Here is a 72,089-nt window from a genome sequence, read left to right as displayed (position 1 = left end):
AAATATATATTATCTTTTATATATATTTGTGTGTAAATTACAGCCTGTCATAAAGTCACCGTGACAGTTACCACCAGAAGTCCTCCGGTAGGCGGTAGTGTGTGAATTCCATATCGCTGGACATACTCAATAATTGCTGCAAACAAGGGCAAAAGAGCAAAGGGTAGCTCACTCCTTTCACTCGCCAGGCTCCGACGAATTGAAGGTGCGGTCCGCTGCATCCGGTACCCCCATTATTCTCTGAAGTCTTTAAGCATTGGCTGTCAACGTGTCCCCTCTAGTGGAGATTAGAGGAGGGGTACTCGGTGACGTAGATGGGGAGTGACTCTGGCTATTGGCTGAGGCAGTCACATCGCTTTCGTGCCAAACCCATGCAGAACTTTGCAGCAAGGCGTACAGTTCTTTTGCAAACAGCACGTGCGCTCTCCACCTTTGGCGGGTGACACCATTTTAGTTTATGTAACTCACGTAGCGGATTGCCGGGCAAGGGAACCTCCATTTTGGGCACAAGTACTTCACAGACTACGCAGTGACCGTGATTCCAGCTGGAATCCGTTCCTTGTGGTTCCACAGCACATAGATTAGCGGTCTACCAAGAGTAGGTGGTACCCCAGGATAGCAAAGCTCCATCTCAATACACTGTACACGATCTTAGTCCATTACAAGCACTCTGTGGTTCCATGATCTGGCTACTGGCTAGGAGTACTGTGGGCTTCTTCTAGTGGTTCAGGCACCTAGTACATCAAGCACCCCTCCTAAGATACTCCCTATGCAGTACCCTTATGCCGCCCCTTCTAGGCTGCTGGTATCACAGACCCTTTGGTGACTCCTGGGGCTTCCAGGTACACCCCCTTCTAGGTATCTCGACTACCCGTCTTAGGGCAACTTAGAACAGCAATAGCCTATGTGTCTCCAGACCATTCACCCGATAGGCAGTCTAAGTCATAGTTTCATGGCGGGGAAATTGGTCCCTGGTTATGGTATGCCAGGGTCCCTTGAACACTATACCTAGCCTCCCTCCTTCTTTAGCACTTGTTCTGTCCTGTTACATATCTCAGCAGCGCCTCCAAATGTAACGATGTTTCCCCCACCCAATCGCAGATAGGGGCCATTACAGGGAGGTTGGTGCTTATACCTGCTGGCAACAGGAGGGCTGAGTCGTCCGTGATGACTTGGGGACACAGGAACAGGCTTCTGGGGTTCATACCCCACATAGTACTTAGCAGTGCAGCGCCTCTATCTGCCGTAGGCTCCAGGGAAATAGAAATGATCTCCCACGTTAGAACTGATTACCTCTCCCCCCCAGTTAGATCACACACCAGGCCAGAGGTATATGGCAAAACAGGAACGGTTTATTACTACGGTCTGCAGTAACAAAACAGATATTCAGCAGTCTTCTGCCAGATACAGCCTTTTGGCTCAGTTATCACTGAAGATGGTCCCTGGACCGCCACTATAGGCCAAGGGCACCCGCAGCCATCCTAGCTCTTCCCCACCTCCCTAGTGGAGGCAAAGATATTGGTTCACACTCACTCCTCCCCGGAGGGAAGAGCACATGGGTAGGCCCCAATCTCAGGCTCCCAGTCGTGTGACCTACCATCCTCAGAGGGAAGGAACAACCCCTAAATTTAAGGAGGTCCTGCCCTTAAGTACAGCCAGAAGGCGGGCACCCCGTTGTCTCAGCTACAACCTGATGTACCACCCTCTGCTGTCACTCAAGTACAGTACCAAAGGTGAAGGGGAAAACCCCATACCAACTATTGGCAAGCCAGTTAATACCAGGGTTTACTGCCAGACCATTGGGTAGAATAGTAGCCAGGGGGTACTCCGCTACACTTGCAAACAATGTTGCAATCACAGTTTTGCACATCTCTAATCATTTGAATCAAGTGTAGCTCAGTTGTTAGGAAACAGCAGTTGGAAGAATCATAATGGTCAAGTTAGCAGTATTTTAATGAGTGAATTATTGCAGCTATTACAAACAGAATAAGTGACTATCAAATTGCCACTAAGATAACCTACTCTATGGTACCTTGTTCCCATGAGATAACATTCTTAGTACTTTTAGTAACTTAAGGTTGTCACCACAGATAATGTACAATTTCTGACAGCATAGTTAGCTATTAGTTTAAATTAGGAGAGAGATTAATAGCTGATGTAAGAGTTAACAGTGAGCTGTGTTTACCTACCAGCTCAAGGAACTGGCTTTCTTGCAAAAGTGTGTAATAGCGCAACAATTGTGAATCTCATGGCTACCCCTACCCAGTAAGTAAAGAACTGTGTAAGTCATCAGAGGGCAATGGAAAATAACCTGTCATCTTCTCTACTTAATTGTCTAGGAGCTTTTTCTTTGGCTCAAGTTTAATTAACTGCACTGCTGGCAGAGGGGCCTGTAACGCATTGCAGACCCCTATGGCAGGAAAGGGGTTACGTTGTTTAGTAATAGGACAGGTATGTGTTGTTTGCAGAGGTCTGCCATGTGATCGATTAATTCAAAGAAAGTATCTACATTCCAAACCTCCGTAAGGAAAGAATAAAAGCTAATGTCACGGGGATTAAATCCCCCAGAACAGTAACGTCAGAATACTCAATACACACCCTCAGCTGCATTCCAAATGTGGAGGAGGAATTGATAAGTACTTATGTAATAGGACCGAGAACCAGGTAATTTAAATTCTGAAACCGGTCATCAAAGCCTTTGGCAGCACAAACTAGTCTTTCAGATTGTTGAAGCTGGTGGACTCTTTGTTATCAGTTTTATAATGAATGGATTGACGAAATCTTTCTGGATTAGTGTGAAAAACGAGACATAAATTTGTCTTCAGGGTAGATGAAGGGGCCTGCAACATGTTGCACAGAACAGAAGTGTTTTAATCAACAAAGGATATCAGTAATGAGAGAAAAACACATTTACTGGTTGTATGACTGTGTAAGGTTAATATATAAGCTCACCCTTTCTTTGTGTGCAAAATCATATACCGCTTCTCACAAAAAAAAATAAAAAAAGTTTGGGCATATACCACCCACTACAAATTATACCGCCAATTACACAAATGGTACAAAAACAGGATTTTATTATTACTCAACATTGTATACAAATAGGCAATAAGGTAGCAATATCCCAGTTTGTTACTGCTGGCATTGACGTTATTGTGTGCGCCAATGGCAATAACATTTAAAAGGTCTTTTATAGTGCTCTAATACTGCCTGTAGTGTTTCAAAGCCAATAGCAATGCATAAGCAGGCAGCACTACTGTATATTTGAAAGGATAAAACCAGGCTCTCTACTAAACCTAAGTAGACTTAAAGCTGCAGACCAAGCAATATTCTACGTTTCTTTTATTTTTTATATATATATATATATATATATATATATATATATATATAAAAACCAGTTCTGTACTATGAGAAAATACTTGTATTAAAAAAAAAACTCCTAATAATATTTTTAATGTATTATAATGTAACAAACATTTTTTGTTTCTATAGCAACCATTTCAAAGTCACATTCCCCTTCCTCTTCTGAAACAGACTCTGACACACCCCTTTTTGAGCCCTGCCATCTCTCTAGCAGTGCACCAATTGTATCTACTGACTGCCTGGTCACATGATCTTTCCCACAGAACATTGCACCTTTGGTCCTCTTCTGTGGCACTGACCTCCATTTAGTGAGGCCTCAGTGTCAAATCTTCGCCGATCGATAATTTAGCTAATTACTTGTGTGAATTGTATTGAAGCACATATTAAAAGGGGAGAATATATATATATATATATATATATATTATATATATATATATATATATATATATATATACACATATATACACACACATACATACATATCTATATACATACACACATACATTACCATGAAGCGGCAAAGAGGCGACAGCACTCAGGTGGTGGGTAACAAAAATTATGTTTTTATGCCACCCCCCCTGAGGAAGATCCCCCAGAGGGATCGAAACGTTGGAGTTATGTGCTATGTTTAATACATAATTTTTGTTACCCACCACCTGAGTGCTGTCGCCTCTTTGCCGCTTCATGGTAATGTATGCCTTTATTACCTTTATGGGACATGCACCAGCTTATTACTAAACCTGAACAGGATTAAATATATAAATATATATATATGCAGTGTTTGACAATCCTATACATTTACACGCCCGGGGCGGGTGGATTTAACCCCCGGGCGAGTAAATATTGGCCCAAGCAGAACACGTGTTTGTTTTTTTAAATTTCCCCCCGCTCGTGCTAAATTTTCCCTGTTCGCGCTGCAAAAAAAAAAAAAACTCCCTACCTGACAGCTGATTGGCGCGTGCTCCAAGGCTTTGCGGGCGCGCGGCCAGGCTCTATATGAGCCCGCCCCCAACGAGCGGCCATTCTTTCTGGCCGGAGATCTGTTGGAGAGTACGAGAGTAAGTACTCTCCAATCCTCCATCCTGCGGCCCCTCTGCTCCTTCCCTGCAAGTCCCCTTACTCCCTGCTTCCCGCGCGGGGCTGGAGATGGTAGTGGGGGTGTTCCCCCCTTCTCTCCCTGTCCCGGCTTCCCGCGCGGGGCAGGAGATGGTAGTGGGGGTGTCTCCCCCTTCTGTCCCTGTCCCGGCTTCCCGTCGATCCCCGCGGGCAGGAGATGGTAGTGGGGGTGTCCCCCCCTTCTCTCCCTGTCCCGGCTTCCCGTCGATCCCCGCGGGGCAGGAGATGGTAGTGGGGGTGTCCCCCCCTTCTGTCCCTGTCCCGGCTTCCCATCGATCCCCGCGGGCAGGAGATGGTAGTGGGGGTGTCCCCCCCTTCTGTCCCTGTCCCGGCTTCCCTTCGATCCCCGCGGGGCAGGAGATGGTAGTGGGGGTGTCCCCCCCTTCTCTCCCTGTCCCGGCTTCCCTTCGATCCCTGCGGGGCAGGAGATGGTAGTGGGGGTGCCCCCCCTTCTCTCCCTGTCCCGGCTTCCCGCGCAGGACTAGAGATGGTCACGGGTGGGGGGGGGGGGGCGAGCGGGGCAGTGGTGGTGCTCGGTTGCGCGGCCATTCCTCTTCTTCCCCCTGTCATGTATGCATGTGTGTGTATGCATGTGTGTGTATGCGTGCGTGTGTGTGTGCGTGTATGCGTGCGTGTGTGCGTGCGTGTATGCATGTGTGTGTGTGTGTGTGTATGCGTGGGTGTGTGTGTATGCATGGGTGTGTGTGTGTATGCGTGGGTGTGTGTGTATGCATGGGTGTGTGTGTATGCATGGGTGTGTGTGTGTGTGTGCATGCGTGTGTATGCATGGGTGTGTGTGTGTGTGTGTGTATGCATGGGTGTGTGTGTGTGTGTGTGTATGCATGGGTGTGTGTGTGTGTGTGTGTGTATGCATGGGTGTGTGTGCATGTATGCATGGGTCATTCACCCACCCCAGTCAGTCAGTCACACACTCCAGTCAGTCACCCACCCCACCCCAGTCAGTCACCCACCCCACCCAGTCACGTCAGTCAGTCACCCACCCCACCCACGTCAGTCAGTCACCCACCCACCCCACCCAGTCACGTCAGTCAGTCAGTCCCCCAACCCAGTCAGTCACGTCAGTCACCCACCCCACCCCAGTCAGTCACTCAGTAACCCAGTCAGTCACTCAGTAACCCAGTCAGTCACTCAGTAACCCAGTCAGTCACTCAGTAACCCAGTCAGTCACTCAGTAACCCAGTCAGTCACCCAGTAACCCAGTCAGTCACCCAGTAACCCTGTCAGTCACCCAGTAACCGAGTCACCCACCCAGTCAGTCAGTCAGTTAGTCACCCACCCACCCAGTCACCCACCCAGTCAGTCAGTCATCCACCCAGTCAGTCACACACCCAGTCAGTCACCCACCCACCCTCTCTGTGTATCACCCACCCTGTGTGTGTGTGTGTGTCACCCACCCTCTCTCCCCTGTCTCTCCCCTCTGTGTCTCCCACACTCTCTCTCCCACACTCTCTCTTTCTCCCACTCTCTCTCTCTCCCACACTCTCTCTCTCCCACACTCTCTCTCCCACTCTCTCTCTCTCCCACTCTCTCTCTCTCTCCCACTCAATATGGATATCTTATTTACCCTATATATCTTAACTGCCCTATACTACACCAAAAATAACCTATACTGCTTTCTTCCAGATCTGACTCAAGCTTCACACGGAAGACATCAGCATCTCCCCTAACCCAGAAGACAGGTAGGGAACACCTCCCCTCCAATGTATAACATTGCGGGAATGAGGGTACCTGGACTTTGAGGGACTGCGGATCAGGTAAGATCCCAGGCGGGATTGCAGCTTTAGATATTATGAAGCGGGGACGTCCAGACACTGGTTAAGGGGTTCAGGAAACTAGTCATTCACACCTGGCTTTTATTTCTAGATCCGACATTTACACACACACACACGTAACTAGGAGTAATTGTAGTATAATGTAATACAATAAATACATTTATGTCAAAAACGAATGTTCTGACTAGGAATTTATTAAATGTATTTTATTAATATATTTTATTTTAAAGCGGGGTTGGGGGCGGGACTAGGGGCAGGGTTGGGGACGGGACTAGGGGCGAGATTTTTGGGTGATTTGTCGAACACTGCATATATATATATATATATATATATATATATATATATATATATATATATATATATATATACACACACAATCAGTGATATTTCCATTTGCTATATATATATATATATATATATATAGATATTATTTTTTTCCCCTTTAATAACTGCAGCTTGGACTGCTGCTTTAGCACATGTTCTGATCTGGTGTGCCCTGAAGAATTGATACTAAATCAACTTGTGAATCATCAAACAAATCCTGATATCTGGTACTCAAACAGCATCTTCATACACCATTACAAAACAAAGCCTTGGCTAATATTAGTTGTCCTTTATTTTTCATGTATTTATATTAGATAAGTGCTCCACGTCATCAGCGTGATGACTGCTGTGTACAGTATGAGGTTTAAATTCAGTTAATGTTGCATCAGCCTTTAATTAATTCACGGTATGTAAAATCATAGCCTATCATAATATATGAAAAGTAATTAAAATAAGGTAATATATATGTATATATGTTTTTAGGATGATATGTATACAGACGTCAACATGCCAAATGGGTGGGGTGGGGGTTGCCGAGATGGGGTGGACTTACATGGTTGACCATCTGTGCCCTCTTCATCCACCAAGCTCTCCATCCCTCAAGAACTAGGCCTCCACCCCCTGACAAACTTCTGGCTTCCGCAGCTCCCCCCTCGTCAATCCTTTAATCCAGGGCATGGGAATCCTGTCGGTGGGCCTGGCCACAAGACAGCCAATAAAGTTGAATGGGCCAGGTGTTTTTCAGAACCAAGTGTTGCATGGAATAGCACCACTTAGTGAATATGAGCCTTTAGCCTTACCCCATCATCAATTTATGTGCATTGTTGCTTATTCAGCAATTTTGGATGGTGTTTTAAGTGCTGATGCTAGTATATCACAAATCCAAGTGCTAGTGCTACAAGGTTTCAGGAGAGGCTAAATAAATAAACAGTTGTACAGTATATAATGCTGAGGCTCCAACTTCTAAGAGAATGTACAATTAGGGATATACGTACCCATTATATTTATATATGTACCCATTATATTTATATATATCTCCATTCAATATCAAATAAAAGTGAGCTCTACAAAAAATACATTATATGCCCATAAAGGCGACAAAGGAGGTCGATGCAATGTTATTATATTTCTCAGATAGGGTTAACAGCTGTCAAGGTGCCAATCATCTGTTACATGGCAATATTTATAATGCAGCCACAAACTCCCAGTCTACAGTGACACAGGAGTATGCCAAGATCTCCTCCAGATACAATCCAACACACGTTTCACCAATGTTGGAGTGGTTTCTTTCAGGGTAATCACCATAAGCTAAGGTTTTTACATAGGGCTTTGCAATGCCTGGATGTATTTATGAGACCCCATATCATACAAGAAATACACATACCTCCTTTATGGGTTATATCAATTGGATTTTTGTGTTTCTCCCCGATTCTTTCATATTGAACTGAGAAATGATGGGAACGTATATCCCCATGATACATAATCTTGGAATTGGGAACCTCAGCATTGTATACTACCATTTTTTGATTAAGCCTCCTCTAAAGTATTATATCACTTTAACCATTAGGGTGTCGTCGGACTTCTGGGGCATGTGATCTGTCCAGGAGAGATTAAATTATGCGACAAGTGCCTGGTTTCCAGAAGTGGAGGGGTTCCTCTTCAGTTTCAAAATCAGGCAGGCTGCTCCAACCCCGCAAAAACAAGAAAGGGCCTATGACATATATAGTATGTCCGAATTGTTTCCGGCGTGGCAAGGCCCACCATGCCATACCAGGTATATCATAAAGGCACTGTAAAGATTCACTTGGATTTGTGACACACATTTTAAATACCACCCTCAGCAGTGGATTTCAAAATCTGACGCCCATCGGCACTTGCCTGTGTCAGCTGCGGCCACACTCGTGCTCATTTGAAATCCCAACGCCAAATGACGCTGCTGATGTCACATCTCACGGTGGCGCATTGCCATGAAAATGCATGCTAAATGCATGCAGCCCTTTCGTGGTAAGCAAAAAAAAAAAAAAAGACTGTGGTCAGAGGTAATCAACTGTTGGCAGTGTGCCAAATATCGGGTAGAGAGGTGACCGTAAAAATGTATTAATTAAAAAAAATAAAAACGAGAACTACACTGCTGCTATTGTATAGGCACATTATATGCAAAGGCCATGGATTTGTAGAGTGACAATATATCCTGGAGGAATTTCAGTTCTTTAAAGGTGAAAAACCACTGGGCTATACCGAGATACTTGGTTAGCTCTTCTGTATTACAAAGAAGAATGCATGAATATAGAAACACATTCTGTATTACAAATAAGAATGCATGTATATAGAAACACAGACGCGCACTCAATCCTGCAATGCATTAAACATTCCTAGAGCACCAACATACCATTCATCATATGGCTGGCAGAGAGAATGTAATTTCCCTTTCCATTTTTGCATACATCGTGTTATGTTATTCTCCTGGATCGATTTCTTCTATATTGGCTGGAGGGCCAGGGACAAGACAAAGACAGCGCTTTGAAATGGTACACTCAACAAAATGTACGAAGGCCCCCACCACCAATGAAATATTAATATCTGGAGAGCAACAAAAGGTGTTCCAAAACCAGTACATGATGCAACGGCATGACTTGAAAGAATGGTTACACAGACACAAATATGGTGATCTCTCTTTATCGCTCTCTGTATACTAGTAGCCAAAACGTGATAGTTGCACATACAGTATCGTAAATTGAGCATTTCCCTGAGAACAAGATAGGTGAAATGATGGCCTCTTCACTATGTTGGAGCAGCATGAGATGAATACAGCTCATTATTCACAGAAATGTCCTACTTGGGGTAAAAGACAAATGAAGACACAAAAAAGGGTACAGTACAGACTGCTGGCTAAACACAAATCTACTTAACAGGCTTGCAAAGGCTCTCCAATACCTTAAACCACACTTTAATGATGAGAACAGGGATTACATGTCTATATATGGTAGTTCCTCAACGGTTTGTGGCAACATAAGGCGTTGAGTTAATATTTATTCTGCACAAACATTGCGCTTAAAAGGACTAGAGCAGGAAAAATAATTGACATGATTAGGCTTTTCAGTAATAATTCACAGTATAGGCAGCAATTGTCAAGCATACACCAGCTTGATACCACAAATGTAACCAGATGCCCTTAGAAGCACATGAATTTAGGAAACAGAAAATGTCAGCACATTCTGAATACTTTGTTGCTGAAGATTTGTGGTCTCGTAATCATGGCACGGATATGAAAATGACCTTCAAAGAAAAAACTATTGAAATATATGTAAAGCTGCACATTTTAGGTGTCTGGCACACAATGGCCATTAACGTATTACTGTAAATGAAAACCAATATACAAAACAGAAACGCAAGAATTCACATCAATGCAACATGCTAAAACATCTGCTAAAATATTTTCTGGCATTGCTTCTGGGAAAACCACTGAGACGCCCGGCCATTATTATTTAGGGCAGCTGGCAGCAAGTAGAAAGAATACCTAAGGCGCTAAAGAGAGAAAAAATATATATAACTCTTATTTCAATTTGTAAAACACATTCCAATAGGGGATTACTTAAGTAATAATCCTCGAAGAACAGGCCATCACTGCCCAATTATGCCCTGGCTGGAAGAGTTGAAGGCCTGAGGCGAAGCCGAGGGACTCTAACCTAGCCAGGGCATTATTGGCCAGTAATGCCCTGTTCTGAGGGGATTACTACTATTATAGGCTAAATGTAGGCTTTTTTCATAAATAATAGACACTTTTGTATAGTTATATGGATTTTTTAAAATTAAAATGGTAAATACATTAACGCACCTCTATATACGCTTACACTGCAGCTATCTATATCCACACACGGTCGCCCCCTCTGTGTGTACACACACACAGGAAAAACTGCAGCTATAAACAAACTGCAGACTGCCATTTAGTTTGCAGCTACACAAACACTCTCGCTCCTCAACTCAAAATGAAGCTGTGTTCCCGGAGGGAGGGGGAGGAGTCACTGCCTGCTGCTGCTATCTGGCCAATCCCATGCCCTGTCTCAGACCTGTTCTTGACTCCTGACCAATCCCCTGCACTGTCTCAGAGCTGTTCTGACAAAAGGAAAAGCTGATTGGCTGAAAATAAATACATTGCAAGCTGTAAAAATTCCAGGCATTACTGAATGAATAATGCCCGCAATTATAACCAATCAGAGAGCAGGGGTTTCAATAATGGCCGGAATTTTACTGCTTTAGCCTATAATAAAATTTAAAGTGACTTAAAAGTGCTTAGTCTAGAAATTCTCTTTATATACTAAGTGCGGCCTCCAAAGAATTCCTCGCATGTTAAATTGTCCTCAATAAAATCTCCAAACAATGAGAGCAGCTGAAATGGTTGTGTGGAGAAAAGTTAAGTGTGTATATATATGTGTATATATATATATATATATATATATATATATATATATATATATATATATATATATATATATATATATATATATATATATATATATACATACATATACACACACACATTATATATATATATATATATATATATATATATATATATATATATATATATATATATATATATTACACATATATATACACACACACACACTTTTTTTTTTGCTTTTTTCCCACATAACCAATTCTATCTGCATCCATTGTTTGAAGAGTTGACAGTTAATTGCCGATTGAGCTCGAATAGACCTTGTGGGAGCTTTGTGAATTCCACTCATAACGTTACCTTCCACAGGAGTCAGTTTTCAGTAATATGTGGTTATTCATTTACAGCACAAACCTGTATAATGGACATTATTAAAAATGTAAAATAAAAAGAAGCACTCATGATACAAACTGTAAACTTCCATGGGTGCTTGCAAAAAAACCTGGAGCCTAGCCATGTCGTATGGTAAATACAGAAAAAAAAATAGGATGCACCCACATGATTTTTTTTTTTTTTTTTTTAAACATAGGATTGAAGCAGGTTCCATATAGTGCTGAACCCGGAACCCCCTGCTTCCGGAGATAGACATCTGAAGGGGGTGCCGGTATCTCTGCTTTTTAAAGCTCCCGCATACCGTGGGCCATTAGGAAGCCGCTCCGGATGACGTCACAGCTTCCTATTGGCCCACAGACGCTGCAACTTTGAAAAGTGGCCATTACGTGATCTCTGCTAGTGAGCAGGAGCGGTTACCGGAACCTGCTACGGAGGTATCAACAGAAGCAAGGGGTCTCCGGAGCTAAAATTAATGGGGTTCAGCTCTGGAGACTCCCCGTTTCAAATCTACAGTATACAAAAAATTTTTTTACATTGCCCGGTTGTATTGCCTCTTTAACAGACTGATGTTTCGTTTCCTGTTCGTTGGACCAAAACATCAATCTTTTATTAAACTACCTCTTTTGTAAAGACCATGTGAGTGCAGCGTAGATTTTTCTGTATTTACCAAATGGACATTATTAAAACAGTATATACAAAATTAAGAAAAACCACTGGTGTATATACTGTAATAAACACAGCTTCATCTGTTACGGTGTACATTATATTAACTTATTGATGTTCAGGTGTAAGTCAGAACAGGGGTGCACAAACTTTTTCCCCTGCCTGCTCTCGCCCCCCCTCCTTACCTTGTCTCCGGCGTCAAATGACGCCGCGGGGTCACATTACCTTGCTGCGGCATTTGATGCCGCGTTGCCGAGGACAAGGTAAGGGAAGTTGCAGAGGCCTCGCGCGATCCTCCGGCATTTAAATGCCTTGGGGAAGAGTGCAGGGCCTCTAATCACCGTGCCCACCCTAACCCCCCCACCCCCCCAGTTTGCACACCCTTGAGTTAGAAGACTGATGCATTCAATCCCCTCTAAAAACAGCTGATCTCGGCACAACAAATTGTGGGATTTAGCAGAGTAATAACTTTCAAGATCAAAAATCATCATTAGACCTTTGGGCACTAAAAGGGCTTTGCGGCAGACACCCACTGGTATATTGGCTTTAACGTCATACAATCTGTATTCAAAGTCCTAGAGCCGAGTTCCCTTAAAATGCAAAATATATCAAGCAAAGGTGAATGATGACAATGAATGATAATAATAAATCATCCCCTTCCCCAAACACAAAAAGGTAAGGAAACTACAAAAAGTGAAAATAAAACTCACTCCAATTTGGAAGTATTACAGGGTAGCTTTATTTTTGGTGTGCAACAGATGCATAGAAAAAACCCCAGACCTTTCAGCTCCTGATTGGGGGGCCGCAAAAACATGTTTTCTGCGTACCCGTTTTCTACCAAAAAAAGTATTACTGTACTAATTTTTTGATGTGTGTTCGTTTTATTTTGACTTCCATGCAGACTATTGCCAGCATCACTTGACTAGATCTTTCCTGCCTTAAGTGAAAGATGTCCTCACCCTCCAATCCAAGCATGAGAGGAGCAGTAGTAGTGATATGCCCACAAAACTGGCAGAAACCATGTGCTGCTGTTCAGGAAAAGGTCTCAAGTGTGCTGTGCATGCCAGTTTGTGAAGCTACCTGAACACTACACAAGGACTACAAGCTACGAGACATATGTTTCTAGTAAACCAGTTTGGGCCATATTAAGTGATGCCATAAAACACCTTTCAACCAATTCACTTTAATAGAAAGGTCTTATGTAGTAGTTCTGCGTAGTAAATGTGATCCTTAATCCTTTCTCCTCTCCCAAAGAAAACATCCCAACTTGCCTGTTTTACTGTAAAATTCGTTTACCCTTTTCAAATGTTGCTGTTCCAATTACCAGCCTAAATTTTCCAACAAACATTATTTGAATCTTTCTTTATGCTGAACTAACTTCATTGTGAAATTGTAGTAGTTTTAGGTTTTGGTGAAATATTAAAGTGAAATATTTTCATGACATTATAAAATTACATTATAGCAATGCTCGAATGCTGTAAAATTTCTGTCACATTACCCAACATAGGCCACAGCCACACACACAGCCACACACACCTCCTTTAGCCTTGATCTGTTTATGTAAACGTTCAGTCCCGCTTAGCAATGTTTCTGGGTGTTGAAATAAAATTGGAGTAGAATGATTCCGAACTGAAAACGCCTAAGGCTGAGTCCATACAGCCTTCACCCGCGTGGAGGTGTGCGTCTGTGACAACACCCGCGTGAAGTGGGTGCAGTTTTCGGTCATGCTAGACGCGCCGTCGGGGGCTGTGTCAGTGACGTCACGGAGCTGGTTCGTCTCTCACTGGGCGAACCGCTCACGTGACCTGCCCGTTGCACCGAGAAATCAGTTTCTACTGATTCCTAGTGCAACCTCCATCAGACTATGAAAATCACTTGTGCATGAATGCAACACACAGGCAGGGGGCAGTCCCAATGCACGTTTCATCACCATTACCGTGACTTCATCAGGGTTTACCAGGTGAGTGGTTGGGAGACCATAAATAGTCCATAGTCCATTCCCAATCAACAACAGCCACACATGATAATCACACTGATAGTCTGTGTATCAGAGGCTTCAATTTAAATCTATAATATATAGAACAAATAAAAACACAGAAAGGAGATGCGAGAGAGGGGACACAATATCATATTATTATAATAGAACCAATTGCAAATATAAAATTCAAAATGGAGATTCAAAATAGCATAAGGATTCATTGGAAGTCGTTTAGTGCCAGACTAATTGTGCGTTCATGCACAAGTAATTTTCATAGTCTGATGGAGGTTCCTGCAACCCTGTATCTAATACGTCTGACTTCTGCCGTTTCCCGAATATTGTGGCGTTTACTCCACACTGGGACTGCTGCAACCATACATCAACTGCTGCTCAGGGACACGAGTAGTGGATACTACCTACTGTGGATGCTACTGGATCCTCCTTCGCTCTGATTTTCCTGCTACTCGTGAGGGTGCCCATCTTGAAGCTTTTTTTTTTTTTTTCCCCAATACATTTTAAAATCGGATTCACACTTTGTGGTGCGCCATCTCTATCACTATCCCACTCGGATGCGTATCATGTATTTGGAGTTATTTTTCATAGCTTTTCAAATGTAGGACCCGAGGGCCTAACTGCAGTTCGGAATCAATAGTTGAAAATAGGTAGAGAAGCTAATGGTCTGAATACTCCTATTTTATTTCAACACCCATAAACATTGCTAAGCAAGGCTGATCCTTTATATAAAACAGATCAATATATGACAATTGAAGAGCTCTGTACATTCTGTACATTCACATGCACACGCAAACTGTGCAAATGTTCTACTTTCCTTTCAGCAGGAAAAGGTGAATCATTAGGTTGGGCTCGTTTTGTTCCCATGTATCAGTAGCTTAATATGAATTCTTTGTTTCCAGAAATACCTGAAAAGCAAGCAAGATAAAATAGGGTTGCAGGAAATAGTTCTACAAAAAGGAGAATACAGTTTTATTCCTTTGTTCCTTCCTGTAGTGAAAGTATTTAAAGTAACAATCCAAGCACTTTTTTTAATTTATTTTTTAATTAACCCAGGATTGTAGCAGGGGGTCTCCGGAGCTGAACCCGATTAATTCCAGCTTCGGGACCACCAGCTTCTAGAGGTACCAACCTCCGTAGTAGGTGCCGGTAGCCGCTCCGGCTGAACAAGCTGGGCTTTAAAAGTTGAAAAAAACTCCAGCGTCATGCGGGCCAATAGGAAAACAAACCTGATGACATCACGGCTTCCTATTGGCCCGCAGGGTGTGTGAGGTTTGCAAAGCCGCCATAACATGAACCCTGGTAGCCGAGCAGAGCGGCTATTGGAACCCACTATGGAAGCAAGCATCTCAGGAAGCAGGGGGACCCCAGAGCTGTAAGTAATGGGGTTCAGCTCCGGAGATGCCCTGTTTCTATCCTGGGGGAAAATAAATATATATTTTAAAGGAGCATGGATTGCCGCTTTAAAGGTGGCTTAAAACAGCAATAAATGTTCTAGGGGAGAAAAGGGATTTAATGGTGCAATCTCTATACTTACATTTATTCTTGACACTACCAAAATTAAGGACATCAAGAAATTTCATAAATTTGAAAAATACTTTTAGGAGAATTTTGATTTCCTAGAACTGTCTCAAAACGTTTTTGGGGCTTGTGTTTACTATGCTGCAGTGCTTGATGGTTATGCTCCTCAGGATGATTTTGTAAAAAGCCATTGCAAATTCCCATTTAATCAGAGTTAACTGATGTTCAGAGAAGGCTACAAATTACTGGGATAGGGTAGGGAAGGTCAACAACTATAAATGAGAACTGCAAATCATTTTATTTTTTCAGAATGCAAACAGAAGCGGTTTTAGGAGGTTGAAAGCATGGTCATTTTCAGGAAATGAGGGGGCTTTACATAAATTGCTGTTTTAAGCAGGTAATTCTGAAGGGGATAACCCATTTATTTCCCATCACTGAAATCTAAACATAAATAATTAAAGATAATTTTTCCTCATAATTGTGCTTTGCAATGCTCCGCAGATCCCCTAGCAGCAGAGGGCTCAAACTATTGCAGACTAAGCTTTGGTCGTCTTGCTGATGTTTCCAAAAAGGGACAGTGGGCGGAGAACAATGCAGTGCATTATCCTTAAACGTCTTGTTACGAAGCTCAAGTCCGCTTGACAAAGTCAGGGATGTCTGGTTTCTTCTGGTGACGTCCTTATTAGTTTCAAGTTAGAAATCCACATCTTCAGAGTCTGTAGCAGCACCTGTGCTCTTGGACTCATCCTGATTTGGGTTCCAGACAAAACGGTAGTTGTCCTCCAGCTGCTGATGCCGCTTTTGTTCTTTGTGAGCCTCTTCTGTCCCTTGAATCTAGAGCGAGAGTAACGAGAGAGAGAAAAAAAAAAAAAGCTAGCTCAGGAAAAGTGCACCAATTCAATAGTTTGCATTGGAAGGGGGAAGACACAAACCTAATGTGCCATCTGTCATCCGCTCCACTTTTTTGCTTCCTTGTCCCTTGCCTTGTACCATTGTCACAGATCTCAGGCAAGATTACCATGTGAGTATATAGGATATATATCCACACAGCATTCTCTCAGACAGATCAAACAACCATACAACCCAGTGAATCACAGATCATGACCACATGAGCATGTGGTGAGTGTGGCTTTGGGACAATCAGATCAGGTAACTCAAGAGTTTCCCATGGGCCTCAACCAGACTGAAAGTTGCACAGCTGCAATCATTCAATACTGTGCATGGCTTTACACTTTATAAAATCATGCACACCAACCCAAAAACAAATCTGGACATTGCTAAAACTTATAAGATTACAGATAAAATAAGATACAGCCAAATTGAATAGAAGATCTCTCACCTATAAACTATGCACTATCCTGTAATGGTCCATCATTCATAAAACCTGACACTAAATGGTTAATTTTTTGCCAAGCCCTTAAATTTAGTAACAGAATTTTTCTAAACTGCTTCATAACTTTGGTTACTACAGTTCTGGAACTGCTACGCATTCTCTCTTTTGTCAGATATGAGCCCAGAAAAAAATGACTTACAAACATTTATACAGTATAGTAATTTGCCTTTGTCTCCCTGTTAGGCTTTCAGATCTAAATATGCTCGTGTTCTTCATTGCCACTGCTCATATTGTGAGATCGAGACACAAGGGGCACGCCTATTATCATTAGGGGCATACCAATTGACGTCAGGCATGCCATGCACCATTATGGCATTCTCCTTTGCCGGCAATAGAGGGAAGAGCAGCGGTAGGCTAAATTGTACAGCAGACAATCAAAGTAGCATGGCAGCTCACCATTCAAAATGAACCCCGATGCAAAGCTCTTAAATATATTCCTCCAGTCATTAAATAATAGTTAAAGAAGATGTTCCATGGCTGAATGCTTTCATACTTTCTGTAACTCCATAGTTGCAGCCCAGATTAACGCAGCAGGGGGGTCTGATCCGGAAGCATGGACCCCGTGCAGCAGACTTTGTACCCAGCGCGGCGGCAGTTTGCTTTTTCGGCCGTGGCGCTGGGGGCTATATACACGTCACAATGTGATGCTGCTTTACTCTGGAGCCTGACTTACCAATATGTTGAAGAAAATATCTTTCAGATTCTTGGTGTCCTCTTCTGAAAGCCAATGTCCATCATCCTCGTCCCCAAAACCACCTGTAGTAAGGATCTTGATTTCTATTTTGCCTGTGTATAAAAAAAAAAAAAAAAAACAGAAAAAAAGGGAGCTAAACCTTGCAATATTAGTTACCGATGTAACCACTGCTGCATTTCAGTGCAAATTATTATTTTTTCAAATAACCGTTTCTGCCGTCCCACTGACAAATGTGAAGAAATTACATCTTAAACCATATCATGAATACCTGCCATATTTTTGTAACAGTTGTAAAGTTAAAAAGTCAGATTTTTTTTTTCTTGGTCACATTCAAGTTGGCAGCCTTACTTCTTTTTCTAAATGTACACATGTGGCATTAGGCCTGTAAACAATTATAGTTTGGAAGATAGAAAGGAGAGTGGGGATATGACTAAGGCTGTGCTTATAGTGCCACGACAGCAACGCCACGTCAAAACAAATGCATTGCCGCCGTCACGTGAGCTTATAGTAAGCGCGATGCGATGGAGCGACAGCTTGGTCGCGATCGCTGGAAGTCATCTCTATTTGATTTTTCCAGCGACCGTAGCCTGACGTCACCATAAGGCTGAGTTTATAGTGGCGTAGTGCTTGCTGATGCGCGCTGAGCATATATTCAGAGACCCATTATATGTTATGGTGCCATTCTGAGTGAAAGCTTCCGCTTGCTTGCTCACGCTTGCTGAACCTCGCTCAGCTTCCAGCTACAGGCAAATCTGTGTTTCTGTGCTTGCTGGAGAGGAGGTGTGGTCACGTGACCGCACAGCCTCCAATCAGAGCGCAGCACATAAATTATCTTACACCCGAGAGCGGCCATTGTTCCCTGTGTGCTGTGCGTGTGCACAATTTTTTTTTTACATTATTATGGTTTTTTAATTCGGGGTCCAAATATATATTTTTTAATAAACACACAATATATATATATATATATATATATATATATATATATATATATATATATATATATATATAAACAACAAGAAAAGAAAGCGCCCGATCCTAGTGCAGCATGAAAAAATACAATTTAATAAAAATAAAAATAATTGAACCAACAAATGCGAACTCACAAACAATGGATAAATAAAAGCATGTAATGAGTATACTCATTCGCCAACCGCCCACGATGTGTCTTTATTTGCGTGCCTTCTCTCCGCCTGTGTTGTATCAGCTCCTCCGAACCGACATCCAGCAGGGGATACAGGAAAAGGATCTCCACGTGGTGACCCGGAAGTCCTCCTCACTGTGAGTGCAATCCGGATGTGAGGATTGTGGTCCGTGACCCCGCAATGCAGGGGCTGATCGGAGAAATCTCTTAGCAGTCACAGAGGCAGTCCGTGGTGAAGTGGGCAGTAAAATGGAATGAATGGTATAACACAGTGTGGCAGCAGCTAGAAAACGCTCTTCCCTACGCGTTTCTTCACACTAAGTGACTTCCGGGTCACCACGTGGAGATCCTTTTCCTGTATCCCCTGCTGGATGTCGGTTCGGATGAGCTGATACAACACAGACGGAGAGAAGGCACGCAAATAAAGACACATCGTGGGCGGTTGGCGAATGAGTATACTCATTACATGCTTTTATTTATCCTTTGTTTGTGAGTTCGCATTTGTTGGTTCAATTATTTTTATTAAATTTTATTTTTTCATGCTGCACTAGGATCGGGCGCTTTCTTTTCTTGTTGTTCACAGATTTCTTGGAGTTCGTTGGTCCCTGTTGAGAGCAGCCAGATCCTAGCATGGACCCTTGTTTTGGTTGATATAAATTTTATCTATTTTTGCATTTTTTTCATATATATTTTATATTTTTCTTTTTCACATTTTTCATTTTTTCACAATTAGTGTCATTTTTATATTTTTTGTTCATCAGCCATTCTATATTGTCCAGGAGGGATTCATCAGTGTAGCAGATTTAATCACCAACATATGTCATTTATCATATTGCATGTTTACAGGCATATATGCATATTTTCACCCAAGCAGCTTTTTAACATTGGCACTCAGCCTTTTATTCAATCATATTGTATGTAATTTTTATTAGTGTGAGTCAATCAGCCAATATATTGTGTTGCACACTTCCTGCCAGTCACCCCTGTTATCCATCTTATACATTCTAATTTATACATTCTAATTGGTAATAAGTGAGTTTGCACCTGAGGTGCGCAGTCTATTTTTTGTTTAATATATATATATATATATTATATATATATATATATATATATATATATATATATATATATATATATATATATATATTTGGACCCCGAATTAAAAAAACATAATAATGTAAAAAAAAAAAAAAATTGTGCACACGCACAGCACAGAGGGAACAATGGCCGCTCTCGGATAGGGATAGGTATATATATATATATATATATATATATATATATATATATATATATATATATATATATCTCTCTCATTTAACATATATCCCCTATATCCATGGATACAATGGATATATTTATATATATATATATATATATATATATATATATATATATATTATATCCATTGTATCCATGGATATAGGGGATATATGTTAAATGAGATACTGTATATATAATCATATATAAAATATATATATTTTGGATATATATATACACACACACACACACATCATACATACATACCATACATACACATCACACAGATCCCTGTCCCGCCTCCGCCCCACAAGCCCCGCCTACCAGAGCACACGCTCTGTCTGATGGGCAAGAACATAAAAGCCGCTTGGTAAGCATCAGCAAGCATCGGCGCTGGAGAGCACAGCCACTCTCCACTATAATCTCAGCCTTACCATAACCTAAAGCTTTCAAATATAAGATACAGCATGGGGGTGGGTTAAAGAAAAAGTAGTAAGAGAAAGAGAAAAAAAAAAAAAAAAGGAAGGAAGGTCATGCTTTGGAATTTGAGTCTGGGAGACGTCAAGGAAATGCTGCATGCAAAGGGTGGTGGATTAATGGAGCAGAGCTGATTGGAAGGTTGGAGGTTTCACATCAGATAGGGAGATTAGGTAGGCCAGGTGGTTATCTGCGGTCACATTCTATGCAACATGTATTTATGTGGTTGTGTCAACGAATGCTCACAAGCATGAAAGGAAGAAATTAATAGACTGTAGGGCAGCATACACTGTTGCAATAGACATGCCTAAAGCCCTTTGGGCCTATTGCAAAAGTATTGATGATATTGGCATTGCAAAAGTAGTAGACAGGGGATTAGAGATTTAACAGAAATGTTGTTTATTCGGTTCTGGACAGGACAGTGATCAGACAACCTACTGCAAGCTTCTCCCAACAATTATGTGTTACTGAAAAAAATGAAGTATAATAGAGTCCTACGCAAACACCAAGCAAGGGGTAGGGGGGTGTTAGTGAAAAGATACCCGATGCAGACTTCTGCGCTAGAGGACCTGCTTCACAGAGTGCATTGCTGGTTACATTCGCCTTATCGAACATGAGGTAAGGGCTTAAGGGTCAGTGGCCTCAGAGCCAGTCTGCTATAAAACTGCATTCATTAATATATCAAAGGTTTTATGAAGATAAGACATTTACAATTGTTAGGATTACATTGTTAGGTGTGAAGAGAGAAAAAAAAATATTACATTATTTTTAACATATGCTTGAAAAGCTTTTAGGTCTAAAAGGCAGAAGACAGGTTAATAACATCACTACCTAAGGAATTCCTCCATGCAAGGACCTAACAATACAGACTTCAATGCATATTACTCTTCTAAGGAAAATATGCTGTAAATTAAATATAAAACCAATGGCTTTTCGTAATAGTTTTTGGAGGAAGAAGTGGATGAAGGGTAGGTGGGGGAAGAGAAAAATATAGCTGGATAGATTTTCTGAAGAATAATTCATGCCATTTCCACAATGAAAATATTTGTTGAAGCAAATGCCCTTGTCATGTTGATTCTAGGTAGAATCACCTTATCTCACTGTACAAACAGGAATCAAAACATTGATTATAGTAAAGCCACAGTCACAAAGAAGAACATCCAATCTGCATTTGAAGCATTGAGAAAATACATTTGCAAATGTAACGCGAAAGAGAATATCCCACCAGAAAAAGTTAAAGTGTAACAAGCTATATAAATAAAGACATACAATACAACAAGCCACACCCGATACCATACAGCAGGCATTTAGTGATAGGAGATCCCAATGGAAATTGTTAGAGACCCAAGAGAGGAGACCAACACTGCAAAAGAACCACAGAAGAAAAGCAAACCAAAGAGAATCCTCTAAGAATCTCCTGAAAAGGACACACAAGACCCGTACAGACACAAGACCATAAGCTAGACAAAAACCTAAATAAATAAATCACCTGACATCATAGCACCTTAATTATTCTACTACAGACAAGAGAGAAACACTCATGACCGGAGACACAAAAATAAACCAACTGGGTATTAATCTGTGAATGGGGCCTACCTTCTGCCTTCAGTCCTTCCTTTTCAAGCAGATCCTTAACAACCTTCTCAATGTGTCTCAGCTGTGGGTTCTCGCTGCTCATTTCTCTCACCTTCCTCTCATTCTGCTCAGTGCTGCCCCGCCGTATCTTAGTGACCCTGACTTTAACACGGCCATCCAAAGGTTCATCTAATGTAAAAAGGCGATAGGTTACTTTTTCCCCATCAGTAAACAAAAATATAGAATTTTATTGGGGTACCAAACAAATGGCCACTAACCCATTGAACATCTTTCCCTCTGTAGGGTGACTGTTAGTCTGTTGCTGGGTAACGCAGCAGAGAACAGGTGTCAGCTACCTTGAATGACCATTAACACCAGATCTGGTGCATAAAGCCACAACAAACCTTAATGAATTTCACCCGAAGACTGAAAGTACTTATGGCCAACAAGTCTAGCCTTATCACCACATGATAAAAACAGCAACATATGTCTATAACCTGCAGAATCAAAGCAGATGGAACTGGAGCCATAGTACCAATCTCGGTAATGTGACATATGCTCAAGAGATCCCTTACTGATCAGGCTTTTATTTATTTATTTGTTTTTTTAATCCCTTTCCCTGCAAGAATGGCCATCTGGCAATGAAAAGGTTAAGATATGTACCCCACACAGTTTTTTTTATATTGATCCATTGATATTAGGCAATAAGCTGATGACATCAATTTATCAGATCAAGAAATGCTGTTCTAATGGGCTAACCCAGAATGCCAGCAATAACAAACATCAAAGAAGGCCTTATTAAATGATGGAGTATGAAGACCAAACTGAAATCCGATTTTATTCTTCTCTTCAAGGGATGCCTCTGCTATCTCCCACACCATGACCTGAACCATTGAAGCTCCCCTAAAGCCCATTACTTTTAAGACACTGGTGTCTGCATAATACCAAATACAGCTGAACCCCGTTATAACGCAGTCCTCGGGGTCCACAGAGTGAGACCGCGTTATAAAATTGCCGCGGGAGGATTTACCGGCATCTGCAGCTCTCTCTGCTTCATAGGGCTGCGTCCCGTAGACTTTCAAGTGCAGAGGAGGGTCACATGACAACATCCCCCTACACCATGCGGGATTTTTTTTTTTTTTTAAACTTTCAATGCTTTATTGCTAACGGACACATACACACCCCTACACCATGTGGGAATTGAACATTAATACATTTTATATAATACACATGCAGGAATCGAACCCAGGACCTTTCATATTCTAGTACCAATTCTCTACCTCTACACCACAGGCTGTGACAAAACAGACTCTATAATTATACTTAATCTCTACAGCACATTGCAATGGACTGCACTGTGTACTATGTATATGTTAAGTTTGTTTTTAGAGTCTGTGACATCACACATTCCCTGTGGCGTAGAGGTAGAGAATTGGTACCCGTATATGAAAGGTCCTGTGTTCGATTCCTGTATGATATGGTAGCAGCACGTGGACGCAGCGCCAGATGCCAGTAAGTCCTCGCGAGGCGAAATGGAACTGTTTTTAAAATCGGGAGCCACGCTCAGACCTGTTATAACGGAGTTGAGCTGTATTACTATTAGGACTAAATACTTTGTATCTGAACATAGTCAGTTCTTCATGGTCTTATATATAACAGCTGCTCACTCAGCTCTCCATTCCAAAATAGCAAGTCCAGTAGCAACATGTATACTTAGTTACCAGTTGATCCAGCATATAAAAATGTTATAAAATTAATTTATGTGGGAATGGCATGAAGGACTAAACTGAAGAGGGATGTATTTGGGGCAAGTTCTCTTTATAGCCTGTCTTTACTTCTCTTTCAATAGTTTCACCTTAGAGCCATTTAATTATTTGTATGTGGTTTTAAAACATATGCTATGAGAGGACAGGGTTAGTTACACAAATGGATATTTTTAATCATAGTTAAATAATTTTCTAATGTCATCGTTTTATGTATTTGATAATGGGACAAATCTCAGAAAAATGGAAGTGGCTGAGGTCACAGATTATGTGCAAATGGAGCCACAAACATCCGTCTGGTGACAATGCATGGGTATTGGCAAATATCAAATACAAAAGTTTTGAATAATAACAAAAAAAGTGAACTGTTACGTGCTAATTCGTTTATTGCAATGAAGTAATTGTATTTCTTAGTATTGGATGAAAATGCAATATTACTTACCAGCTGGTGCTTTGGTGATGGACTCTGGGTTGCTTTGGGTAACACCTTGCTCATTCTCCACAGCATCCTCAGCCTCCGTCACATCTCCCTTCCCATTTGCAGTGTTGTCCAGTTTATCAATCAGTTTGTTCAGCGTGGTTGCTAGTGACTTGGATGCTTGCTTCCTATCGAATTCTCCCTTCAAGCCTTCACTCTCTAACTCATCCTGAGCCTAAGACACAAGTCAAGACTGTGACATAATTACAGAAAGGGCATTTCTCCGTGCTTAAAAAAAAACAAAAAACAAACAAAACAAACAAAACACAACATCCTCCTCCTCCTCCTCCATAGAAATGCACAACGAGACAGGTTTGTAATAATGCCATTTAGCCATTTTTATGCAAATATTTTTATATAATAATTTTAAAAAAGTAAAAAAAAAAAAAAAAAAAAAAAAAAAAAAAAACACAAAAAGGTTTGCTCTCTTAGGATTCTTGCTGTATATCGGATACCTCATTCTGGAGACCAGAGCCGGGGTTTTTCAAGAATTGCTCTCGCCACAAAAGGTTTTGAAAAGTAAATGTAACAAAATAAAGTCAAATATATAAAACTTTGCCTAATACAAAAAGGCAAGGATTCGGGTACAAAAAGTATATTGTACACAACTGCCAATTGAGTATTTGGTCTGAGACAGTTGCAAATTTATCACACAAAGTGGTGTTTTTATTTGCTGTTCGACAGTGCGGAGAAGAGTTTCACTTTTTTACTCTCTCCATAACGTGTCTCTGGGTATAGAAAATAGTGGCGTTTATTTATTAACATAGTGGCAATATGTACTCATTTGACATTAAATGGATAAACTGAGTATTTATATAATTTATCAAACGGCTGTAATGTCATGTACACAAATATATCCTGTATCTCATTTTCATTTATATTAAATTAAACCTTGACCCCTCCCGCCCCCCCCCCCTCTCTATTCTCACATTAGTACACTGCATAAACCGAACTAAACCAATGAGGAAAAAATCCCAGAGAAAGTTTAATATTGTACTTAAACAGGAAGTAGCCAGCTGCTTTCCCAATGGACTTTTTTCGACTCCTAGAATGTTCTATTCACAAATAGTGCGTAATTCACCACCTAATCTTTCCCACACAGCTAAAATAGGCTTCCATCCCTCAAGGAATGTTGCATCCTGCAGAGAATTGAGCCAGTCTATTCTCAAGACGACAAACATCTCGTCAATGTTTAAATTGAGGATCTGTATCCTGTATCCAATGATACATGTTTAATGTTGCAAGAACAGCCATGTTAACCATTTTAGGAATCTTTTTACCCTTCTCTGTAAGGCTGCTGTAAATGCCTAATAGGGCTGCTATACCAGCGGGTGCTCAACTCCAGTCTGCCTCCCCTCCACCAAAACAGGTCTCCAGGATATCCCAGTTTCAGCACAGATGGCTCAATCAGAGGCTTAGGCTGCGTCCTCTGTGCTGCTGACTGCGCTCATGCTTGAGAGCGGTGACGTCACCAACGCTCTAAGCATGAACACTCGGCTGTCCGGCATATTTTTTTTCACACGCGGGCAGAGGGGGCTGTGGCCGGGGACTTGGCTGAGCAGTGATTGGCGCTGATTGGTTGAGGTCATGTGACCCATCAGCACGCCTGAAAGACAAATTAATCTGTCTCTGCAAGCGCCTAGCATCCGCAAACGTACGGGCGCTCGCCGCGTGAGCGTAGCCGGACACCTTCTCATGCATTGTGCTGACCGCACTAAACGCGGTCAGCGGCACAGAGGACGCAGCCTTAGTCTTTGAGAGTCGGGGGGAGTGGGATGGAGCTTGAGGACTGGAGTTGAGCACTCCTGTGCTATAGGAGCAGCAGAGTCATAGCTTAAAGTTCAAATACATTATCTGGTTCAAAAAACACATTCAGGCAATCCCATAAATTATGTACAATGTCTGCTCTTGGGTGATTACATTTTAATCATCTACTGCCATCACCAAGACTTATTTTAGATCTGGTTGATTCCAGTATAAAATAATAATGTAACAATGTATAAGTGGCAGCTTTGAATCTGCTCTTGAAACCGGTTAGAATCATATTTAAAAATGTAGATCTGGAAATGTTTCTAACCATTTGTTTTTCCTGCTTTTTATATGAAGGTGCTATTTACACGGCAGAATTGGTAACAAGGTGAAGTGGATTCTCACAAGGTCTTAGAGGATATCTAACTTGATAAGTTACTGTATGTACCAGAAGGTGTATCTTTAGTTACTTCTAATCTAGGCATTATATCAACATTTGTTGGGGATATTGTATTTTTCTTGCATTAACTGAAATGCATTTATTTCACCTGTCTGTAAATGCATCACATCTTTGGTTACGCTTATTCCTCTTTCCCACCCTAACAAAGACCCACTCCCCCACCAAGTCAGGTTTCAGGATATCAGCGACTCAGCGCAGGGGGCTCAATCGGAGGCTCAGTCAAGAACTGTTTAGGGATTTTAGTCAAAGGCACATGCAGCAAGTATTTAAGATCGATTGCGTCTGCAAATTATAGATCTTGTTTTACATTACTAAAAAAAAAGGGTTTATATGCAGAACTCGGTATCAGGAGACTAGTTACGTTATACATTCTTATACCTGGCAAGACTAAGCCTTCATTTTCCTTGTGGTTGCTGCAGTTTGAGACGTAGTCAGGTTCTTTCCGTTCAATATGAATGTTTGGGAGAATCCAAACCAACCTCACACTGAAGAGACCCAAAACGTCGGAACAGCTTCTTTTATTGGCTATGCACTTCTTTAACCCAGGCGGTGCTGTAAAGCGGCAGGCATAAGCTTATAGGGGTCCATGTTAAAATGGATAAGAAGTAAAAGGCTACTGTGTGCGCATTTCCATGTCATTTCCCAAAATCCATGGCTGCATTGGAAGCATTGTATGCCAAGAGATTATGGTGAAAAGCAGGGTCTGACATGTGTATGTGCTCACAAGTGATATTTTTTATTTTGGAGAATATACAAAGCAATAATTAAAATTGTATAAATCAAATCTGGTTAAGCTACCATTTTATTAGACCGCAGAGACCCGCTTCCAGGACCCCTGCCAACAGAGAGGCCGGAAGTAGGATCCTCTAGATTCAGCCAACTTGGTCTTCGATCTGAGGACAGCGGAGGGACTTACCACATCTGCTCCAGCAACTACAGTAATATGCACTAAGCAAAACAGTACTTCTATTATTAAACGTTTTCTATGCAATTGGAAGTGTCTCTTACTTGTTTTTCCGGACTTTTGATAAATCTGTACAGTGAAAGTTCAATTTATTTCAAGCAGCAGTGATCCCGGGGAACTGATTATTTTAATGCAGTCATATATGGTGTTAAATAAATGTATCTTTATTTTTTCTAATTCTGTGCACATTTTCTATTTTTGTATTGTTTTGATCCAGAGAGATGAACACAGATCGTCCAGCAAGCACTTATACTACAGCCACATTTCTGTTCTTATTCTATTTATCTCTAGGAGTGTTCACCAAATTTAGCATGCATATGTAACACACACACACACACACATTTCAGCTTGCTCTAAATGCATAGGGATACTTTAACAATTATGAAGAACTTATGAAGATTATAGTTGAACGATCACAAACACTAGAGGAATTGCCAACAGAAAACAGGATAAGGAGATATCAGATGAGAAAGCAGGTAATGAGTAAAACAACAACAAATGAAACAATCGCAAGACACAAGAACAAATGCACTTATTATTAAGAGCTGATGGACTTCTACAAGAAATTTTACAAGAACAAATAACAGGTTCATAATTCAGCAGACACAGAGCAAGAAGAAAGCACTTCTAGCTGACAGTACTTTTGAAAGGACGCATTGTACAAGGCAATAAAATCCACGAAGAATGGAAAGGCCCAGGGAAGATGCAATTAAAACTGAAATTTTGAAAGAAGAAAAAGAAAAAAAAAAGTGGGAAGTTGACAATTCTTGGAAAAAACTCTTTTCATGCTGCTTGTTTTGACCAGAAAATTCCAGAACAATGTAGCAGTTTCTTTATCTCACTGTCTCTCCTCTCTTTTTCCCCTGGTCTCCTTATCTGTTTTCTCCCTCTAGAGGGGGTTTGAATCGGAAATATGCAAGCTATAGGCCTTGGGGGGAGAGGAGTGTCATGTATCATATCTTTTCTTTTTCGCTTACACTGCTAGAATATATGACAATTTGCATAAAATTTTACTATTTGGATACCGGACCAGCAAGTAAAATGCCCAATGTTGTAAAACATCATGACATTGCATAATTTCACATTCACGCCCATATTATTTAGACTCAGGTTTGACTATTATATCTACTCTTGTGATAGCTACACAATAACACATCAGTCTCTGGCAGATTGTTACCCTACAGTATGAGTGGGCTTTTATTTCTTCCACATTATCTTCATTCACAAATCTCACTAATGCCCAGTGTTATGGTCCAGATTCTACCAAAAATGTAAGTATAAAAGTTTAATGGCTGCTATCAACAGGAAGATGGTAGTAGCGGTGAAATATAAAAATATACATTAAGTTTATAAAATAATTCATATTTTATTAGCATCTTCAGCTCAACACTGGCTCAGATTACATATTGAACCTTACCTCATCGATGATGTTATCAAACTCCTTCTCCATCTCGGTTTTTACATTCTCTTTTATTTGGGACTTCTCTGACTTTGGCAGTAGGATGTTTTCCAATTCCTTCTCAAACTCTTGCATGAGAGCTTGATCATCTTCCTCTTCTTCGGCTGGTCTTTCAGATACCGTTGAGTCGTCTTCACTGGGTGAGCTCTGCAAGTCCTTGTCCTCACCATCACTCGTGCTCTCCTCCTCTTCCTGGCACAGAATTCAGACCACAAATGAGAAGAGTATCTAGGACTCTAGATATTAGCGACATTACTAGTGCTGACGTTTTAATTCCCATTTCATTCATTTAACAACCTTGAATCCATAAATGACAGATAAATCTATACTCTATGTTACAAATGATAATACAAGTCCAACCTCGAATGCAATTATGCCTATGAGCAACAGAAAGAAACAGGGTACATTCAAGGTAAAGATACGTCAACAGAACACAGATACATTTTACATTACGAGTAGAATGTGTTCCTTAGAACAATTGGAAACACTGCATACTAAATAAAAGTAATGCCCTCACTTTTAATCCTTCAACATTGAAAATCCTAATCTTACATAAACCCGCAGGTTGAGAATTTGTGAATAAAGAGATTGCAATAAACGTATTCCTGCGGTCCATGACAAACACCATATGACATTATTTTTACAAGTGCTGTACCTTTTTATCACGTTTTTTTAATTCTGCAATAAACTTCACCAAGTCTTCTGGATTCTTGATTATTTTATAGCGAATTGTCTTTTGTAAATCTGAAAAGAATATACGAAAGACCATTTTACATTCGGTTTTATTCAAAATATAAATCAATCCTTGGCTGAGTTCGCAATTAATTCCAAAAATACAGCAGCACCCAACTAAGTTGGATCATTGTAGGGAGATGGGAGCGTGGAAGGATGAGTGAGTATCCACAGGTAAATGCCATCTTCCGCCTTTTGATCCATAAGGGCAAAAAAGTGGCACCAAAGAGGTAAAGCTATGCATTTTGCTATGCAATACTTTATTGTAAATGACTGTAGTGTATTCAGCACTGTACATATTTAGTAAGTAAAACGAGTCCCTGCTCTGAAGATCTCACGACTGCTGGATACATGGACAGAGTCAATTGTTTAAGATCATAAGGAGATGCGACTGGCATATAAACAATTTTCTTCAGATGTACTGTAGCAGGGGGCTCAACTGTCCCTTTTTGAAGTCCATGTGCAGTGTTTTACAGCAACGTTAAGTATTGAATCTCTGATAGTATAAAGCATGCCTGGGTATGTGGAGGTACCTACGGGAACAGCAAAGCATGCTACATCTGTAGGTCACTCCACAAATAGTTAATTGCAGCAAAAAGGAGTAATCCTCCGTACAGGTGGGATTCTACTAGCTAATAGGCTATTAAGCACTCCTACATGCAGTAATACCTGTCATACAAGGTTTAATGCGACAGCCTAGATGCGATTTAATCCCAGGATTTTTGAGACCTCCCCATTGACGTCTAAACTTATTCTGGAGTCCGTATCACCACCTAGTGGATCAACGGAAAGCTACCTGTACAGACAGGAACCCAGGGTTTCAAAACAGCAGGTCCTGAATTACCAGCAGATCACAGGACATACAAATGGCTTACACTAAATTATCCGGACGATTTTTATGTCCCACAAAAATTAAAAAGCCAATCATGGCTTAATGTTTATTTTTTACCTCAAGCAAACGTTTATAATAAAGAAAGTGGACTAAGCAATCGGATTTACATAATTGTTTTGGGATGAGGCTTTCAACATTTAATACTTAAAATTGAAAACTAACCTTCAGGTTCTGCGCTTGAAGTTTTTAGTATGGGGCCACCTTCCTGCAGAACAAAACAAAAAGGGTGACTTTCCATCTTTAAAGGAAAAGAATGGCTCATTTGTCTACAAATTGAGAATGAGAAAATTGATTCCATAACCCTATGCATTGAACTTTTACATTTTCCTAAAAAGAATACTACAGCCATTTAACATGAAGTACTGCTTAAAAAAAAAAAGCATTCTAATCACATGTACTGTATAGCGATGCACTTCAGGTAAATGCTCGTCGTACATGTCATATCAGATATTATAAATATAATTGATTTTACATTTCTATTTGGCGGTGTGTGTCCATATACTCTGATTAATATACACATCCCTTTTAGGGCAAGCATACATTCAATTTTAGCTTAATAATTGTACTATGACAATTTATAGGCAGGCCTGACAATGAGCTGCATTGTCAGCAGAGAAGAGTGTTCCTTTCTTGTCTTGCAAATATATCCCTTTCCTTGATGTAATAAATCTGGTATTAAACTGGGCTTTTTAAATATTTGTTTTATTTTAGGTCATTTTTCACCAAATACAGAAACAGAAGAACCAGTCTCATTTTTAACTCATAAAATAGTATTTGAAGTCGCACTATTGGGGGATAACTGATACTACTATGAGAAGTTTTGGCATTAAATGAGTCACGTATTACTGTATTTTGGAAGAGGCTACCTTCCACTACAACAGTTAATTGCTTAAAGCCTCTACTCTAAACTCCTAAAAAGTCTGAGGAAGATTCATTCCTTTATCTTAAAAGATACGGTAAAATAGATTAAAGTAGAAGACATAAGCATCTATTTTCCAGGTGTTTGAACACAACACACATGCAAAAGGCCCCAGCGATTGCCAGAAGGATGGAGACAAGATACTGTATTTCAGCTGGGAGGCGAGAAGTATGTGGCTCTGATGGCTCTGTGGAGAGGCCTGTACCTCATCACGAAAGAGCCCACATTACCTTGGTATCTGTAGTTTCTGTATCTCTGTCCTGTGGTCTGAGCACCTTCTTCCACAGATCTGTGTCAGTGTCTTCCTGGTTGTGTCCTGTAACGTCTCCTTCTGGAAGGCTCTGTGTTTCCAGGGATGATTCTGATTCTAAAATGTACAACAAAAAAACAAAATACAATATATGCAACAGCAAATACATATATTCCAACTCTGTCGCAGCAGCTCAAGAACTTCAATGTGCTGTAACGCCAACAAGGCAGGGTCAAGAATAAATAAAGTAATTGCATCTCAAACCAAACATGAAAGTAAGGCACAGCAGGGTTCAGGAAACACAACCAGTAGGTTTACTAGCCTAGCAGAATTAAATCAAAGCATTACAGATAATAATGCATGGAAAGTTTATGGTAAATCAGCCATTCAAGGGGGAACCCCCAACCCCTAAAAACACACACTCTAGTACAAGACCGCACAGAGTATACACAAAACTTTGGGCCCTTGGCTGTAAGAACCTAAAAATAATAATAATAGCATGTTCTTGTATAGCGCTGCTAGTATTACGTAGCGCTTTACAGAGACCTTTTTGCAGACACAGTCCCTGCCCCATGGAGCTTACAATCTATGTTTTTGGTGCCTGAGGCACAGGGAGATAAAGTGACTTGCCCAAGGTCACAAGGAGCCGACACCGCGCTTCAAACTCCGTGCCAGTCAGTGTCTTTACTCACTGAGCTGCTCCTTCTCCCTAAAAAGGCCCTAAACATTCCAAACAAACAAAAAGGGGAGAGCAGTCTATGGATATAGACTTTGATTATATTATTACTGTAGATGGGTAGAAAGGATCAATACATTTACACAATGCTGCATGTTTATTTGTAGAAGGTGACAAGCTATTTTTTATCACACAATAACTGCTGTATATATGTAGAAAACAAAATCACTCTCTAGGTAGCAAAGTATCTCTGCAGATGTAGATATATTTTACCCCCACCAGAATTTCCAAGTGCCAATTTCTGCGTAAATTTGTAACACTGCTACTCTACCAAAAGCGACAAAACTGTATGCGCAAGGCAACTCAAACATTAAAAACATCCGCCGTAAACACCATGTTCTACTCAATGAACACAGCTACTGGACATCAAATCCTGCCCTTCCCCTACTATCTTAATACAGACTTCACTGCAGCAGATCAAGAGTGGTTACTACACCTTCATGAGGAAAAAGGTTAGAAATGGATCAGTAAAGAAATGGAAAAACAAAACAAAAAAAGCACCAGGGTTCAAAGAGTAATGCAATGGATGTAAAGTAGTATATACATCTAAGTAAATACATCTAATAAATGGTGTGTCTTATAAAAGCAAAGGACGACAACAGTGAATTCCGCTTTTAGGGAACAATAAAACCAACATTTCAATCTTGCACTGAACCTTTATCAAGGCGAATGTAGTATCAAAACATTGGTTACCTGCCTCAATAAATCGGGATTCATGACACGCTAAATTATGTAGGTGTACTGCTTCTATACATATCAGCAGGGTTGAAAACGTGGCGCACAGCCAAGAGCAAGTCAAAAATTGAATATAAAAAAATAATTCTTTATTGGTCCATTAAAAATGAAGGTATAACAGAACCTCCTATGCGTTTCGTGAGCGCTGCACTTTATTAAGGAGTACATCACAAACAAACAAAACCTTAAATACACATTTCCTGGTTGTCCGTTTCACACCAAAAGCGTGCCACGCTTTTGACCCACTCTTGGCTGTGTGCCACATTTTCAACCCTGCTGATATCTACTGTTCTACTGGCAGCACGCTTTACCAAAGGCACAGGAAGAAGGAAATATGTGAGTACATTTATATCTCAACAACCTCATGTGGTTCAATAGTGGTCCTGGGACTATACCAATGAAGTCTTGAGGAGTTGGCTGAAACCCACTCACTCTTTTCCTTCAGGGAAACATTGACTCTTTTAAGGACTTTATATCACCTAAGAGTTCATTTTGATTTGGATATATTACTAGCAGCCTCATATCCTGTGCCTTGGATCGTGCATTAACTTTGTAGCTATATACTTCATGGATCCAGCGCTGAGCGCGTACACCACTCAAGCTCTTTCTATACTACTATACATACCACCAGCCTTCCCTATTTGCTGCTCTGGCTGTGTAGAGTCTGATCTTTCTATTTCATTTGTACTTGGGGCTTGATCTGAAGAACCAGAAGTCTTGGATGCCAACGGTTTAAAGTCCAGTGTTTTCAGTTCCTCCGACAGCTCCTCCACTATCCGCTTTGTGTCAGCTGTAAGACATTGACCAACCCAGATTAGCCAGCTGTGTGAAGCTAAAAAATGTAAATAAGTGCAAAATGAAAGCTTATAAATAAAGATGGGCGAAATTGTCGCAGGAATCAGAATCCGCTGCGGATCGGCCAGTTCCTTTCAGTCACGGATTAGTCTAAAAATCCGCCTCAACGGATTCAGAACCCAAATCTGCAAATGGAAACCACATCCCCAAACTGATTTGTTATGGAAGGGGGAGTATATAAATAGGGGTGCAGCCTCGAGTTTAAGTTACTGTGTTGTTGGCATGGTTTGGCCCGCTGCTGCTGTTCTACAAAGATAATTGAAAAATTTATAGATCATTTACTCAATAAAACTTGTAGCTTAAAGCAGCAATACTACTTCGTCCTTTTTTCCCCCCTTTCTTATTTTAATATATAAAGCATGCGACAATGCCAGCTTAGGTAAGAATGTAGAATTCTACAATCGTTTGGTGTTCCTGTTATAAAATCTGTAAAATCCTGATTGTGTGCCCAACAAAATGGCTGCCTTCTGACTGTGCTGCAGCCTGAAATGCTGCAGCCGATATGCAACATTATATCATGAAGTGTAAAACAGTTACAGCTTGTGGAGTAAGGCCTCGGATATAGTGAGCGTGCGCGCGCATGGCGTTGCGCACGTCTGTGGCCCGAGCAATCTGTGGTCGGAAATCGTTCGTGATGGGGAGGCGTCACGAGGCTGGTTCGCCCTCATTGGCTGAACCGCTCATGTGACCCAGCAGGCACGCAACAAAAACAAATTCAGGTGTCTCCTGAAAACACTGCCACGCTTCATCGGTCGTGCGCTCTATGGGCTGCCTCAGAGGTGCGATCTGTTCGCCACCCATGCAGTCGCTTGCACTATGGACGTGGCTGCTTGGAACATACAGAACTGTAGCAACAGATCGGTTTGCGATACTTTTATTGCGCTAGTGTAGAGCATTATAATAAATAAATTAATTAAAAAAGTGCATGTCAGAGCCTGGTTTCAAAAAGAGCAAGTGGATAGAACTTTCTAAAATGGAAGCTGTAACAACCAGAAGTACATTAAAATTAAATGTTCAAAAATGGCATTAGGAGTTCTAATAAAGAAATAAATGCACACAGCATTATGCAATACTACAGAACCGATTTATTTTTATTTTTTTAAAAAGGACATAGGATTTGTCATGTTTTGCTGTTTTAACCAATAGCCTGCGACTGGCCTGACCCCTGTCTGTGTGTGTCCAGTCCACACCCGTGGCTCTTCTCCTGTACCGTACTGTCTATTATATAGCAGTATATTGATATTTAATATTATAAAAACAACACTGTGTCAATTAGTTTCCAGGAGGGTTAAACTTATACACATTTAGTTTCTCTCATTCTCCGCAACTAGTGTGCAGCCCAGGCCTCCGAGGCCAGGAGACGTGCAATTCCATTACTGGAGTTTCCACATTGGTACTACCACTGCTGGTTACACAGCAACAGCAGCGCCCAGGCAAATAATAAATAAAACACTGAGCAAAGTGCAAAAGCAGCGAGAGTAACATCAACAGCACTTATTCCCTCACCTACTGTCTCTGTAAGTTCCCCATCAAACCTCCTAGTTTGTAAGCTCTTCGGGGCAGGGATTTCCTATGGTCTGATTTTGTCTGGCTGTGGGCGCTCTTTGCGGGCTGTGGGTTCTGTGCGCGCTCAGGGCGCTCTGTGCGCTGCGAGTGCTCAAGGCCACGATCACAATGCACCCTACCACTTCAAAGGCCAGCATCGTTCCCGTTAAACCGAAAGACCACACAGAGTTAAGCAGCAGGAGACCCTTCCCCCTTCTAATAAATAAAAATCAAAAATACATAAAAATGTCTGTATACGTTCACACAGTAACCCCACTCCTCACACGGTAACCCCCCTCCTCACACGGTAACCCCCCTCACACGGTAACCCCCCTCCTCACACGGTAACACCCCATCTCACACGGTAACACCCCTCCTCACACGGTAACACCCCTCCTCACACGGTAACACCCCTCCTCACACGGTAACACCCCTCCTCACACGGTAACACCCTTCCTCACACGGTAACACCCTTCCTCACACGGTAACACCCCTCCTCACACGGTAACACCCCTCCTCACACAGGGCGCTCTGTGGGCAGGCTGTGGTTTCTGGGCGCTCTTGTAGGCACTCGCTGTGGGCGCTCACTGTGGGCACTGTGCGCGCTCACTGTGGGCGGGCTGTGACACCACAGTCATCAAATCTTTAGCGCGAGTGCAGCACAGGTTGCATTTCATATAGTTACGCTGCTGCTTCTCCTGTTTATTATACTTAAGATAGCCAACTAAGATGTGGGCTGAAACAAGCATTCACTAGCATTTAGTCAGGTTGTGTGTACAAGTTTGGTAAAATACCTCGGGGCAGAACGGCACAATTTATGTGCGGTGTGGTCAGATTAGGCTGTATTTGTTCAAACAGCCATGGTGTTTCCGCTGCACTGATCAGCAGTGGGTACGTTGTATCACATATGATTTTAGTATACACATACTTTAATTAAACTCCATGTATGAACCTTGGCTATAATTTAGCAGCCATTTAATCTGTTCCTATAAATCAGATATCACTAACACACGCCTTACTATTTTTGAGATGTGTAATCACATTATTGTGATAAACTATCCTTACAGATCATTAGCATTCTAAGCTATGGGTGGACTAAGCATTTACTAACAGCCAAAGAGAATTGCTTACGTGGTTGCCCGCCATTATAACTGCCTTACTTCAAACAATAGGTGCAACATAAATAGCAACTTAATTGTTCCTAGCAAGCTTTAGGACGCACACACTTCTAAGCATATACATTTGGAAGGCATTCCAGAGAGGCATAAGTGTTGTGTGGTGTGACCACTTATAATGAATGCATATGCCACAGCATGGATCACTATATAGCAACAATTCTAACTCTGTAGGGAATACTACCGTAATACATCTCAATTGTGTTCTTCCCTAGGGAAGCAATTATTATACTGTAGCTTCCACAGGAGACATGTTGTAACATTTGACCAAAGAGGCAAACATCTATAATATACAGGTGGCAATATATAGCCATCGCCTTATTACTGTACTTCTTTTTGCCATGTACACCTTTATACACACTGCAGATCTTTCACGACTTATTTAATTCTGCAGTTTCTAGGTTATCCGTCGTTATAGTGGGTATCTGCTTCTAATTACACTGCAAACACCCCTATCTGGGATCTTTTTCACATTACTGCATGTACATAAGCACTATTTAACACATAGCAATTGAAGTACAGTAACTCTCACATGTTTATAAGCAAGTGTGGTAATAACCTTATTACATCCAGTAGGCTAATTACCAACCAGCAGGTATAAGTAGCAGTAACAAGTTTGCAAAGAGACATATGTATACATTTGTTAAGTAGCACTAATGTTGATTAGGTTTTAAACTATATTGTATGTATGTCTTTATTTATATAGCGCCATAAATGTACATAGCGCTTCACAGTAGTAATACATATCATATAAATAACAAATAATATAAATAACAGATCATGGGAATAAGTGCTTCAGACATACTGTAAAAGTAACATTAAGGAAGGAGTCCCTGCTCCGAGGAGCTTACAATCTAATTGGTAGGTAGGGAGAAGGTACAGAGACAGTAGGAGGGAATTCTAGAAAGTGCGTCTGCAGGGGGGCAAGCTTTATGTATCATGTGTCCATGATTATCCAGTGCTATTCATATGCTTCTTTAAGCAGATGTGTCTTAAGGTGAGTCTTAAAGGTGGATAGCGAGGGGGCTAGTCGGGTTCTTTTGTGCCCAATAAAATATATTATGTATTAGTGGAGATGGGAAACCATCTCTTTCCAGAGTATATAAGCAGAGTTTCTTTACCAATTAGAGGTTGAAGGCATCTTCTTAAGGGAATACTTTCAGTTCTCTACTATATTTGATTATTTCCATATGCACAACTCACATTATATTTAATAGCTGAGCGGAAGCTGCCCTTTCTTATTTAATACACACAAACACACACACACACTGTAAGACGTAAGCTGAAGCAGGGAGACGAAAGAGCTGCCAGATGCCGGGTAAGTGCTGCGTGCGGTTGCCGCTGCCCCACCGGGTCTGGGAACGCTGGGAGAGTCATCCCAGCTCTCCCCCTCAGGCGGACGCCGTACCACTGATGTGGCGGCCATTTTTATCCTCGACCCCGTTTATAACGTGGTGGCATCGGGTGGCCCCAGAGGACCGTGTTATAACGGGGTTCAGCTGTACTTTCATTTCAAACACACATCAATCATACCACCGCACACACTATATTTTTCATAGGCACCAGATCAGCAAAGATACACATCACGTGGTCAGATCATGGTAAAATAGAAATCACCATCGAAAAATTAGTAACACCTCGACCGCCATTTACCTGGAGACTGAACATCTCACAACTGAATATTCCAGAAATCCAAGAGGATATATAATTCGAACCAATACACTACAAATGCTAATCCCGAGTCTATTGACCACCCTTTGGGCAGCCCACAAAACGATTATGTGGGCAACTAGCATCCCATAGGAAGAAAGTCAGATTACAAGAAATAGACAAATTATTGGTCAAACTCTTAACACTAGAAGCAAAATCACAAAAACGCTTAGAGACAAAATTGATATTAGATAACCAGTGTAAGAGGTAAACTGAATCTTTTTCTTGCCCACCACACTGAAAGAGCCCATTGATGGACAAAACAGATTTTAAGAAAGGTAACAAACTGGATACTATATTGGCCAGGAAGTTAAGAGGGCAATAATCACAAACGAATATGTCGCTATGTTGACGAAATTGCTGAAATTAATATACTGTTGATAATACAGAAAAGGACTGGGGGCGGGGTCTATAGAGAGGAAATTGTTAGCAGTGTGCGGATTCCATTTTGTTTTTGTATGTGTTATATGTCAGTATGCGTGTGGTGGGAAGAGTGAACTTTGGTCCAAAAAGGGGGGGGGGGGATTTGGACTGCGCCTTGTTGCTCAAACACTCAACTGTTGTGGTCAGCTAAAAGAACCAGTTTAGGTTAGAATCATTGATCTTTGGAGCCAGTCTGGGATAGATAAGATGACTTGTAACTTGATTGATTTAGAAGATGATTATCCCATTGTGTACAGGGAATGCATTGTGTGATGTCATTAGAAATTCTGCCTAGTAACTTATGTTAAACAAAGGAATCTAAAATGTATATAAAGCTTGCTTCGGCCCTCCCCTTGAAGAGTCTCAGACTTTTGATGGGTATGATCATACTCTGTGCTGTATGTACAGGCAATAAACTTCTCATTATCAACAAACCCATGTTTGTGAGTGTGCAAACAACGATGTCGTCAAAGAAATGGGAACTTGGTCCACCACCCTAAAGAAATACTCAAAGTATATCTTATTATAGCAAATAAAAATATAACTTGAGCACATTAACAAGTTTCAGAGAGGTCTGCAGCCTTGCTTTGACCATTACCTCTGAACATACAATGCTTTCACTGCAGTCAATGATTATGGGAAAGGACATGCAAATGAACAAACAGTACCACTTTTATTTAATGTTCATTTTAACATGGACTGCTAATGATTATTATAGCAAACTATATGATTGCCATAAAGTCCAAGCCAAAAGATTATCTGAACGGAAGCAATTTCTAGCCTCATGCCAGCTTCCACAAATATCAATAGAAGCGCGCAATGTTCTCAATGAGTCGATCACCCCAGAACGAAGTTTAGCCATAAAATCCCTAAAAATGTCCAAAGCCCCGGGACCGGATTGGTCCACGGGTTTATATTACAAAACATTGTCAAAGATATTGCCTCCACATTTATTTTTTATTTATTTTTTAATCGCCTCCTACATAAAAAGGCTTTTCCAAGTGAGATGTTGCATGGACTGACTGCAAAAACTATAAACCAATTTCCTTAATAAATATAGCCATTACGTTGCTGGCAAAGGTACTGTATTGACCATCTGGCTTAATACATTTCTTCCCCAGCTTATACAGTGAGATCACGTAGGTTTTATAGCAAAACCAGCAAGCTCCAGACAATATTAGGAGAGTGAGTGATAAGTTGTACGTACGTTGCTAATGCTGCCATTGCTGGATGTAGAGAAAGCCTTTGATAGGGTGGACTAGCCTTACTTGTTTACTATGCTGGAGGCCTATGGTCTACAGGGTAATTTCCTCACATTTGTGCGAGCCCTCTATAGCATTCCATCACCTATAATCAGAAATGAAGGCTTGATATCAGCATCCCTAAATATCAGAAATGGCACTAGACAGGGTTGCCCCATGTCACCACTACTATTCGCACCACTGGCAGCCAGTATTAGATTAGATTAGACCCAAATATCACAGGAGTCAAAACAGGGGTCTGAGACTATAAACCCAGTCTTTTTGCAGACATCTTTGTCACATCATAAAACTTTTAATACAGTAACACTCAATCTTTTCAATACATTTTTAGCCATATCAAGTTTTAAAGTTAACAGTAATAAATCAGAGGCCTTAAACATTGATCTACCCCCTGAAACAGCAACATGTATAAACAAACTGAGTTCAAATGGCAAAAGGAACTCCTGATATACATGTTAATATAACCACCAGATATGGTTTACTATACCAGGTAAGCAACCCCTATATGTATACAAAACTGAAAAAGGATCTCAATGCCTTGTCTAAGTAGTCCATATCTTGGATAGGATGCATCTACACAGTCAAAATGAGATCACTGCCCAGGATCCTGTATCTATTCAGGTCACTGCCTATCCCTCTGATTGAGGGAGACGTAAAGTCTCTATAACAAAAATACAGACATTTAAAGTGGCCGGTAAGAGACTTAGAGTCAGCCGACACATTCTATCACTCTCCAAATTGGCAGGGGGGCTGGGAGTACCAATTCTGGAACACTATTACAGGGTGGGGCAATTGACTAAACCAGCCTTTGGCATACAGAGGACACCATCAGATAGTTAAGAAAAATCTTATGCCAACCCACTAAAACAAGTCCATATACTCTGGCTAAACGCAAAAGAAAAACTATTACAATCCACAATTTACATTATTCATTCCTTAAGAATTTGGGACATCCGCACTGTAAAGATGAAGATGACCTAGTAGCAAGATGACACCCCTGTTCAGCAATCCTTTTTTTCCACCAAGTTTGTCCACAAACCAATGTAAATGCTGGATGAGGAAAGGCTCTCAGATGAGTTGGAAATATCTTAGAGAACGGATAAAATCATTTAATTCATTAAAAGAAAACCACCAAATAGCCCTCACCGAACTATACAGATATGACTTTTCATAGGGCCTTTCCTACACCTCCAAAAATACTGCATACAAAAATATTTGCACAATGTCCAAAGTTCTGATCTCTATGCTATACCAAGAACTACACCCGCATTATACAAACACACATCTTATGTTAAACAATGAGGCCAAGACCTGGGAAGAACATTCAAGTCTTATTGGGAAGAGATTTGGGAGACAAGATCATCTCTTTCAATACCACTATAAAAGAGAACAGTTACAAACTACTTTATATAGATGGTTTCTCACCCCTGCCAAGGACCATAAAATATATCATCAGACCCCTCACAGTGTTTTTGAAGTTGTGGAATGCAAGGCACTTTCTACCATATCTTGTGGGAATGTCCCTTGTATAAATGAAAAAAAAATAAAACAAACACAAAAACACAACAAACAAAAACAGAAACACAAACACAACAACAAAACACCTCTAAGACCCAAGTGTTCCAACTTATTAACTGTTTACTACAGACAATTCATCCAAACCCAGCTTTATCTTTACTTAATAGGCGACCTCAGGACATTCCCGAAGTAGAACACAAACGTATGACACATTCTTTCAGCAACCAGATGCTGTAATGCATTTAATTGGAAACAACCTGCTCCTGTAATGGCAATTAAAAATAGAATGAATCAAACTATGGTATTCAAAAAGGTGACTGCATTCCTCAATAATACCAATACAATCCAGAGGGTATGGGAGCCATGATTCGAGAAAAACTCACTCGCTCACAATAGAGATCTACCAACGCTCTAAACAAGGGCCCTTGCTGGAGACAAGACCATAAAAGATTCTTTATTGGTTCATCAAAGTACACGGTGTATGTTCAGTACAAAGCCATATTATAAATATAAGCTGTGCGCAAAGTGGGGGCGCATTTCCCAGAGGCATTAAAATTAAATGTCGGGGATCTATTACTTACTTTGACTCTGCCGGCGTCACTCATATCCATGGGGTCATGTGACATCACACGCGGCAAATGACGATGCGGGTCACATGACTCAGCGGCGCCATTTGACGCCGCATCAAGGTAAGGGAGGGGGTGCCGCAGCTGCAAAGGTTTGTGCTCCCCTGATATAGATCACACCAATGGGGACCAAACTGTGTTATAGTAAAGGATCAGATAGGACCTCTACACATTAAACAACTGCATAATATTCCTGGAGAAACTATCTTACTATATACTATCCAAGTTGTAGCCTAATTATTTCTCCATGTTGTGTTTAATCCCACCCTATCCTTTTTTGCTTTTTGTGCCCCCTCCTAATACTGTGTGTAAGTGTGTGTATACAGGGTGAAAGGGGAGGTTACGAGGGGGGGGGGGGGGGTGGGAGAGGAAGAGATTCCCACTGCCCCCAAAAAAACATGCCTTCCAAATACATATCTTGTAAACCCTCTTAAAAAGTGACAGGGATGAAGGCAGTAGCCCAGATCTGTATGCAAACTCATAATGCAACCAAACTAATTAGACTGGAAGAGTTTGCAATATGCGTGTCCGATAAAATGCCTGGATTACTCCACATGCCAATAGAACCACTGCACAGAAGTAAATAAAAAGGTTACCGGACTAATCTGTAACCTACTTGAGTAGTTGCATCAGTGAAATAAAAATAGAGGCATCACCTATACTGTTCAGATAACATGGCAGCATGCTATGACATGCATGTTTGCATGAAAGGCATATACAGGGCATGTAAAACTCTGCTTGGACTTGGGGACTAATAATATTTAAAAATTGTATATTATAATAAAGCAGTTGAAAGGAAACCATTGGAAAGGTGAAGTTTTCCATACATTCGTGAATCCACGGTTAACCAGCATGCAAGCTGAAGTGCGGCAAAAAATAAATAAAAAAACCACACCAATCACAACAACAGCTACACCCTTTTTTGGTACTTACAGACTTGAGCTTTCACATATTCAACATACTGCTCCGGACTGAGGGCTGGGTGGCACTTTATCGATTGTGGAGTTCCAGTGGAAGGAGGGCGCAAGAAGGGATGGTGACAGATGCGAGTGGTGTGCACGGTCAGAACATATGTGCACGACTGGGGTTCATCCACACGGGCAATGTAATCTCCAGAGCCCTCTTCACACATGAACTGCAATATGAACAAAACAGGGACGTGAACAGTATGCTCATCTGATGGTCTATACAACAACCCCAAGCTAACCTTCAGCTTTATGGATTTAAAATCCATTGGCAACTGAGACATTTTGTTAAGAGCTCTCAGCAAACTCTTTGCTGGTGGAAACACGTATACTCTACATTGCACACAGCATTTTCTCATCTATTCACATGATTTCTACATGGCAGGTTTGCACTAGAGTACTACACACCCAAATAAATCTAAAATGTGGTCCTTTAATCCAGGGGGGCGCAAACTTTTTTCCCTGCGCCCCCCTGCCGGCTGTCCCCTCACTCCCGCGCCCCCCCCAACCCCAACTTACCCTCGCACCGGCGTAATGACGTCACGTTGCCATAGCAACGTGACGTCACATGACCTCGCAGCGTCATTTTGCCGCCGCGTTGCCATGGCGACGCTAGGAGTTAGCCGCCGGAGCCACGGGTAAGTATGGTTTACAGAGGCCCTGCAGCTCCCCCGGCACTTAATTTAAGTGCCTTCGGGAAGCGCGCGGGGCCTCTGTAAACCCCGCGCCCCCCGTCGGCAGTCTCGCGCCCCCCCTGGGGGTCGCGCCCCACAGATTGCGCACCGCTGCTTTAATCCACTGCTGCTCACGAATCCTGCAAAGCAGATCCATTTGTAATTGAAGAGGTGATTTATACCATGTAGACAAATCTAAGCATCTCCTGCTTTCCTTTGCTTGTTGAATTAAGCAAATGTGCTTAACTGGTTGCAGTTAGTAACAGCACGACATTAGCTGGCCTACAAGGAGAATGATAAAGCCCGACCGTGTTGCACATCTAGTAAGTCATGGCTTCTGCAGCACCGCAAATAAAAACCATCAGTAAGTCCCTGACATTTTAAACAGGATTCGAATAAAGGCAGCAACACGTGCTGGGGCACTTCCACAAAATACTGCTGCCAAATCAGGCCACCATTTAATTATAATTTTACCAGGAAGTAATACATTGAGAGTTACCTCTCATTTTCAAGTATGTCCTGGGCATAGAGATTAAGATGACAAATAATACGTGGTTACAAATAAAGTCACATAAGTGCATGCACAGTTACGGATAATATATATATTATAGGTGTATGTATCAGTTACAGACCAGATTAAAATGCGAGACAGCTTTAGTTTTGAAAGAACTTAGACTGGTGGTGGCTGAGAGAGTCTCTGGTAGATTGATCCAGTTTTGGGGTGCACGGTGAGGAGGAGCGGCCGGATACTTTACTGAACCTTGGGACCATAAACAGTCTTTTGGAGTCAGATCTCAGATGAAAATTACCAAAGATGCAAGAGATACTGCAAGTCACATTTGAACGAACAATTTACATATTGTTTCTTTTTATGCAATGGCACCCTACAGATGTCACCATTTGAAGTGTGTTAAAAAAATGCTGCAGTGTTCTCTCAGAAATAATTAATTTACTTTACAGATTAAAAACATTTTGTTAAAATTATGAATGTGTAACATTTTTCTACTCTGAAATCCCTCAACATAAGGGTGGTAACCACATCCTGTATATACCCAAAAACTATTTCAGGTAATGAACCAATAGATTATTTACATGGAAACGCAAAAGGTTAATTACTGCAACCTCCATCTAGAACAAAAACCAATTGAGTAGAAACTACAGTGGAAAGGGCAATCTGAAAACGCGAAATAATTTTTTGCCAGTCTACTCAATTACACTATGGTATATATTTACTAAAGTCTTTTGGCTGCCAAACCCCAGTACAAGACAATTTTCTTTAATAAAGTGCTGATGTTGATGCAGGTTTGCATCGAAAAAGACCAATAAATAACTACCTATGTAATCTCCCTGTGCTACAGACTGGGTCAAAATGTACCCCCATCTCATTTTGGTAGCTGTAATGCAAGTAAAATTATAATGACCTATGATGGGGAAAAAAAAAAAAACCATGCTGACAAGCCATCTGGTAGGCCAGGTCCCCAGTGGCCGCTGTGGCACACAGGACAGCCCTCTTTATGGGGCAGGCCGCAGTCGCCATGTGTGTGGGCGCGCAAAGCGCGATGAAGCGAGTGAAGAATATTGGACGCGGACACATGCTCCGCGGGTAGCCAATGGAAGAGCAGATGTGCCCTGCCATGGCCGCACCCTTCCCTCCTCCCCTACAGAACGCGGCTGTAATCTACAGCAGTGAGCACTCGGTCCGTAGCCTTAAAAGAACAGACAGACACAGACAGACTTACCCTAACTTCTGTTTCCCTGGATTTTCCATTCAGATCACATTTGGAGCCATTCACATACATCTGGCTGTGGTAACGCTTCAGCCTGTGATGCTTCGAAGCCTAAAAAATAAATAAATATTGTGTTACCCAACATCATTCGAACAGGAACCAAGTTGTATTGCAAGTCAACACAATCTTTAATGACTGTACTTTATGAATAAACAGGTAGGAACGCTGTTTGTTTGTTCTATATCTTAGAACGACTTAATAATCACTGACACCCTTAAACTGTACATTGTCTTTCCAAAGCAGAGGAGTATTATCCCATAGCAAGGTTATATTTGGATATACACAAGAAGAAATGTCATATTTAGATTACAGCTCTAAGCAGCTCCCTGGTAGAAAGTGGGCCAAGACTATGCGTCACTTCCCAAATGCCATTTTGCAGCTTCAGGAGATTTTTTCATTGTTGCACGATAAAAAGGTGTTAGGCACGCGTACCACATTTACCGTAGAATTAGTCGTGCAGAGATTACTATATTATACCCAATACTACATTTGTGCCATTGTTAGTCTAATAAAATGTATAATCTATGCTGTATTTTTCCGTTTCCTATGCCCTTGCACTTTGGAGCACCAGTAAGCTACTCCTTGCACCTTTTGATTAGTCTAATAAAAGCTTCCACATATCAGGTAGCAGTGGAAGTTTGTGTTTGATGCGAGCTGCAATGGGTTGGAAATGCGATTAAGCACCTTAGCCGTTTCATTATTCCAGTCAAATTCAGATTGATAGTAGCCAAGGAATAAAACGTCGCCTTTCAGCTCTGATTCTGAAACACAAAAGCATACATTTTGTAATGTACTGGGGCAGAAGGAACCATAGCAAAGAAACACCACCAACGTGTGTACACACATATTCAACAGTAAAGTACACAATGTGCAGACAGCAGATTCTGACTTTCTTGGATGCCAAAGGACACTTCATAGTTTAAGAGGGGTTCAAGACTGATAAGCCCACACATTTGGAAGAGAAGCCAAACTACAAATTGATAGTACAAACCAAGGGTTGGGATTCACCAAGCTCCAATAAGGGGCATCAGAGGGCAATGCCACATTAACTGCTATTCAAGCCCATAGAAGTTAACGTGGGATTAAGCCCAGATACCTGTATTGGAGTTTAGTGAATCTTCCCCACAAGCATGTATCTGTAGCAAAAATGACATAGTACAAATACGTTGTTAGATAACAGTTTAATTTAATAATTTGAAAAGGTTAAGAAAGAATACTTAGTCATTTAATGATGATGAAATCACTTCTGTTAATAGCTAGAGTTCCTTATATGAAAGATGGTGTGATTTTATGCTAGATAAAAAAAAAAAAAAATCTATGGATCATTCTGAAAAGACATTGATAACATATTCAGTCATACAACTGAGAACAAGATGCTGTGTACGGAATATGCTCTGCATAAATACGGACAGATTTAGCTAGGAAGTGGGAGACAGGATAACAGCAAGGCCCACAATATAGCGGGCGCGTGCACCTGTGCGAATGCTCGTGCACGCAACGCACACTTTTTGTGTATGCTGCTTTGAGCGACAGGCTTGGAATGGTACTGTGTGTGTGTGTTTGTCACTGGGGAAGAGAGATAGATAGATAGATGCATTCGGCGCAAAGAAAAAACATATGATGAGATAATAAAATTCAATAAGCTATATCTTCTGAAAAGGGCAAGGAAAAGATATTAATGACAATCAAACAGTAATGAAATAGTAAACGTGCCTAGCTATGGGTCGAGTTGCAATATATGGACTCGTGACCAATGATGATCTGGCATTCAGAACAGCTTGTGGCAGAAAGGAACCCCTTGTGGCAAAAAAGGCAAGGCCCACCCATTATGGCATGGCTTGTCTTCAAATAATCACTCAAAGTAGAACAGAGAGGCACAACATAGCGTATTATGTAAAAATATATTAATTGAATGGATAACTTTAAATGGTATCGCACTCACATTTAAAAGGATTATAACGGCAGTAATAACAAGTAGTTTAAGTATTACAGCTGTGTACTGTTCATCAGTCCTCAATTTACAATGCTATCCCTCAGCATCGTTCATCACTTCTGGTGAGCGGACCCTCGCCTGAAATCGGTCACATCAGTTTCTACGCTCTCAACTCACTGTACCTTCCTCTGCTCTCTAATCTCCACGCGCTTCACGAATATTTGGCTTCCTCAGGAGGGTAACCAGTATTTAGCCTTACTATAGGACAGTCATTAAAAAATATGGCGACTCTCTTAAAGTGATCTTACTCAATACTTTGAGTGTCAATTAATTTCAGGCAAATTTAATTGGTATTCTATGGTCGTTATATCGACGATTTGTTGATTATCTGGGATGAGATGAAGAGTGTCTCCACATGGCTTTTGATGGATTTAACACCAATGATCTTGGACTGGTCTTTACACACCAAACACATCCAAGTGAGATCACTTTTTTTAGATTTGGTACTCTTGGTAGATGACAAACTTAATATATAAACGAGAGTCCACTTCAAAGAGGTAGCAGTCAACAGATATTTACACGCTAGAAGCAATCACCACCCTAAATGGCTCAGCAATATTCCGCTGAGCCAGTTTAGTAGATTAAGACGTAACTGCTCCTCTGATCTAATCTTTGAAGAACAGTCAGGCAAACGTATTACTCAGTTTGTCGAGAAAGGATATGATTGTGACCAAGTCCAAGAATCATTTAATAATAATGGGGACTTGGGGAGGATCATCCTACCATCAGAGGAGGACGCTGCACTCTACGGTTTGGAGTGCCCCATGATTGGTGTTATTACCATCTTTACAGCGGAGGGTTCTGCGGACTGTTCTTCCCTTACACTGACTGCAACATCCACTGGTCCTGGCCACCTGTGTGCAATACATCTGCGCTGATCCGCTGCTGTTACAGATTGTCTCAAATTATTATTTTTCTTCCACAATGTGAGTATAGGTCCTGGTGAATACGCACAATTTTATTAAAGATTCCTATATTTTACAGTATTATGCTATGGAGTTGGTGCTTCTCTTTTTTTTTTTAGATTTCTGTGATCTGGCAAGATCATCAGAAGCTTTGCCTCCCCATAAAGACTGATTCCTGATCTGGACATTTCATCTATGAACGTCACGTGTTTGGTTATTCATATTTCAATTTTTTTATATATTTACATTTTTAATCTTGGGTGTTATCTTATTGAAAAAAAAATTATTCACTATAAGCACATTCTTTATTAACACCAGGTTTTCTTCACACTTTAGCGCTACTCTTTGTGTATATATACACACACACACACACACACACAAACTATCCCATCATTTTATATACATTTAAAAAATTAAATTTCTTCCTTAATATTAACTGTATAAAAACATACATTAATTGATCCAATATTGTGAAATAGATGTATAATATAAGTTAAATATACAAATTCAGTACAAAAAAAAACACATTTTCGATGTTCTTTGTTTTGTATACTTACACGTAGGGCAGGATACATCAAGCTGCGGTAACATAAAAATGCGATATTGGTGCCAAAATAAAAAAAGGTCTTATTTTTAATCGTGCAATACATAAATCATAATGCACTTTTTGGGGGTCTGTTAAAAGCATTGGATCTGAGATTTTATTTTTAAAGGAGGTATAATAATGCATTTTTAGGTAAAAGCAGTCATATCAAGTTCCAATATTCATCCCATTCCGATAAACACCAGAAATCGTGCAAATAATTTATCACCTAGTCCAGACTGGCGTTAGCCTTGTCTTTCCTATGTATAGCCTGGCCAATATACATAAGCCAGATAAGCTAAACCAACTTGAAATAGATAAGTAATATTTGAACACATTACAGTGCATATTAACCCCTTAGTAGCCCACAGGTAAACTAGTCATGGGTTTCCATGACTAGCCGACCAAAGTGTTTCATAGAAACCAAAGGTAATCAAGAGTGTTTGCCCCTCCTGCCACGCCAGAGGGGAGGCCTAACCACCCTCCCCAGGGCAAAATACCCCCATCTCTCCCCCACATCCCTAAACTAATGCCCAAGATCCCTATTAGCCAAATGTGGCCAACAGTGGTTTTAGAACTTAACCTCCCAAAAAATAAACAATTAAAAAAACAACAACATTCAAAATGCACTTTAAACATAAAATCATTGTCACTGAATAGCTTGGCCCTCTCAATGGGTACCCTTGATAGATTACCTGCAACAATAAAAAAAAATATATATATTTTTTTTAATTACCCCCCCCCCCCTTCCTTACCTTAATGGCTGACCGTTAAGTTAATGAAGGGGTTAACCGCCCACCTCGGTGCAAGTACCCCCATCACACAACCCCAACAAGAGTACCATGTGATCAGAATGACCTTTCAACCAACATTGAAAACATCACATGGTACATCAACCAATCCGATTACTTGATGCACCATGTGTATGCCACCTTAAAAAGGGGATGAATCACATAATTAAAATATTTAACAATCAACACATCCATTTGCCAAGGTATCAAACATATATTATAAAATATTAATACAATTGCCCAGTATGTAAAAGATCTTAGACTTCTTTTTTTGAGGGGGGGGGGGGGGGGGGCGGCAAGTAGAAATCCAAGTATTCGATTAAAAAAAAAATCCTTCTATTTTATATACATGTTTGTGTCATTAATTTGTATAAAGAATGCATCTAGATACAGTAGAATGACAGCCTATGTATCGTATGAGTGCATATATTTCAAAACGATTTCAGACGAGGGACAGAAGTGCCGAAAGATGCTGAGGGAAAGTCGGTCGCTGCACCAAGGCCTCCTCTAGGAACATGGAACAGCTCTACAAGGCTGTAATACTTCAAAACCGCTTGTTATAACTGCCCATTATAAGTCTTTTAAATGCGAGTGTGATACCATAAAATAAAAAAAGGGTATCAATTAAACATGTATATGTAACATATACACCATGTTGTGACCTTCTGTTCTACTTTAAGTGAATATTTGAAGACAAGCCATAACATAAGAGCAGTCCCTGCCCTCTTTACGACTCGGTGTTCTGAATACCAGGTATTCATTGATCACATGCAAGTGAATATATTGAGACTTCAAGCATATGTATACTGGCTGTGAAGTTATTATTACACAGATTTTTTCAGGGATTGTTTTCTTTTTTTTAAATCACATGCACTCCCCACAACACAAGAATTCACCACTCAGCTATTCACAGAAAGCCAAGGTAAGAAAGGCTTAAAATGTTAAACATAGAGGAAACGGTCTTAACACTGTAGGAAGTTGCAGGCTTCTCTAGCAGTGTCAAGAGTTAATATTTAAGTGTAACCTTAATCAGTTAAACCTGAATTAAAGATTCACTGTAGTACTCGGAGATGACGATTTGTATTTTACAAAGCAAATAACATGGTTGCCGTTCCCTTTTATGCAGGAAGCTATGACTTGGTAATCAGTACACAGAATAACCCATGAAGTAGGAATGACACACAGTTAGGTCCGGAAATAATTGGACACTGATACAAGTTATACCAAAATAAATTCAAGTTACAGTTAAATAATGAATATGGGCTTAAAGTACAGTTTATCAGCTTTAATTTGAGGGTTTTCACATCCAAATTGGAGGAAGGGTTTAGAAATTACATCTCTTTAATATGTAGCCCCCTCTTTTTCAAGGGACCAAAAGAAATTGGACAATTGACTCAAAAGCTGTTTCATGCACAGGTGTGGGCTATTCCTTCGTTATTTCATCATCAATTAAGCAGGTAAAAGGCCTGGAGTTGATTTCAGGTGTGGCATTCGCATTTGGAAGCTGTTGCTGTGAACCCACAACATGTGTTCAAAGTAGCTCTCAATGCAAGTGAAACAGGGCATCCTTAGGCTGCAAAAAAAAAAAAATCCATCAGAGAGGTAGCAGTAACATTAAGAGTGGCCAAATCAACAGTTTGGTACATTCTGAGGAAAAAAGGAACGTAGGATCCTTTCCATGGCTAAGAAAAACCCCTTCACAACATCCAGCCAAGTGAAGAACACTCTCCAGGAGGTAGGCATATCATTATCCAAGACTACCATAAAGAGAAGACTTCACGAAAGCAAATACAGAGGGTTCACCACAAGGTGCAAACCATTCATAAGCCTCAAGAATAGAAAGGCCAGATTAGATTTTCCCAAACAATATCTAAAAGTCAGCCCAGTTCTGGAACAGCATTCTTTGGACAGATGAAACTAAGATCAACCTGTACCAGAATGATGGGAAGAAAAAAAAAAAGGTACGGAGAAGGCTTGGAACGGCTCATAATCCGAAGCATACCACATCATCTGTAAAACACGGTGGAGGCAGTGTGATGGCATGGGCATGCATGGCTTACAATGGCACTGGGTCACTAGTGTTTATTGATGATGTGACAGAAGACAGAAGCAGCCGGATGAATTCTGAAGTGTATAGGGATATATTGTCTGCTCAGATTCAGCGAAGTTGATTGGACGGCGCTTCACTTTACAGATGGACAGTGACCCAAAACATACTGCGAAAGCAACCCAGGAGTTTTTTTAAGGCAAAGAAGTGTGATATTCTGCAATGGCCGAGTCAATCACCTGATCTCAACCCGATCGAGCATGCATTTCACTTGCTGAAGGCAAAACTTAAGGCGGAAAGATCCACAAACAAACAACAACTGAAGACAGCTGCAGTAAAGGCCTGGCAAAGCATCACAAAGGAGGAAACCCAGCGTTTGGTGATATCCATGCGTTCCAGACTTCAAGCAGTCATTGCCTGCAAAGGATTCTCGACAAAGTATTAAAAATGAACATTTTATTTATGATTGTGTTAATTTGTCCAATTACATTTGAGCCCCTGAAATAAGGGGACTGTGTATGAAAATGGTTGCAATTCCTAAACGTTTCATACAATATTTTTGTTTAACCCCTTGAATTAAAGCTGAGAGTCTGCACTTCTATTGCATCTCGGTTGTTTCATTTCAAATCCATTGTGGTGGCGTACAGAGCTAAAATTATGAAAATTGTGTCAGTGTCCAATTATTTCCAGACCTAACTGTACGTTTATAGAGCTTGTTTTCATCTATGTAAGGTTCATGGAGGGAGGTATGAGGCAAGTAACATTGAAGTGGTTCCTATGTGTGATACATCAAAATACTACAAACAATGGTAGAAATATACCTTCAATGTGGTACTGTTGGAGATGTTTTCCATAACAGAACTCATACGTCCACCAGTCTTTAGTCTGCAAAATAAATTTAAAGAAAAAATGTAATCTGCAGAGCAAATTAAAAAATGTACTTATGAGGCTTCCAAATAATTAAGTTTAGGTTACAACATGGCTACTACAAAATGGCACCAATCCTCCATTAAACATTAAAGATAAAATGGTTAATTATAGAATCAACTTCGACAAGGGAGAGCAACCTTGGGGTTACAGCACCGACAAAGTAAAACACCATCGTCATCATTTCACACGTTACTGTGCTTAATTTATAACTCACCTGTAGATTGAACAAATATTTAGCCACCATGTACAGAATCATGCACACTGCCAGTGCCAATGTAGGAGACAAAAGTAATCATACGCCCAAATAATTTTTTTTTTCAAAAGCGGCCTTTCACACAGGATACATTAACTAGATAATGTATATTTACTAGGAACAAGTAGCTAGATACTGAATACCATATTCATTTTGGATGAGAGCAGTACAGAATGTTCATCACTGCCATGAGGGTTTACAACACCTTGATATGTTGCAAAGAGTCAATTTAAAAGTACCAATAGATCTTGGCAAACCCAAATGTCAAGTTACAAGAAATAAACAAATGTTATCAATTATTTTTCTCCAAGAATCCCTCCATGACCATGCACACAAATGGTTTTATGCCCATCCTCGTCCGATTCCAAAATAAAACGCTCCTTCACTTTAGTTATTTCATTAGCCAAGTTGCATAGCTTTCTGAAAATGAAAAAGCAGAATTTCTATCTTTGGCCTTCACTGAAGCACAAAAGAAATCTTCAGCACTGGTTTGTGCACGGCCGTGGAGGGAATTTCTTATAGCACCTTCCTTCCAAACAGTCTCACTGGAGGCTACAAACACTCAGCCTAGAATGCTTTGTGTTACGAGAAGACCAGGTTGCCAAAATGGCCTTTGTAGTCCGCTCTAATCTTAGCGGACAATTCAGTTGCTTCGCTATGTAAGCTTGTTCAATGCATAACAGTTCATCTCACAATGGAAGAAACAAATCTCTTCTTTTCCCAAAGAAAAACCCAAACAGCTTGTCAGACAGTCCATCAAATGTGCAGACTTAAACATAATGCATTCAAGTTCCTCTTACATCCAAATAATGCAAGTTCTGTTTCTCATTTCAGGGGATTTTAATAGTAGGAAGGCACAATTCTATTCTGATTCATACTGCATGAAAAGCTGACTCTACTTTAGGAACTGGCTGCATGAGAAGCTTGTCTTAAGTTCTGAAATATGGAGTTCCCTGGACTTGTAGCTCTCCAACTCCCTTATCCGACAACAGGGCTCGAGTTTCAAAAACGGCAAACAAATCCCACAAAAAGTATTAGAGGACGTCCGTAATCTAGGTCTCAAAATGTTTCAACTATCTTAAGAAAATTTGCATTGCGCAGTCTTGTCTGTTACTTCATGTGCGTCTCTCTATTTATGTCAATATATACTCTTTATGTGTCTTTGTATCAAGCCTCTAGAAGATGGAAAAGAGAGTTTCCTAGTTTAATTATTTTTTTAGGTAAACTTCATAGGCCGCGGGCATGGGGCCTCGGGCCGCGCTGAGCCGCGCTCCTGCTCTGCCTCGCCTGCTCAAGCTGGTGCTTTTTTGTGTCCTGGCAGGCGAGGCAGTGAGTGCTCTTTGGGGGCGGGGCGAAGGAGTGACGGGGGTGTGGCGGTAGGCGGGGCTATTCCCGCGTTCCCATACCGCTCCTCCGCTCCCCTCAGCGCCAAAATTTTAAATCTGTCTGTCTCCTTCAATTTGCTGAGCCTCCGCAACTATGCGGAAGGGGATACTAAAGCCGCGCTGATTACAGATGAAGGGGGTAAGTTCATCTGCTCCGCGGGGTCTGTGCTACCATGCCCGCGGCCTTACTCATTGCACCATCCTTCATCCAACGAGGAGGCTTAACATGTTTAGTCTTGGTGATGGCCTTCATGGGTATATTAGCCACTGATTCAATCTTACACTGAGAAAAGCCAAATAGACAAACAGAATAGCAGAAAACTGCAGACAAATTGAGTCGAAGGAGCATAAGGCTACGCTTATTGTGCCGGCGACGGTCGCTGGAAAATCAAATAGAGATGACTTCCAGCGATCGCGACCAATCCATCGCGACGTGCTTACTATAAGCGCACGCGACGGCGGCAATGCATTTGTTTTGCCGCAACGCTGTCGCCGGCACTATAAGCGCAGCCTAACACACGTGAACATACTACAGGTAGACTAAATGCAGGTTTCCTTATAAAGCCTCCTTCAAGAGGTTTGGTCCTAAACAATAACAGAGGCAGAGAGACTGGAGACTCGGCTCAATATAAAGGCGAGAGTCCTACAGAAGCAGGCTGAAGTATCATCAGCATTATCCACTGGCTCAGTAATGCTGTCCTGATGCCACAGACAGCACTTCCGGGTTGTCAAGGTCAGGGGCCAGCCACCCATTCTACCCCTCGCAGAGGAAGGAGAGTAGGATCATCAAGTAGCAAAAAAAAAAAAAACTGGCTTGGGAAAGGCTCACAGAGCAAGGTAGTCACGGTCAAGAGACAGAGAAATGCTCACCACTCCCCCAGAAAGCAGCAGTGAGCAAGGCGCATCTGAGACTCACATGGAGGGTACACGGTGGGGTGGCTATGCGACTGGCCCACAAATACGGTGACCAACGAGACAAGGACTTTTACCCCTCAGGACATAAAAAAAAAAAAAGTGTGCGCGCACTGTTAAGGGAACGATGGAGTAAAATGTATTTGGTCGAAGTATGTGCTCTTGCAGCACTAATTCATAAGACACCTTGAAGCAAAGAATAGTAAATGTAGCCATTTACAGCCCACTCAAGTGAATGGGCTTTAAGGTGTTCTAGCATGGAAGGGATCTCATGGAGTAGCCCTTGGTGAATATGGCCCAATGCCTTTACAGAAGAAGTTCTCCCGAAACACTGGCCTATTGCGAATGTTACCTTCACAAGACATGGTGCTGCTTCCATGGGCCGCAGCAAGTCAGATATACCAAGTCCAGAGTACGCCTGCTGGTCTTCGTCCCGCTCGTAATGGAACTTCACGGCAACAGCTGGGAGCTTGCACTCATAATTCTGCTTGTACTTAGAGGAGATGGTCACTATATTTTCAGACTTGCTCTAAAGTAGCAAACAAAATAATAATAAAAATGTAAACAAAAGGATACATTTACATGTCTGAACAACTTAACACCCAGATGCGCACACTTACCTATACTACTGCTATTTGGGTTTTGGTAATACAGTACATGACATTCCTGGAACACGAGTACAGTATACAGGACCTTATTTTCTGTGCAAGAATGATCATTTTGCCATATCTTTATTGTATCCTAGTTTTGAGAACTGCTTTTGTAGTCAACAATTAATACAAATTCTGTAAACCACTTGAGAAAAACCTACCATCTTGAAGTAAAAGGACCAAGGGGGTAGAAACTAAAAAGTTTCTTCATGCCATTCAAGCAACAGTTTGATCGCATCACAAAAACAAACACACCACTTCGTACTGTACCACTGAGTATATTATTATGTAAAAGATATAATGTGCCTTGATGTCACAAAGTATTTAAATTTATATAATGAAGACAAAAACTGGCCACAAAAAAAATAAATCTAGTTAATTAACTTTCTTAGCGCTGGGATGGTGAGACACTGGTCTGTGGACGCAGTCATGGATTTTTTTTTATATTTGTGTAGAAATGGTTGTTGACCTATTATTGGAACAGAAGAGAGAGGAACATGAGAATTGTGCCAGGTAGTGTTAGGACCTGCAGATTGGGCATGCCATGAAGTGGCTGCAGGCTTATAACCTTTTGGCAAAAGGGTCTAACTAAATACAGGCATACCCCGGTTTAAGGACACTCACTTTAAGTACACTCGCGAGTAAGTACATATCTCTCAATAGGCAAACGGCAGTTCACGCATGCGCCTGTCAGCACGTCCTGAACAGCAATACTGGCTCCCTACCTGTACCGAAGCTGTGCGCAAGCAGGGAGACTATAGAGCCTGTTACACATGTGTTATTTACATCAGTTATGCACATATATGACGATTGCAGTTCAGTACATGCAACGATAAGTGGGAAAAAGATAGTGCTTCACTTTAAGTACATTTTCGTTTTACATACATGCTCCGGTCCCATGGCGTATGTTAATGCGGGGTATGCCTGTAACCCTTTTTCATGAGCAGATAAGCACTGAGGTATTGTACTATATGTTGTGTCATTGTGTATGATGCGCTGGCCTGTTTTGTTTGCATACCTGGTATGTCATAAGGGCACACACAGTACAGGCATACCCCGCATTAACGTACGCAATGGGAACGGAGCATGTATGTAAAGTGAAAATGTACTTAAAGTGAAGCACTCCCTTTTCCCCACTTATCGATGCATGTACTGTACTGCAATCGTCATATACGTGCAGAACTGATGTAAATAACGCATTTGTAACAGGCTCTATAGTCTCCCTGCTTGCGCACAGCTTTGGTACAAGTACGGAGCCGGTATTGCTGTTCAGGACGTGCTGACAGGCGCATGCGTGAGCTGTCGTTTGCCCATTAGGCGATATGTCCTTACTCGCGAGTGTACTTAAAGTGAGTGTCCTTAAACCGGGGTATGCCTGTATCAACCAGGGAGTACTTCTACGTTAATGTTAATGTGTTCTACTTCACTGCATAGAAACCCGCTTACATTCCTTAGGGTTTTTTTGCTTTTTTTTTTTTATAAACATGGCTGTTTATTTGGCAGATGGAAGGTTTAGAAACTTGTAAAATTTTTACAATTAGTTACAATAATTATGCACCCTGTTATCAGGTTGTAACCTAACTCTACGAATCTTCACCCCACCACAAAAAAAATAAAAAAAAATAATTAAAATACCAAAATCTAGATACAAAAACCAGCTCTGGGTTCTCACCTATTCCAGCGGTATGCAAAGTGAGGGGCGCTGGATTTGTCTGTGGGGATGTGGGGGAGGGGGGGGCATGGGCGGTTGCTGAGGCCCCGAGCCATTTAAATTAAATGCCGGGGGATTGCGTGAGGCCTCTGCAACTCTAAAACTTACCTGGACTCTGCCAGCGTCACTCGTGTCCATGGCAATGCGGCGAGGGTCTTGTGGCATCACACGCATCAAATGACGCTGCGGGTCACGTGACATGACCCCACAGCGTCATTTAACGCAGCGCGAGGTAAGGAGGGGGGCTCAGAATGGAGAGGAGCAGGCGGGGGTGCGATCTTTATTTATTTATTTTTGCTAATTTTTATGAAAATATATTTGAAGCAGCAATACTAATTTCCAAGCGTTTTTTCTTTTCCTAGATATATTAAAAAAAAAAAAATGTGACCATGTAGAATTCTACATTCTTTCCTAAACTGGCAATCGTTTGGTGCTTCTGTTATAAATCTGTCACAATCCTGATTGTGTGCCTAACATAATGGCTGCTTCAGTGTAAGCCCGCAGTTACAATGTATCCTTATTAACAAGGTAACATTATCTATTGTTACCATTTACAGCTAAAACTGATTGGAACATTGGCAACAAATTACCCCAAAACAGAAAAGCAGAAATCCCTTATGATGCACTCACTATAATAGGGGCTCAAAATAATAAAGTTGTATTAATAATCAGAAAACACACATGCTAATTAAAACCTTAACGATAGCGCATGTTACCAACAGCTAGTGGGTAAGAATTCCCACTGGGTACTATATAGAGACCTCTGAAATGCCAATGTATAACACTCTGATGTCTACTGAGAAATGGTCAGGATGTCATTAGGTGATCTTGGTAATAGAGGTCAGCGTGTCAACTGTGCAGCTCCAATATATCATAGGATCAGACTCCTGGCGTGTATATAAGGCTGGGGCCATAGAGGGGGTAGCAGGGCTGAGGCGCGCTGACGCTGAGGCTCGCCTGCTGAAATCAGTGCGATTTCATGCCCATGCAGGCGAGCCAGCGGGCGCGATCGGAGGTGGGGCGAGACTGAGGGAGGCGGGGCAGTGACGTCGCTGGGCCAATCGCCCGCGACGCACCGACGTCAACGTCACGGCGCCGTGACATTGATGCTGCTCCGCGCTGATTGGATGTTTTAGCCGACAGCGCTCTGAAAAACAGCTTGGATGTCGGCTGACAAATCCAGCGCCTCAACACGCCTGCGGACGCTCGCGTGAGCCCCCTCTAAAGACATCCTCATGGAGGATGCAGGGGCTCAGCACGGAGCGTCCGCACGGCTCAGCGCTGCTTGTCCTTCTATGGACTCGGCCTAAGGCTTATAGTGAGGTGGTGCAATGGACACAGTGAACCAAATAATGCAACATAGTAGTGCAGTCACTGTGTCATGCTCCCTCTCAGACAGAAAACTCTGTACCTCTCTACAATAGGTCTATGTGAAAGCGCACAGCTGAATTTGCTGTAACTGCAGCTATGGTTCTGCTGCTAAACTCTGTAGAGAACTGACCTTAGATTTAGGTCATTTACATTACCCTAATAGGGCTGTGTGTGAGAGTATAGAGCTATTGCCTTAAGCCTTACGTCTTGTGTGAATGAAGTACACCACACATAAGAACGCTGGATGCCAGGCGTCCGCAAACATAAGTTAGAGCTCCAAGATTGAGATGTACAGATTTCTAGCGCTAGCTAGTGGGATCCTCATTCAGCCCACATCTTTTATTAACTAACGACTCACAAAGTGCACCATTGCTGTGAGTAAAGAAAAGACCCGGCTACTGCTAGCCCGGTCGCGCTGATGACATCACCCGACACGTGTTTCCTAGCCGGAACGAAACTTTATTATTTTGAGCCCCTATTATAGTGAGTGCATCAACAGGGATTTCTGCTTTTCTGTTTTCGTATATACCCTATATCCCAGATAGCACCACTCCTAGTCTCTCTCTCTCGTTAGTCAGCGGCTGAGCAGGGTCCACCCTCTCTTCCCCATTCCTTCAATATATGAACAAATTACCCCAAACAAGAAAGTGTTGCACAGATCTTGCACTGCTTGGGAGATGGGCTAAGAACCATGCTATAGAAATCAAAGGATGCTTTAAAACAGCATTACAACAAGAAGTGCATACAGACATTACATATATATTTGCCAACATCAAAACAAGATTAAACAGTGTTTTCAGCAAAATCATAAAGAAAAATGATATGTGAAAAAAAGGAAGGTGGCCTAGCATTATAGGAGAACGCATCTATTAGGCAGAGGCCCCGCTGCACGCGCCCGCATGGCCCCCCTGTTTCCCGGCGGCGCGTGCAAGTCACTGCACCGCGATCTGCGGTCTGCAGCTGACTTTTCAGTGTGGGGGGCGTGGCCAAGACGGGTCAGGAGGGCGCAGCCATGACAGGGGGTAGTGTCCCTCTCCAGGCTGTGCGGTCTCGGCTGGTCCAGGCTATGCGGATGTCACAGCCTCCCCCCCCCCCTCAGTCTCAGGGAGAGACAGTGAGCGGATCTGTGCCCCGTCACCCCCTCAGCAAACATGGGTAGAGGGTAGTCGCCTCCCTCCCGTAGCCACCTCCCTCACTGTAGCCACCTCTCTCCCATAGCCGCCTCCCTACCCTCCTCATTGGCTGACTGCCACACCACGTGACGCGTCAGCGCTTCTGATCACCAGAAGCTTGCAGCATCGGCCGGCTGACGCGTCACAGCACGCAGTCAGCCACGTCGGAAGGAGGCAGCGGGGACCTCCAGACTGGAGGAAAGGCGCTGGTGGCCCGCGGCCGCTCGTGCCGCCGACCGCAGCTGGTCCTTAACCTTACTATCATAGCCAGATTGAGGACCTTTCTACTCCTGGGTTGTTTGTCTGGTCCAGGCAAGGCGTCCAGACTTTAAAAAAATAAAAATTAAAAAAAATGTTGCCAGTATCATTTAGGAGGCTTGTCAATTTCTCCATCTGGCACAAACCAAATTCGGTTCCGGATTTTTGGGATTACTGGAATTTCCTTTTGTTTCCATAATGCTGCGATCTCACACCTTGTTGCTGTTGCAAAGTGTGCAACCATTTTCAATTCAGATTTGGTAAGGCCCATCAACGGTCTATTCAGTAAGAACAGCCACAGGTCCATTGGAATGGTGAGGTTAAGTATCACGCATTTGAGCTCCACAGTATTATGTTATGTACTCTGTTTGTTTATATTACATGTACACTATCTGCATCGACTGAAGCCAGATCCGAGAATAGAGTCATCTGCCAGTCCTGGTTGTATATTTTATTTATATATATTCTGTTAGTGTCAGGCGCCAGAGATATATCTCCATTTCTATTTCCATCCTCTGGAGCCAATCTCCAATTGGTTCCCATATAGGGGTAATCCAGGGGCAAGACCACAGCATGTGCAACAAATCTGCAGTCTCTCCACATTGTGCCCCAGACAATGGAGAGTATCCGGTTATGAATTTTGATTAAGTGGAGTGAGGTACAATCTCATTAACACTTTATATGCGTTCTCCTTTAATGCTGTGCAGATTGAGTGTTTAGATGTAGCTGTGACTATTTCTGTCCATTCCTCAACATCTATTTCCTCCCCAAGGTCTGTCTCCCACAGTAACATATGTTTTAACTTTTGCACGACTTTGGGTGTAGTACCGGTTACTTCTCGATACATCTGCGATGTAAATCCACCCGTGTCCGTTTCTGCTAGACAGAGCTTTTCAAAACAACGTTAATGGGGGCGGGGCATATATGTTTTAAAATGCTCTGATCTGGAGGTATCAATAGATTTCAGAGTGGGGAAAAGCTTTTTTTGGATTTAATGTGTTTGAAGGTTTTACTTTTGTTATTTCCCTCCAGATCCCTATTAATTCCGTTAAGGTTCCAGATTGAGAAATCGGTCCCATTCAAGCCAGGAGTGAATTCTGGGTTGTCCCATATTGGGGACATCAGGGACTCTTTAGTGGTTAAGGCACATGTATATTTGGTAGCCTCCCAGATTGATAATGAGTTGGCCATTGGGGATAATGGCGATGTTATAGTTTCTCTCACTATTTTTTGGAGTCCAGATCAAATTATTTAACTCCAATGGGGAGCAAAGTTCTTTTTCCAATGCCCTCCATCTTTGCCATTGGGATATTTTACATAATTGTGCCGCTTTGTAATAGGACAACAAGCAAGGTACCGCCAGGCCCCCTCTCGCTTTTCTACCTCCCCAGATAAATTTAGAGATCACGGACTGAAGCGAGAATATAGCCTTCCGTCTCAGTGGCCGTGGTCAAGTCTGGAATAGATACAAGACTCATGGGAGTAGATTCATTTTAACACTGTAAATCTTTCCTATCCATGATATGTTGTACTTAGACCATTTTCTGATGTTTTCTCTCAGGGTTTGGAATAACTTAGGGAAATTTGCTTTATAGATGGCCTTATATTCTTAGGTATTTGACAGCTTTCTGTTTTGGCCTGATGGATTTTGAATCCCAAAATACTTTTAAAATTTCCCTAGCAAGTCAAATAGATTTTGATATTGTCATGAAGACATCGTCGGCATTGAGCACCACTTTATGTGGTTGGTTGTTTATAGTTAATCTTGTGATGTCGGGGCTCAAGCGTATTTGAGCCACTAGCGGTTCCATACACAGGGGGAATAGGAGGGGCAAAAGAGGGCAGCCCTGCCTCGTGCCACTTTTAATTGGGAAGAGAGCAGATGGGAAGCCCTGGTGTAGAACTCTAGCGGCCGGGTTTGAGTACAGGTATACAGGACAGTATTGCATTTGTCACTTTTCCCCCTAAACCGAAAGCCCCAAGCGTGTCTCTTAAGTATGCCCAGTCAATCCTGTCAAATGATTTTTCTGCGTCTAGACTCAACACCATAACCTCTCTCTGTTTTGAATTGGCTATCTCTATCAGATCAATAATCCGTCGTGTATTATCTGCCATTTGACGATCTTTAATGAAATTGACTTGATCTAGGTGTATTAGTCTAGGCAGGATGTGACAAACAGTTGGCGATTAATTTAGCATACATTTTGACATCAGTGTTAAGCGAGATTGGCCTGTAGCTTTTGCAGTTAAGCGGGTCTTTTCCTTGTTTATGTATAAGAGATATGGACGCTTGGAGCATATGGTCTGGGAAGAAACCCCTCCAGCACCGCATTGAACATGTGGAGCAGAAATGGGGCCAGTATCTTCATGTATTTTTTTTTTTAAAGTAAAGATTGGAGAAACCGTCTGGCCTTGGTGCTTTAGCTGGTTTCAGTCCCTTTATTACTTGGGTAAGTTCCTCCATTGTAAATTCTTTCCCCATTACCTCTCATCCATTCAGTCTCGGTAGGTTTGAGCTTGTCAGGAATTCCCGCGTAACCTTTTTGGTGCTAGAATTATGTGCCACTTTCTCTCCATTGTTTAAGATTTCAGAGAAAATTTTAAACCCTTCAACCATCAATTTTGGGCTGGCCGTGGATGTTCCCGAATTTAGCCGGATGGCTTCAATGTTATAATTTGGGGCTTTGTTCCTCAATTTGTTTGCTAGCATAGTATCCGGCTTGTTTGCTTTTTCAAAAAAAAAATTGTCTCTTTGACCAACTCAGTGAGTTCTCTGCCTGGGAGGAGAGTAGTAAATTCAATTCGGGAATCTTTTATCTGTTGTAGTGTCTCCACCTTGGTGTGACATTTATGTTCTGCGAGTAAATCTTTTAAATTTAGCTTGGCGCAGCAGAATGTTTTAGTTTCTCTCATTCTGCGAGCTGCCATATTAATTAAGGTACCTCGTAAGGTCGCCTTGTGTGCCTCCCATGGTGTTAGATGTAAGTCAACGGTTCCCTTGTTTAATCTGAAAAAAATGGGTGATCTCCTCACTTACCATTTGGAAGAGCTCCGGAACCTTCAGAAGAGACTCAGCAAGTTTTCAATTCGCTCCCGGTCTGTCCAGGTTAATCTGTGTGCACCTCAGCTCTACTGGTGCATGACCAGACCATGAAGTATCATGGATCCCAGCGTGGGAGATCTGCGGGACCAGTCTACTAAAGATAAAGAAGTAATCGATTCTACTATATGAGGCGTGCGGGGGGGAGAGGAAAAAAAAAAAAAAAGAAGAAAGAAGTATAGTCCCTCACTAGGGGTTGAAGCTCCCTCCATATGTCTACTAATTGACTTTACTGTAGACACGCCGAGCTGTTTCTGTATCTAATAGGGCCTGATCTGTCGAGATTGGGATCGAAGGCTGTATTAAAGTCGCCTGCAACTATCAGAAGACCCTTGGCAGCTCTATGTATTGCCTGGAAAATGAATGAGAAGCAAGCTGGGATATATATGTCCGTTATCTGATGAAACGCGCAGGACTGCATGTCGTCTAGATGTCCCGGCGTTGATCCGCAATAGACTGAAAGAGGTTCGCATTGAATCATCTGTTACACGGAATTCATTCCCCACTCAGAACCATACACGCTGGTGGTGTACTGTCGGAAACATCCGCCAAGGACTGACGTCGCAAGTTCCTGCCGGTACGGAGACTCGTGGTGGGCAGCTCCGGCGATCGAAGTAGTGGAGTAAAGCAGCATTGATCAGAGCATGAGTATTTAACTCATAACACGCCTTTAAACACACTTTTGTTTGTGAGTGTAAATTTCGGATAATATTAAATCTATCTTTTTAACGTTATTGCACCAGGATCGGGCGCTATTTTTCTTTTCTTTTTTTCTATGCAGGTTAAAGGAAAGATCGTTCTGCCCACAAAGAAGGCTGCCTTTTTCCGGTTGTGCATTCAAATTTTGGACTTTTATACTAAAGGACTCAAGTATTTTTAGTTGTATTTTTTCCTCACAAACTAATGGTTGGTGACATCAGCATCACATGGTATATAACTCATACAAGTGCTACACATCCATTGCAAATTATATTAATTTAAATTTTATTTTTATTATGTTAGCGGTTTATAAGTGTTTTTGAGAGAGAGAGAGAGAGAGAGAGAGAGAGAGAGAGAGAGAGAGAGAGAGAGAGAGAGAGAGAGAGAGAGAGAGAGAGAGAGAGAGAGAGAGAGAGAGAGAGAAATAATATGCACGAGCCGTCGCGCAAAAGACTCGCCGGACATGCGCAGTGGCGAACGGAGTCTGGTGCACATGCGCAGTGGCGACTGGAGTCTGGTGCACATGCGCAGTGGCGACCGGAGTCTGGTGCACATGCGCAGTGGCGACCGGAGTCTGGTGCACATGCGCAGTGGCGACCGGAGTCTGGTGCACATGCGCAGTGGCGACCGGAGTCTGGTGCACATGCGCAGTGGCGACCGGAGTCTGGTGCACATGCGCAGTGGCGACCGGAGTCTGGTGCACATGCGCAGTGGCGACCGGAGTCTGGTGCACATGCGCAGTGGCGACCGGGCTCAGAGAGACACACACGCACACAGTTAGTATAACTATAGTGCAAATAGCTAAAACAGAGGTGTGTGTCCAGTAAAACTTCTTAGCGTTTTTCCTACTGACTGAATATCATCATCACAAATACAATATCTGTGACAAAACAACAGTGACCAAAGACAAATAAGTTTCACTTAAAATGACACACACACACACACACGTTTTTTTTCTTTTAAATGAACTGCAGCTTTAAAAAGGGGAAATGAAACATATTGAGGCGCTCTGGTGAATGTATTTGCATACCAGGAAGGGAAAAACAAGTGGATATATAGAGATAGAGAGAGCATACAATACCAATAGTATAGTAGAGATAGAGATATTTTTTAAAAAGTGCAGATAAACTTGCTAAAACCCGCTTTTTCACTGCTGTGGTTTGCACATCACAAAGCATAAAAATAATGTACAAATGTCAATAATTGGTGTCACAAGCACATAAATAACAAAGAAAATCAAGTACTTTTGTTTTTGTTTTGTTTTTAAAACCTCCGTTAATTTTTACCAAAACCCCTACCCACATCATAATCATTCAAGCCAGCGGTGCACAAACTGAGTGCGCGAGATTTTTTTTTGTAGGGGTGCAGGCGGTTGCTGAGGTCCCGCGCTCTTCCCCAAGCCATTTGGATTAAATGCCGGGGGATCGCATGAGGCCTCTGCAACCTCTACATACCGAGGTTCAGCCGGATTCAGGATGCGTGACCATGGCAACGTGACTTCAAAAGGACGCTGCGGGTCACGTGACATCACACGACCCGCTGTGTCAAGGTAGAGGGGGGCGTAACAATGGAGGAAAGCAAGCAGGGGACGCACAAAAAAAAAAAAAAAGCTTGCGCACCCCTGATTCATGCTATGCACTTGTTGCATATGAACTAATGGAAACATTTAAGAAGCAGGAGTATATCTTTCAGATAGTTATGTAAACAATGTTACAAGTTTATGAAATATAAAAAGGCATTAGCTATCACTGGAATAGAGGTTTATATTACTCATGTCTCACAAGAGGTAGAGCTTCTACTGTAATCTAAAAATCTAGTTTTACAAGTGTTTTTTTTTTTAAACATTTAATATTGTCATGGTAGATAAATGCATTGGAGGGTTTGTACAGTGTTTACTATATTTTGTGGAGGAGACTTTGTCCATCCTCAAATCTACAAGTAAATTGATGTTTTTATTTTGCCCTTTGTAACATTATTATAATGCCAGCCTTGGAAAATAAATAGGAGATATGCATAAATTCAAACAAAGAAAATTAAAACATTAATTTTCACAAATAGGTGTACAGCAAATACAAATATCACGTGTGAGCACATTCATGTCTCAGACAGCACTGCAGCCCTGCTTTTTACCATTATCTCTTAGCATACAGTGCCAGGGATTCTGGGAAATGACATGCAAATGAGCACGCAATCACCTTTTGCTACATGTGCACTTTAACATGGACCCTTTGAAGCATATGCCTGCCCAAATTACACAGCTTTCAGCAAAGCCTGGGTTAAAGAAGTGCATAGCGGCATAGCCAATAAAACCTACTCACAGACAGCCGTTTCAACCCTAGGGGCCAGTATGAGGCTGGTAATACTGGATTTGCAATGTGAAGTTATAATAGGTTTCAACCACACATTATATAAACTTATGGTGCATAATTTTTTTTTTTAAAAAGTCACAAAAAAAAACCTCTCCACTGTACAGTGAACAGCAAATAAAACTATCACTTGTGAGCACATTCGTCTCAGACCGGTCTGCTTTGCACCATTTTCTCCTAGCATACAGCCAGGGATTCTGGGTAAGTAACGGTTAATCAAAAATGTGATAGAATAGGTCTAAACAACCTATTACACTTATAAAATTTGTGGTATCCCATACAAATGTATTGGAATCTCCAGCCTATTTATTCTACTTACCACAAAATACAGTCTCAGTATATATGCCAGGACACAATACAGGATTATATTGTTAGGAGGGGGCACCCCAAGACACATGGGTTTATATTGTTAGGAGGGGGGCACCCCAGGACACTACATGGGTTTATATTGTTAGGAGGGGGCACCCCAGGACACTACGTGGGTTTATACTGTAATGAGGGGGGCACCCCAGGACACTACGAGGGTTTATATTGTAATGAGGGGGGCACCCCAGGACACTACGAGGGTTTATATTGTAATGAGGGGGCACACCAAGACACTACGAGGGTTTATATTGTAATGAGGGGGGCATCCCAGGACACTACATGGGTTTATATTGTAATGAGGGGGGCATCCCAGGACACTACGTGGGTTTATACTGTAATGAGGGGGGCACCCCAGGACACTATGTGGGTTTATATTGTTAGGAGGAGGGCACCCCAGGACACTACGTGGGTTTATATTGTAATGAGGGGGGCACCCCAGGACACTACGAGGGTTTATATTGTAATGAGGGGGCACCCCAGGACACTACGTGGGTTTATATTGTTAGGAGGGGGGCACCCCAGGACACTACGAGGGTTTATATTGTAATGAGGGGGCACCCCAGGACACTACATGGGTTTATATTGTAATGAGGGGGCACCCCAGGACACTACGTGGGTTTATATTGTAATGAGGTGGGCACCCCAGGACACTACGTGGGTTTATATTGTTAGGAGGAGGGCACCCCAGGACACTATGTGGGTTTATACTGTAATGAGGGGGGCACCCCAGGACACTACATGGGTTTATATTGTTAGGAGGGGGCACCCCAGGACACTACGTGGGTTTATATTGTAATGAGGTGGGCACCCCAGGACACTACATGGGTTTATATTGTAATGAGGGGGGCACCCCAGGACACTACGTGGGTTTATATTGTTAGGAGGAGGGCACCCCAGGACACTACATGGGTTTATATTGTAATGAGGGGGGCACCCCAGGACACTATGTGGGTTTATACTGTAATGAGGGGGGCACCCCAGGACACTACATGGGTTTATATTGTTAGGAGGGGGCACCCCAGGACACTACGTGGGTTTATACTGTAATGAGGGGGGCACCCCAGGACACTACGTGGGTTTATATTGTAATGAGGGGGGCACCCCAGGACACTACGAGGGTTTATATTGTAATGAGGGGGGCACCCCAGGACACTACGTGGGTTTATATTGTAATGAGGGGGGCACCCCAGGACACTACGAGGGTTTATATTGTAATGAGGGGGGCACCCCAGGACACTACATGGGTTTATACTGTAATGAGGGGGGCACCCCAGGACACTACGTGGGTTTATACTGTAATGAGGGGGGCACCCCAGGACACTACATGGGTTTATATTGTTAGGAGGGGGCACCCCAGGACACTACGTGGGTTTATACTGTAATGAGGGGGGCACCCCAGGACACTATGTGGGTTTATATTGTAATGAGGGGGGCACCCCAGGACACTACGAGGGTTTATATTGTAATGAGGGGGGCACCCCAGGACACTATGTGGGTTTATATTGTAATGAGGGGGCACCCCAGGACACTACGAGGGTTTATATTGTAATGAGGGGGGCACCCCAGGACACTACGTGGGTTTATACTGTAATGAGGGGGGCACCCCAGGACACTACATGGGTTTATATTGTTAGGAGGGGGCACCCCAGGACACTACATGGGTTTATATTGTTAGGAGGGGGCACCCCAGGACACTACGTGGGTTTATATTGTTAGGAGAGGGGCATCCCAGGACAATACGTGGGTTTATATTGTTAGGAGGGGGGCACCCCAAGACAATACATGGGTTTATATTGTTAGGAGGGGGGCACCCCAAGACACTACGAGGGTTTATATTGTTAGGAGGGGGGCACCCCAGGACAATACGTGGGTTTATATTGTTAGGAGGGGGGCACCCCAAGACACTACGTGGGTTTATATTGTTAGGAGGGGGGCACCCCAGGACAATACGTGGGTTTATATTGTTAGGAGGGGGGCACCCCAGAACAATACGTGGGTTTATATTGTTAGGAGGGGGGCACCCCAAGACACTACGTGGGTTTATATTGTTAGGAGGGGGGCACCCCAGGACAATACGTGGGTTTATATTGTTAGGAGGGGGGCACCCCAAGACACTACGTGGGTTTATATTGTTAGGAGGGGGGCACCCCAAGACACTACGTGGGTTTATATTGTTAGGAGGGGGGCACCCCAGGACAATACGTGGGTTTATATTGTTAGGAGGGGGGCACCCCAGGACAATACGTGGGTTTATATTGTTAGGAGGGGGGCACCCCAAGACACTACGTGGGTTTATATTGTTAGGAGGGGGGCACCCCAAGACACTACGTGGGTTTATATTGTTAGGAGAGGGGCACCCCAGGACAATACGTGGGTTTATACTGTAATGAGGGGGGCACCCCAGGACACTACGTGGGTTTATATTGTTAGGAGAGGGGCACCCCAGGACACTACATGGGTTTATATTGTTAGGAGGGGGCACCCCAGGACACTATGTGGGTTTATATTGTAATGAGGGGGGCACCCCAGGACACTACGTGGGTTTATATTGTTAGGAGAGGGGCACCCCAGGACAATACGTGGGTTTATATTGTTAGGAGGGGGGCACCCCAAGACAATACGTGGGTTTATATTGTTAGGAGGGGGGCACCCCAAGACACTACGAGGGTTTATATTGTTAGGAGGTGGGCACCCCAGGACACTACGTGGGTTTATATTGTTAGGAGGGGGCACCCCAGGACACTACATGGGTTTATATTGTTAGGAGAGGGGCACCCCAGGACACTACATGGGTTTATATTGTTAGGAGGGGGGCACCTCAGGACACTACATGGGTTTATATTGTTAGGAGGGGGGGCACTTTAGGACAAAATACTCTGACCTGTGCTGAGGTAACAGCTGCTTCCCTAATACTCCTCTCCCCTGCCTCGATTACCTGCCCCTTTATCACCGGTTCCGACAGGATCTCGATGCCATACTTCATCTGCGTCAGTTCCTCCATGTTGAGGAAGCCCAGGGAGGCCGAGGCGACACAAAAAAGCAGCCATAAGGCCGCCAATGCACCAGACCACAGGCTGGGAGTCGCCATCTTCTCTCCCCTATCACAACAACACACACCTTCATCTAAACTGCCTGACACCGCCCACTTCCACCAACTCGCCCCTGATTGGATGACAGAGCAAGTCTTGGTTCTGTCGGTACAGGGAACTGCCTATCAGCGCTTACCTCACGCTGCCAGTTTCCTTGTCTATCGCCCCGCCTATACACCCGCTGCAGGTTAGCGATCATTTTTACAATCCTGCAATCCTATTGGGCAAAAGAGCTGCCACTCACTCCACTCTGTCATTCCTGGTTGGATGGAGGGTGGTCCGGCGTGGGCTTGTTTTGGCTGTCAAATGCGAGAACGACGATTGGTCAGAGTAAGCGGTACCATGAACCAATCAGAACGCGGTCTTCACAGCCAGTGGCGTCACGAGACTAGAGTGTGAAAGTGGAGCGAGTCGATGTCCATGGGTCACACTGACCTACTCTATCAGAGCAATGAGATGGGGAAAGTCATTCTATGTTCCCTGTGACTGTCAGGTGCCAGCAACGCACAAGCTGCAGAACGTAGGAACAAGGCACTTGATACATAGGTGCAGATTAGTCCAAGATGAGCATTATGTGATTTGCTCCAAATTTGCCTTATTTTTTTCTCCCTCTATGCTTCCCCAAAGAGTACTCAAAGCAATGCATTGTTGGTATCTTTGGCGGCAGAGGGGTTAATGGAGCCGTGTGTCCTTTTTTAGCTGCTGACCCACTTTCCTTGTACATACATTAATTTATAAAAACCATTGTAACGATGTTTCCCCCACCCTCTGGGAGATTTGGCCATTATGGGTCGTGTGGTGCATGATACCTGGCACTAGACCCACTACTAAAGGCGATCTTGACAATTTACTGAAATGTATGATGCAAAAGATGCAAACAGAAATGACTAAAGTAGTCTTAGAATTGAGAAGAGATTTGACGGACTGGGCAACAGAACTGACTGTCTAGAAGGCATAGCTGACAAACTGATAGCAGCCAAAACGTCACTGACCAGGATCTGCGAGCCTTAAAATCACAAGTAAATACCCTGACGTAAGTCCTGGAAGATACAGAGAATCACGCTAGACTAAATAATTTGAGACTGAGGAATATACAGGAGATGGTATTACCCGAAGCGCTAACAGATTTTTTTACAAGATTGCTCCAGAGTATGCTTCCCGACGAGACGGAAGAGAGACTGTTGCTAGACAGAGTGCATAGGGCGCTGGGTCCTAAACAATCTGACCCTAATAAGATGAGGGATGTTATATTGCAGGCTCACTATTATTCATTGAAAGAAGCCATTATGCAAGTTTCCAGAACGCAACAGTCGATAAGATTGGAAGGACACCAGATCCAAATATTCAGTGACTTAACAACCCCCTCCCCTGCTAAAAAGAAAGGAACTGCAGCCGATCACGAGGATGCAGAGGGATAACCAAATCAGATATAAGTGGGGCTTCCCACTTCCTATTGTTTGGCACAACAGTAGTGGTGAAGAACCCAGAAGAAGGAGAAAATGCATTAATCAAACTGGGGCTAATACAAACACCTAAACCACCGTCAACTGCAGGGTCGCCCAGCAAATCTACCAGGTTACCCGTCTGGACACAGGGAAAGACCCAGAAAGGAAGCAAACAAAAGGATTAAGAAGACCAAGAAAGCATCCAAAGAATCTCTGAAAAATGACTACTGGTCCGTCACCAAAGGTTCTACCAGACAAAATAATTTATACAAAGAATGAAGAAAAGGACAAGA

At 42.0% G+C, this 72,089-nt stretch overlaps 1 protein-coding gene across 3 annotated transcripts; it reads right to left on the bottom strand.

Annotated features, from left to right (window-relative positions):
• Positions 1–12,760: 12,760 nt before the first annotated feature.
• Positions 12,761–70,444, bottom strand: OS9 (OS9 endoplasmic reticulum lectin). Of its 3 annotated transcripts, XM_075591580.1 has the most exons (15): positions 70,198–70,401; positions 55,922–56,098; positions 52,911–52,974; positions 46,455–46,531; positions 45,723–45,821; positions 43,278–43,479; positions 33,856–34,020; positions 31,740–31,876; positions 30,753–30,795; positions 29,622–29,710; positions 28,925–29,158; positions 24,299–24,509; positions 22,115–22,282; positions 17,623–17,735; positions 12,761–16,390 (listed from the first exon to the last, which is right to left on the bottom strand). In XM_075591580.1, the coding sequence occupies exons 1-15, from the start codon at positions 70,348–70,350 to the stop codon at positions 16,250–16,252; spliced, it is 2,073 nt and encodes a 690-aa protein (XP_075447695.1). In that variant the 5' UTR covers positions 70,351–70,401; the 3' UTR covers positions 12,761–16,249. The 3 variants fall into 3 exon arrangements, with proteins under 3 accessions (XP_075447695.1, XP_075447693.1, XP_075447694.1); XM_075591578.1 differs by lacking the exon at positions 22,115–22,282 and having other exon boundaries at positions 70,198–70,444; XM_075591579.1 differs by lacking the exons at positions 52,911–52,974; positions 70,198–70,401 and having other exon boundaries at positions 55,922–56,068.
• Between the last annotated feature and the right edge of the window lie 1,645 nt (positions 70,445–72,089).

This window comes from Ascaphus truei, chromosome 3 (genome assembly GCF_040206685.1).
Source record: "Ascaphus truei isolate aAscTru1 chromosome 3, aAscTru1.hap1, whole genome shotgun sequence".
NCBI lineage: Eukaryota > Metazoa > Chordata > Amphibia > Anura > Ascaphidae > Ascaphus > Ascaphus truei.
This window is presented reverse-complemented; position numbering and strand designations above follow the sequence as displayed.

Coding starts and splice junctions, on each gene's coding strand:
- OS9 (XM_075591580.1), bottom strand. CDS start 70,350: ATGGCGACTCCCAGCCTGTGGTCTGGTGCATTGGCGGCCTTATGGCTG. Junction 29,159..29,621: donor TAAAAAAACGTGATAAAAAG/GTACAGCACTTG, acceptor ATTCTGTGCCAG/GAAGAGGAGGAGAGCACGAG. Junction 16,391..17,622: donor ATATTTTCTTCAACATATTG/GTAAGTCAGGCT, acceptor CTCTCGCTCTAG/ATTCAAGGGACAGAAGAGGC.